This window comes from Alligator mississippiensis, chromosome 3 (genome assembly GCF_030867095.1).
Source record: "Alligator mississippiensis isolate rAllMis1 chromosome 3, rAllMis1, whole genome shotgun sequence".
NCBI lineage: Eukaryota > Metazoa > Chordata > Crocodylia > Alligatoridae > Alligator > Alligator mississippiensis.
Window position 1 is genome coordinate 301,626,209 of NC_081826.1, and position 69,990 is coordinate 301,696,198.

The following is a 69,990-nucleotide window of genomic DNA, read 5'->3' on the forward strand; positions in this document are numbered from 1 at the left end:
GGTGGCCATCAGATCACCCCTGAGCCTGCGCTTTTCCAGGCTAAAGAACCCCAGGGCTCTCAGCCTGTCATCGTAGGGTCTGCTTCCCTGACCTCTGATCATGCGCGTGGCTCTTCTCTGCACTCTCTCAAGCTTCTCCACATCCTTTTTGAATTGTGGAGCCCAAAACTGGACGCAGTACTCCAGCTGCAGCCTCACTAAGGCCGAGTACAGGGGGAGAATGACGTCCCGGGATTTGCTTGAGAAGCATCTATGGATGCAAGCCAGCATTTTGGTCGCTTTACTAGCCGCAGCATCGCATTGCAGGCTCATGTTCATCTTGTGGTCAATGATGACCCCCAAGTCTCTTTCTTCCATAGTGCTAGCCAACATAGCACTGCCGAGCCTATAAGGATGCTGCGGGTTTTTTTTCCCAAGGTGGAGAACCTTGCATTTATCGGCGTTGAACACCATCAGATTCTCGTCCGCCCACTTGTTGAGCCTGTCCAGGTCATCATGGATCATCCGCCTGTCTTCTGGTGTGGATGCTTTGCCCCAAAGGTTGGTGTCATCTGCGAACTTGGCCAGTCCGCTTCTGACTCCAGTGTCCACATCATTAATGAAGATGTTGAACAGTATGGGTCCAAGGACAGAGCCCTGGGGGACCCCACTGGTCACAGGACACCACGATGAGTGACTTCCATCAGTTACTACCCTCTGGGTCTGACCCCGGAGCCAATTTTCCAGCCAGTGGATCGTGGAGGAACCAAGGCGACAATTGGCCAGTTTCTCCAAGAGACGATCATGGGACACCAGATCGAAGGCTTTTTTGAAGTCAAGATATATGACATCAATCTCATCTCCCTTGTCCAGGTGATAAGTCACCTGGTCATAGAAGGAAATGAGGTTGGTCAAGCAGGACCTACCCGCAACAAACCCATGCTGGCTATCCCTTAAGATGTTGGCGTCGGCCAGTCCATTAAGGATGGCCTCCTTAATAAACTTTTCTAAGATCTTCCCCGGGATAGAAGTCAGGCTGATGGGCCTATAGTTAGCCGGATCCACTTTCCTCCCTTTCTTGAAGATAGGCACCACATTGGCCTTCTTCCAGTCTTCGGGCACGACACCAGAGCGCCAAGAGTTTTCAAAGATCCGCGCTAGAGGCTGGGCTATGATGCTCGCCAGCTCCTCGAGTACCCTGGGGTGAAGATTGTCAGGGCCGGCTGACTTGAAGGTATCCAGCTTCTCAAGATGTTCCTTCACGAAGTCAGCATTAATGGAAGGCAGGGGATCACCCTCACCCGGACTTCCCGGCCCTGTAGCGGGCATGGGCGTCCCATGGGGCTGATGAAAGACCGACGCAAAGTACCTATTAAGTTATTGTCCAGTCCCAAATAATGGAGCCCACAGCCTGCACTGAAGGTATGCAATAAGTACAGGGAGTGCAAGCATGGGTACCTGGGGATATGGGCCTGTTTCATTTATGATACAGCTCACTGATAAGACTTGGAAAAAATCATAGAAAATGAGGGCTGGAAGGGAACTCAAGAGGTCACATCTAGTCCAGCCCCTGCTCAAAGCTGGCATGTTGGGCAGAAGGGAACCAGAAGAGGTTCAATGTAGAGAAATGCAAAGTGCTGCATCTGGGAAGGAAAACCCGCCAGCACACCTATAGTCTGGGCATCGCTAACCTGATCAGCACTACAAATGAAAGGGATCTGGGGGTAACAATAGGCCCCAACATGAATATGAGCTGGCAATGCGACGCTGTGGCTGTGTGGGCCAATAAAACTCTGGCATGCATCAGTTGATGCATCTCCAGTAAATCCAGAGAAGTGAGTCTCTCGCTTTAGTCAACATTGGTGTGGCCCCAGCTGGAGTATTGCATCCAGTTCTGGATGCTGTACTTCAAAAAGGATGTGTTAAAACTTGAGAGGGTCCAGAGAAGGGCCACCTGCATGATCAGGGACTTTCATGGCAAGCCATATGAGGAGAGGCTGAGGGATCTCGGACTCTTCAGCCTAAAGAAAAGAAGGCTGAGAGGGGACCTGATTGCAGCTTACCACTATATCAGAGGCATACATCAGGGGTTCGGTGAACAACTGTTCACCTGGGCATCCTTGTGGAAAACTAGAAACAAAGGCTGCAAACGTCTGGAAGATAGTTTCAGGCTGAACATTAGGAAAAACCTCTTTACAACCAGGGTGTCCAGGCTATGTAACAAGCTCCCCCCAGAGGTGGTGCAATCATCTACCCTAGAGGTCTTCAATAGAAGACTGGATGATCACCTGGTTGGCGTTGTTGGACCCCAGATGTCTTTCCTGCTCATGCAGGGGGCTGGACCCGATGATCCTTCAGGGTCCCTTCCAGCCCTATGAGTCTGTGATTCTATGATCTTCTGTTGCAAATGACTCAGAAAGACCACAAAAAGGCAGAATGCTTTTAGCACTCTAGAACACTATTTGAAATCCCAGAAAATTATGATTTTACACCTCACAGTGCTAACATGGTGTGGCACCCCACAGCACCCCTAAAAGGAGCTCAAGGCACCCGGGTTGAGAATTGCTGCTCTACTTACTGACTTGCAAGTGGGGGTAGACTAGTCATACATGCAACTCATGAAAAAGTCCTTGGTAACCTCCACCCTTCAGTCAGGCTACCTAAAGTTTTTGCACATTTTATGTTATCTGTGCATGTTATCGTTTAAAAGTGTCACAACCCAAAGTTGTGATTTTTTGTTTGTGTGTGTGCTTCGGCACCGCTAAATTATTTCCCGCTAAATTTGTTGCTTTCTTTGCATGGTAGAGCTCTCTGCTGCTAGAGAGAACTCTGGTACAGCTGGGGATTTCCCGCCGGATTGCAGCTTCTTTGCAGTGTGCATCTCTTTCTTGCACTGTAGTGATACATATTGCAAAGAAGTTCCCGCTATTTGTATTAGGATCCGTGCCATGTTATTGGCCGATTCCTAATTTAGGCACACGTGGCGGCTAGCGATTGGCTTGCTAGCCGTACAAAAGGCTTGGGTAGTTTCCACCCAAGCCAGAGGAGGGAGGAAGAGAGAGAGATTCTGTGTGAAGATCTCCAAGCACTGTGGACCCTCGTGGACCTGGCGCGCCTCCCCTAAGCAGGCAAGAGAGGCAATAGAACCGAGCCTACGGAGCTTTCGCTTCTTGCCTCTCCCCGTCACCGAGCGCAATCCTAGACGTATCCCTTTCCTGTAATTTTGGACCCCGTGGAGCCTAGCAAACTCCGGGGAAAACTTATCGGACCCGCGGAGCCTGAATAACTCCGGGGAAACTTTTCGAACCCAACTTAACCGGACCCGCGGAGCCTAGCAAACTCCGTGGGAGCAATCGATTTGTCAGAGTCCTCCAATGAGGGTTCAAGTAGGAGCTGTGCCTGGAAACTTGTCCAGCCTACACCGATACCATCTTTGGGTGTAAGTAAACAATCTTTTCAATCAACCGTTACGCCTCCGTGACAAATTCTAACTCACGTGCGCTAAACCGCTCCGTGGCTCTCTCCCACCCCAGGCTGCTGGCCACAGCCCGTGTGCACCGAAGACGGGTCTGGTACGACCCTGGTTCGCCCCCGGCTTGCCCATGGCGGCCAGAATGGGATTGGAATCACTGCCGCGCATGGCGACGAGGGTGGGATTGGGGCCTGGCCCACACAAAAAGCATGTCACATTTTTTGAGCAGTGTGGAGGGATGTGGGGTATTCGTTGTTAGCTACTATATGTAGTGCTGTTTTTCTAAATGCTGTAACTGTGCGCTGGCTCAAGCCACCACATTTGCTTTCTGCCTGGGCCCCTGCTCAAAATGCAAAGGTATCAGCCATGTGAATTTATGGTGCTCTCTACCCTCAGAGCTAGTTTAAACTCCCCAGCACAGTGAAGCCACAAGATATATAAATCTGCATTTAAGAACCCCCCTCCCTTCACCTCCCCCCTGCAAGTCAGCATTTTGTAAACTAGCTGACTAGGAGGAGGTCTGGAGAGTAATTGGTAAATACAGCTAGAGAAGGGGCCTTGGTCTGTGGCCTTAGAACATTTCTGTACTCTGAAGAATTAAAGCACCTGTCCTTGGTTAAACGCATTTCAGTGCACTTAGCGCCCCTCTGAAGCAGTGCAGAGAAGAAAGCAGAGCTGGTGGAAATGTGGTTTTAATACTGGTTTGAAGTTATTCCAACCACTTGTTGATCTAAAACATTGCTGGCAGCAAAGTTGTATTGCCGACAGCAAAAGTCAAGGATAACAAGAAGTCATTCTTTAAGTACATAGGAAGCAAAAAGAAGGTGTGGGGTAATTTAGGGCCCCTTCAGGATGAACTAGAGCAACTGGTAACAGATAGGATGGCCAAAGCAGAGCTTCTAAATGATTTCTTTGCATCTGTATTCTTGGACACAAATACAAATACGCATCCCATTGGGACCTTAGGTAAGCCCAGTATAGATACCAACCCACCAACTGCTTGTGCTGACATAGTAAAGGAGCGCCTGGAGGGACTGAATGTATTTAAGTCAACAGGTACTGATGATCTCCATCCTAGGGTACTTAGGGAATTAGGTGGTGCTCAGGACAGGTCCCAGAGGATTGGAAAAGGGCCAGTGTGGTCCCTATTTTCAAGAAGGGGAGGAAGGAGGAACTGGGTAACTATAGGCCAGTTAGTCTCACCTCTATCCTTGTCAAGACCTTTGAGAAAATTGTTAAGGATCACATTTGTGGGGGACCAGCGGGTAAGATGATGCTAAGAGGCAATTGGTATGGGTTCATAGCAGGCAGATCCTGCCTGACTGACCTGGTCTCATTTTATGTCACAAAATGCTTGAATGAAGGAATAGAGGTAGATGTGATTTACTTAGATTTCAAGAAGGCCTTCAACACAGTGTCACACCCAATTCTTATAAATAAACTAAATAGTGGCAATGTAGATTATTACACAGTCCGGTGGGTAGAAAATTGGCTTAAGGGACGCATCCAGAGAGTGGTGGTAGACGGGTCAGCTTCCACCTGGAGGAACATGGGCAGCAGGGTCCCCCAAGGCTCTGTCCTGGGACCGGTGCTGTTCAATATCTTCATTAGTGACTTGGACGAAGGAGTAGAAAGCACCCTGTCCAAGTTTGCTGATGACACCAAACTATGGGGAGAGGCACACAAACCAGATGGCAGGGCGCGAATCCAGGTTGATTTGGACAGGCTGGGGAGGGCCGAACAGAATAGGATGCAGTTTAACAAGGACAAGTGTCATGTGTTGCACCTGGGGAGGAAGAATCATCCACACTCCTACAGCCTGGGAGGGACCATTTTTAGTAGCATAACTACAGAAAGGGATCTCGGAGTTGTAGCCAACTCTAAAATGAACATGAGTCACCAGTGTGAGGAGGTAATAAGTAAAGCTTGTGCCAGAAATGCCACCGTCTGTGCCCCTCTCCAGAAATCTGTCCCTGCCAGCGTGAGAGTCTGGTGTTGAATTTCTCAGGGAGGGGAATCACAAAAGCCTGGTGCCTCAGGTGTGGATTCTCTGCTCACCTGGGAAGGGGGAGGAAAAAGCCCTGCCCTTGGCCCAGGTAGCCAGTGATGCTTTTTAAATTGGTTGGCTAGCAGCCAGCACTGGCAGCTTCGATTGGACCAGGCTGCTGAGGTCAGAAAGGTTATTTAAAGGCCTGGTCCAGGAAGAAGGCAGCCATTAGCCATGCAGTCATCAAGGTGAATCTGAAACTGGCTCTCTCCTCATAACCGCACGCTCAAGGAGTGACCTGCCTCTAGAGGAAAACTCCAACTACCTCTGGACGATGCGTGTGAGTAAGCTACTTGAGATCCGATTAGATATTTAGCTTACAGTAACTCAGATGCGAGATCAAAAGGCTATCACCAGCCACACTGGTTTGCTCTGTGGGATCCCTCCGATATTTCTATGATACTGCTCTACCTTTTACCCTGTTTCCACCCTACTCCCTGTAATCAATAAAGTTCTCCCTGTGACCGGTGTGGGAGACTTATTGAGGGGTGGGCCTAAATTATGCCGAGGAGGCCCCTTAGGTCTGCGGGCTAAGGGAGACTTTCCTAATAAGCCCCTGACTTGGGGAAGTGCCCCAAGTGCCTGTATTGGGTCTAGCACCCATTGAACGATCAGGCCTGTGTTATCCAAGGTGTGCAGAGCCAGAATTGAGTCCAGATCCTTGGATGGTGGCAGCGGGAACCCCAGGCTAGCGGGTGTGCTCCAGGGAAGGGGTCGGCCGGATGGGAGGCACCCCAGGGAGGCACTCGGAGCCTGGAAGGTGGTCGGGCGCAGGGAGGTGGGCGGCTCAAAAACAGGAGTGCCCCCTACTGGTCCGCCATAAAGCTAACCGCTGTCTTTCTTGCATAAGTAGGTGCATCACAAAAAGGTCCAGGGACGTGACACTTCCCCTCTATGTGACATTGGTTAGGCTACAGCTGGAGTACTGCATCCAGTTTTGGGTGCCGCACTTCGAGAGGGATGTGGATGGCCTGGAGAGGGTTCAGAGGAGGGCCATTCATTTGGTTAAAGGCCTATAGAAAAAAACCCTATGTGGACCGACGGGGAGACCTAAACCTCTTCAGCCTCCACAAGAGGAGGCTGAGAGGTGATCTCATGGCCACCTACAAACTCTTTGGGGAGGGGTGGGGGAACAAGAAATAGGGGATACAATGTTTACCTGGGCACCTGTTGGGGTAAATAGAAACAATGGCCACAAACTGGAAGACAGCAGATTTAGATTGGACATCTGTGACAGCTGAAATTATGTCTGTGTGATAAAGGTGCTTGCTGAAGGCCTATGAAGATTAGACCAAGTGTTTTTCTGTATTTGTTTGGATATTAAGCTATATGTTGTTTCTAAGAGCCTAATTAAAGTTTAAGATGTAGTGAGGCTTTCTATAAAGTAAGGCCTAGTGAATTTAGCAAAGCCTTGAAGTAGTAAGACCCTGTGGCACAGTTAAAATTAACCTTATCAAAGGAATGCAAGGCTTGTACTGCTAATTGGTCAGTCTAAGGACAGTTGAAGTAAAAGGAATCTGACTAGTCATTCGTTATCAGAACTATTCAGAAGCTTTAAATTGGCTGGAATATCTGGAAACCATTCAGAAGGAAGACACAGCTCTGTGAAAAGGATTAGTTAGCTGTTGCCTGGATCAGTGGGCCCGTGGACCTCGAGGAGCCCAAGGACTGCATTCCAGGGTCCTTCCTGGTACTTCTCAGACAGCGCTGATTGGGGATGCCTGAGTTCGCTGAACTTTGTGGAAAGAGAAGCTTGCTGTGTATCAGGCATCAGAGGGGACTGCCGATAAGTTGCTGACGTGAATTGCTTTTATCTGTCACTGTTTGTCTTGTTACTATGTGTAGTTGTGTTATTGTTAAGTCAATAAATCTTTCTTGCCTTTCTACCCCCGACCATACTCTCAATCCCGAACCCTCCGCAGGCAGCTGGGACAGACATTAGGAAAAAATTCTTTACAGTGAGGGTTGCTAAAATATGGAATACACTCCCAAGAGAGGTGGTGCTGCCCCCTTCCTTGGAGGTGTTTAAAAGGAGATTGGACAGACACCTGGCTGGGGTCATCTGAACCCAGTACTCTTTCCTGCCCAGGGCTGGGGGTTGGACTCGATGATCTGATAGGTCCCTTCCAATCCTAACAACTATGAAACTTTGAAACTATAAACCAGGGGTGGGCAATTATTTTAGGCAGAGGGCCATTACTGAGTTTTGGCAAACCATCGAGGGCCACATGACAGGCAGCCAGGGGCAGATAAATATTGTTTTTCTAAAATTTTTAGGGGCCCCACAGGCCAGATAGAATGGCCTGGTGGGTCGCATCTGGCCCCCCCTAATCTAAACAGAGATGCGATCCTGTTGCCGTCAATCCCCTTTTCAGAGCTAAGCAACTGCAGAGAAGAGTATGACCAAAATGCACACACGTAACAGCTACACTTGTTCCTGCACTGGCAGTAATTGCATCTGTAAATGACCAAATGCAACAGCCATCCCTTCATGGCACAGAGGATGCTGTAGTGCACGCACCTGCAGCAATCCTACACACAAATGGCTCATGCATATCACACGCTCCTGACTGGGCCACTGGGCAGCTGAGAGGGCAAGAGCCATGGGCTGGAAGGAGAGCAGGCAGGAGACGGGCTGAAGGCAGCCCAGCGAGGGGCTTTCAGCTGAGAAGGGGCTGAGCCCTGGGCTCTGCCTCCCACCCCCAGGCACAAGCCGCCCAAGAGGCCAGACTTCAGGGATCCCAGAGATGAGTCCCCTGCTCCCATTTGCTCTCCCCTTACTCATCCACTCCCAGGCTGCCCTGTACCTTCCTCCATGGGCACCCCTAGCCCCTCCGCCAGTTCTCAGCCCAGACACCTGACTGTCCTCTGCCCTGGTGTTACCCAGTGGAGGGAGCCTGGGGCATGGATGTGGGGCATGGGCGAGGGCAGCCCTGCACCATGGCAGAGCCTGAGATGTCAGCACAGAAGCCCAGGGGTTGTGCAGGGATAAAGGCAGGTGGGAGGGAAGCCCAGGTGCTGCAAGTGCAGCACGAACCATGATGCAGGACATCAGACCCCTGGGAGCCCCCAGACTCATAGATTCACAGATTCCTAGATGTTAGGGTTGGAAGGGACCTCAGCAGATCATTGAGTCCAACCCCCTGCCCTGGGCAGAAGAAAACACTGGGGTCAGACGACCCCAGGTAGGTGCTTGCCCAGTCTCCTCTTGAAGACCCCCGAGGTAGGGGAGAGCACAACCACCCTTGGAAGCCCATTCCAGATGCTGGCAACCCTTAGTGTGAAGAATTTATTTCTAATGTCTAACCTAAGGGGTCTCAAACTCGCGGACACACTGGCCAGTCTCAATCCAGATCCCTGACCCTGTGCACATGCTCTTGGGCACAGAGGGCAAAAAGCCCTCAGGGAAGCCCCATGTCACCATATCGCTTGGGTTGTAGGAGAACTGTTTCAGTGTGAACTCAGCTGGGGGCTCCCTGCGGCCTGGCGCTTGGCACTTTCCTGCAGAAGCAACAGGGAGACAGTGTCACTGAGAAATGGCTTTGTGAGGCTGTGAACACCATGTGAATGTCTGGTGACCCTGCAGCCTGCAGGTAGAAAGATCTAGCATGCTGTGTACTGCCAAAGTTAAATATCACCCCTTCCTTCCCTTGCTGTTATATAGATTCATAGAGCCGGAAAGGACTTCAGTGGGCCATCTAGTTTGACCCCCTGCCCCTGGCAGGCTAGAAAAGAGTCACCAACCCTGGGGTCATATGTCTGTTTGTATCCTGTTAGTACCTTCTGTATATAATGGTGTAAATTGTAGGAATAGTAGGGCAGAGGATGGTCAGCAACTGCATCCTTCAGGTGGTGTTGAGGGCCAAAGGCACCCAGGGACTGGGGGTAGCAGCAAATGCAGCCTGGGGTCTGCCCAGGGTCCTCCAGGGGCTTGGGGTAACAAGCAGCCTGGGCTTGGTTTCAGTGGCTGCACCAGGGTTTTCATGGCTCTGAGTAGCATCCTTCTGATGGCATCAGTGTGGCATTGTCCGGCAGGTCCAGCCCAGCCATGGGTAGGCCATGGCTAAAGCTCTGCCTATGGGGAAAGAGCAAGGGGAGGGCATATAGAGCAGCTCCTCAGGCACGTGCTGATCTCCAGGGAGCGCTGGAGAAACCCTCAAAGTCAGGGGTGGGCAATTGTTTTGGCCAGAGGGCTGCTTAATGAGGTTTGGTGAGCTGTTGAGGGATGCGTAGGTAGCCCCACCCCTGGACAAAATGCCCTGCCCCCTGGCCCACAAGGTGGGAGATGTCCCACCCCAGCCCCTGACCTTTACCAACAGAAGTCCCTCCCCTTGCCCCCTGGAAGTACTGTTTTTGGGAGGGGGGGTTGCCATCTTCGAACCAGAAAAAACTCAAATCTTACACTAAAAGTGAAACACCTACTATAACAAATTTTAATGTTATTATAAACATATTTTTGTCATGATTTGTGTTTGTGTACTGTATATAGAAGGGATTGCATAAACATTCAAAAATAAATTCTTAGCCTTTCATATGTGGTGGGGGTGTGGTTGTGGGGTCGTGTGGTTTTATATGTGGGGGGTGTGGTTGGGGGGGTATGTGTGCATGTGTGGATACCTGCTTACCTTGTACTTACCCTGGCATGCACCAACAAGGCATGCCCAGGAGTGTGGTTTCACATCAGCTCCTGCCTGGTCTTGCCTAACAACTAGCTAGAATTGCAAATGGAGTTTTAGCAATCCCCACAGGGAACATGAACCCTCTTGCAAGAAGGTGAAGTGAAAGTGGAACAGGCTGAACAAGGATGGGAACAAGAGCTGTGTTGGACAAGCAGAGCATGGTAGAGCAGCTGGGCTGGCAGGGCACTCCCAAAGTCACAGCCCATCCAGTCCCTGCTGAAGGCACGATCCATCTCATCCAGACACATCCTTGTCTGTCCTGTTCCTAACACAACACAGTAGCCCAGCTGCACAGTGCCCTGATCCACTGACCAGAGATACTGAGAGTCCCAAACCTGGGGGAGCGGGGAAGAGGCCTGGCAGGGCCGTGCTGCTGCAAGGGGTGTTCCACGCATTGCAAAGAGCCAAGGAAAGGTCGAGGAACATCCATCTGTAGACACCCTCAAGGTGCACAGGGCTCCTGAAGGTGAGCTATGGACACTTCTACCCCAAGCCTAGGCTACACAAGGCAGTGTCTGTTCTGTCTCCTGTGCCCAGGGGAGCTGGTGCATTGCCTTTCCCGCAGGACTTGGAGAAGGGGCTGGGTTGGCCCCTTCCTGGGCAGATTTAGGAGCACAGGAGCCTGATGCTCGGGGTATACTTGGACTGGATAGCCCTCACAGCCGTGAGTTGCCATGAGACTGCACGAACAGGGAGTCAACAGCCCCATGACACAGGGGCTTTGGCCTTTGACTCAGCTGAGGGCATGGGCAGTGCAGGGATGCTGGCTCAGAGCTGTGCCTGCTGCTGCCAACAGGTAGCCAGGATGGGCCAAGGGGCCCTCCGCAGTTGTGGGGAGGTTGAGCTGCAGAAGCTCATGGGGTTTGTCCTGTGTGTGCCTGTGCATCCTGGTCCCCAGAAGCACACATGGCTCATGGCCCCCTGCCTTCTCTAGGCTCTCTGCCTGGTGCCTGAGCCCCCCCAGGCTCTGGCATGGACTGGAGAGCAGCCCTGTCCTGGGTCCACTGCACCCAGACTGGTGGCAAAGCCCAGGAGCCATCTCCCAGAGGAACAGCAAACTGGGTCCTACCTGGACTCTTGAATCCTTCCTGGCTGCTGGGACTGGATGGTGCTGGTTCCTGTGCATACAGCAGGGGTGGAAGAGCCAGGAGCATCCCCAGAGCTGACACCCACATGGCTGTCACCATGAAGTCCCAGGACTGACTTCAGCCTCACACTGCCTCTGAGCCCTTCTAATCACTTCTGCGGGACTCAGCTGGAGTAAGAAGTGACTAGAGGAAGGAAATAGATATATAATCTTTGCATGTCATGCAAGAGGTTTCCTTATTTGAAATGGGAACCCCTGGCAGAGCCACTCTTGATTCCCTCTCTAGTACTGTGTCACAGGGGGCTGATGGAGCGCAGTCTCCTTGTATGATGGGACTCAGTGTTGGCTATGGCCACAAGGATATGGACTCCATGAGGGGTGAAAGACCAATTGCAAGGAGAGTAGAAGTGAGGCATAACACACTCAGCTAATAATTAAAAGTCATAGTCAGAGATCTAGGGAAGAACTGGGCTCAGGCAGTCTGGTTGGCTGGCTCTCCTACAGGCATGTGCACACTCCAGCTCCCTGGCTTAAACCTTTTCCACACCCACCTCCAGCATCAAGTAAAAGCCAGCGCTCTCAGGAAAGGGGTCTTTGCAGAGCCATCCAGAATGCAGAGTGCAATTCATTGACCACCCCCAGCCCCTCTGTTATGCACCAGAAAATAACCCACCCAAAACCCCGATGTGCACTAGGGATCATCCAAACAAAAAAAACACCCACATGATCCTGACACCTGGCCTGGGCCCAGGACTGCTCACTGGTGCACTAAGGATCTAGCTGCAGGGTGGAAGAGCATCCTGGGAAAGACTGCACAGGACCCAGATCTGGGAGGGCTGCAGGCGTGGTTGAGGGCAGGACTCACATGCAGGGGGATCCATGCAGAGACCTAGGCTGGAGGCACCACGGTGATGTTGAACAGAGGCAGAGTCCAGGGGCTGCTCTCAGGAAAGGAACTCAGACACACTGCAGGTTGGGGCTGGCTGCCCAGCATAGGAATAAGACATAGGCAGTATGGTAGTGTTTGCTATTTCTGACCTGTGAATTGAGGAAGTGTGTACCAGCACAAGTGAGATAACATTGAATACATCATACTTTGTCTTAAGGACATCCCTATAACATCTATCTACAAACTACAGTTTAGTACTTTCCAGTGGAACAATCTACCCGACAGTAGCACACGCAAGTACAGCTTTGTGATCAGTGACTTTGACTCCCATTATGCAGCATGGGGATATGATAACAACAACAAGCACTGGAAGGGACTTGCAAGATCATCAAGTCTGGGCCTCTGACATGGGCAGAAAGTTACTGGGCTCAGATGAGCTCAACAAGGTGCTTGTTCAGTCTCATCTTGCACACCTCCAAGGATGGTGACTGCATCACCTCTGATGGGTGTGTGTTCCAGATTCTGGTAACACTTTCAGAGGAAAAGTTTATTCTTATGTCCAGCCTATTATGTCCAGTCTATTAGTATATGTCCGTTAGTCCTCATCCTCCCTTGAGGTGCCTTCCTGAAGAGTTGCTGCTTAGGTCTTGGTGCTCACCCCTGATGTACTTGTAGGTGTCTATTGAGTCACTTCTTAGCCTTCTCTTACTCAGACCTAACAGGCTCAGTTCCCGGAGTCTCTCCACATAGGGCCTATCCCTCATGCCCTTAACAATATGGGTGGCCCTTCTTCGTACCCTCTTGAGCTTATCCATATCCTTCTTGAAGAGTAGTGCCCAGAACAGGACACAGTACTCCAGCTGTGGCCCACCAATGCCGAGGAGATTCATAGATTGTTAGGGACTAGAAGGGACCTTGCAAGTTCATTGGGCCCAGTCTATGGCAGAATGCCATCCCAGTCTCTTCCCATACTCTTCTATTAGGTTTCTCCTTGCCCACCTGTCTATCAATTTGGTTGCTATGCTTACTGTGGACGTGAGAAGCTGCAGGTAACCAGGGTGCGGACTTAATCTCTCTATTGTGTTAGCACTGACTTCATGGCATGGGGGCAGGGACTCAAGCTAATATTGCTCTCAGATGACCAGTGGTGCTTTTTAAATTCATTGGTCTGCATCGAACAACACCTGGCCTGATTGGGTATCTTTTACCTTTCCCCAGTAGCATGGCAGGAGGTTCAGAGGCTTTTTTCTCTTTGTGTGTGGGGTCAGGGTGACCTCTGTGATTTTGTTGAGGGCTGGGTTGAATGGTATGGGTGTCCACTGCAGGGGCCCCAAGAGAGTCTGTCTAGCCTGGCTTGGACTATGGCCCAGGGTTGGGTCGAGGGAACTTTAAATAAAGCAACTGCTGTCCAGGCTTTAGCTTGGAGTGTTCAAGATTTCACCTCCAGGCTGTTAACATCTAAGAGAAAGAGCTTTAGAGTGAAGCCTGCTTTCTGGCTGGATGTACCTTAACTCTGATGACAGCCCTGGACTTAGTAGATATAGAATTGTTGAATTGTCTGTATTGTTGCTTTTTTGGTTTTTTGCTCTGTATCAATAAATTCACCTATTATTGACTGGCAGGTGTTGTAGTCAGTCTAAAAGTTGTGCCCACCCAGCAACTCCAGCAGGACACAAGAGTAGTAACCTGACTGATCAGAGAATTTGTTGATGCAGAGTAATCTGTTTTAGAGGGGTTAGCTAAAACTTGTAGTAAGGTAAAGTTATACAGGAAGTAACTGAAGTTATAAGTATTATGCAGGAGATGTTGGGTTTTTTTGCTGACCAGGAGACTTTGTTTGTCCAGGTCAGGCAGAGTAGTAGACAGAAGTATATGCTGTAGTCCGCTTAGAATTAAGTAAGAACCTCTTTTTGTGTTTATAATAGGAAGCTAAAAGGCAAAGAAAGTCATCTCTCTGCTAAAGAGGCTGTGTGAATTAACAGGGTTCTTTAGCTGAGGGTGAGGGCAAAAAGCCCAGAAGTCAGAGACTGTTCCCATAAAAAGCATAAAAGGCCAAAGCAGTGTGCGGGCCGGGAGCGACCCGGGGCCCTTTTTGTGCGCGCGGGCTGTGGCCAGCAGCCCAGGCACGCTGGATCGGAGAAAACAGGCGGCACACTAGAATTAGTCACGGACTCGTAATGGTTGATTCAAGATTGTTTACTTACACCGAAGATGGTCGCGGTGTAGGCTGGACAGTTTTCCAGGCACAGCTCTGATTAAATCCTCGTTTGAGGACTACGACAAGCTCGGGTCTCTCCCACGGAGTTGTTGAGGCTCCATGGGTCCTTTTGCATGCAGGGAAAGGGATACGTCAAGGATTGCGAATGGTGACGGGGAGAGGCTAGAGGCTGATCAGACCTCTGTTGCCTGCTTGAAATGCGCTGGGTCCGATAGGCTTCACAGCGCTTAGAGATCTTCACACAGCGTGAAGATCCCTCCTCCTGGTGTTCGTGGAGTCCTCCAACTTGGGCGGAAACCACTCAAGCTTTTTATACGGCTAGCAAGCCAATCACTAGCCGCCACGTGTGAATAATTTCACTCAAGCCAATAATGGGGCTCGAATTATCATACAAATGGCGGGAACTCTTTGCACCGTGCATCTCTGCGCTGCAAAGAAGAAATGCACCCTGCAAAGAAAGCTTCAAATTGGCGGGCAAATAATTCAGTGGCGCCAAAGCACACACAAAACAAAAATCACACCCTTGGGTTGTGACAAGCAGGAGGGTAAATATTTTAATCATATATATAACCTGAAGTTAGCAACCTCCTAGGTGTGGTTAGTGTAGTAAAACTACCTGTAGCAGGGTAGGCTCTGCAAAATGCTGCATAATAACCACCCTAGGAAAGAAGCAAAGGCCAATACAGAGTGCCTTAAAGCCCTAGCTCCCACTTCCATGTGAGTTATTCTACCGAGGTGTATGAATGTTGGAAAGAACTGTTCAGGGCTGCTCTTCGTCTCTTATTTTACAAACTTAGTAAGCTTAATAAAACACTGCTGTTTCCATTCTAAGAAAAAGCTGTTGTGAGCAATGTGCGCTGGTGTTTGCTCCCTGCTCTGCTCTGGATAATGTGTAACAGGATCCATGAGTAATTGGACCGTTGCCTCCCTAGTTGTTGGGTGCCACATGCAGTCAGGGTCTAACAAATACCACCTCTTTCTCTCCCCAAACTCTGCTCTGTGACAGTTTGGTTACCATGGTCACTGCAGAGGGCAAACATGCCCTGGGCTCCAGGTAACCCTGAGTTGTAACCTGAGCTGGATACATTCCTGAGAGATGGGGGAAACCTGCTCCCTCTGCCTACCTGACCGGCATCACATACCTGGGTGGGGGCTTCAACTCCCTATTGTTCGAAGTGATCTCCTTGCCTCCAGAGGGACTCTCCACCTGCCTGTGGATGATACTCATGAGTAAGCTACCTGAGCTCTAACTAGATATATAGCTTGCAGTAACTCAGATACGAGATCAAAGGCTACCCAGCCACCCTGTTTGCTCTATGGGATTTCTCTGATATTGCTCTATCCTGTACTGTATTCCAAACGTACTCCTTGCAACTGATAAAGTTCTCCATTGTACCTAGCATGGGAGGCTTATTCGGAGAGGGGCTAGATTATGCCTTGGGGTTCTCTTGTTTCGGCTGACTAAGGGAGGCCACTATTTGTGCTACAGACTAAGGGAAGCACCCCAAGTTCTTGAAGTGGGTCGAGTGCCCTTAAGTGTTTCCCAGGGGGCACAGGGCCTGGATCAATCCAGACCCTGGGTGGTGGCAGTGTTACCCCCAGGCTAGCAAGTGTGCTCCAGGAAGTGGGTTGGTTGAACATGAGGTGCCCCCAGGGAGGCACTCAGAGCCTGGAAGATGGTTGGGCACAGTGAGGTGGGTGGCTCAGCACAGGAGCACCCCCTACTGGGCCACCCCCATATCCTGTCCTGGGTGCACAGAGCAGTGGGAGCTCCCTACCCTCCCTGGGCCCTCTGGATGAACTGAGGCTCTGTCCTGTGCCCTGCCCTGCTCTGCTCTGGCTGGGCAGTGGATGCCTGAGCCCAAGCCCAACTGCCTCCCTCACCGTGGGGAGCATCAATCTGTCCCCTCACACCCCTTCCCTCCCCCCTCCGCTTCCACCACAACAGACTTACCAGCTGCACGCAGCTCTCCAAGCTGCTGATCTGTGCTCCTCGCTGCCTGCATGCTGCGCTATGTATGGCTGCAGGCAAGTACGGTGCATTTATCGGCCAAATTATTGGCCATGTCAGGCCGATTTCTGATAGAGTCAATTTTCTTTATATCAGTGCTGATCCAATATCAGACTGATGTATCAGTGCACATCTAGTAATGAACCTCTATGTCCACCAGATAGCACTGTGACTTTTTTGTAGTTCACCCCTTTGAATTGCTTCTGCTTTTTTCCCCCTTGTGCCATTTGCTGGCTCCCTGCTACCACAGCTGCATGGCAGGTCACGGGGTATTGGGCCCTGGGCCCGGGAGGGAGGTGCTGGCCATATCACTCTCCTGTGGTGCTGGCTGGGGACTGAATTTAATTTGTTTGAAAATCTAGTGCATACAATAACTGATGCGATGCTCTAAAGCTTAATTCATTTGAAAACCTAGGGTATGCAAACACTGATGCAGTGCTCTGACATAAACAAGTTTAAATTTTATAAACCTACTTAATTTAGTGAGGATTAAACCCTGTGGTGTGTACAGGTGCCCAATGAGGGTTGGAAGGGGCATCAGGAGTCACCTAATCCTGGTCCTGCTCTGAGAAGGGGGCTGGACTAGATGTGAATGCTTGAGGTCCCTTCCAACCCTCATTGTCTATGATTCCCATTCTAGACCAACTCTTGCTCAAAGGGGGGTGGGATGGGGTGGTGAAATTGCCTACCGTGGATGTTTTCAAGAGGAGACTGGACAGTCACCTTACTGGGGTCACCTGACCCCAGTTGTCTTTCCTGCTTGGTGTGGGGGGATGGATCTGATGATTTTCTGAGGTCTCTTCCAGCCTTACAAGCTATTAAAAGCAGGACCAGCCCCAACTACATCATCGCAGACAAGGTTTTGTCTAGCCAGGCCTTAAAACCCTCTAAGGATGGAGACTGCACCACCTCTCTGGGGAGCCTGTTACTGTGCTTCACCACCCTCCTAGTGAGAGGGTTTTTCCTAATATCCAACCTAAATCTCCTTTGTTGCAACTTGAGCCTATTGTTCCTTGTCGTGTCATCTGCTCCCACTCAGAACGGTCCAGCTCCATCCTCTTCAGGGAGTTGAAAGCTGCTACCAAATCCCCCCTTAGTGTTCTCTTCTGCAGACTAAAGAAATCCAGTTCCTGCAGCCTCTCCTCACAAATCATGTACTCCAGCCCCGCAATCATTTCCGTTGCCCTCCACTGGACTCTCTTCAATTTTTCCATATCCTTTCTGTAGTGGGCAGCCCAGAACTGGACACAGGACTCCAGCTGTGGCTTCACCATGTCTGAATAGAGGGGAAGGACAGACAAGGTTCTTTGGGTAGATGTGATATTTCTTAGTAGACCAACTAAATAGTAGAGAAAAATGTTCATTGCAAGCCTTTGGCACAAACACCCTTTTTCAGGCATAGGGAGAGTTTGCTGTGCTCTACAGGGTAGAATAGAAGTCAATATGCAAAATGCAGGTCTGTGAAAATGCAAATGTGTGTCAATGAGGATCAGAGGGAATGGCAGATAATGGGTGTGAGACAGGTAGGGAGTGGGTGGGGGAGTGGAGAATATTGACCTGGTGATAGGATGTAGCTGGTGAAATGCAGACAGGTTACCTGAGCATAACTGGCCTGACCACCCAGCAGCGGTGAGGCAGGGACAGGAGCACTCTTCCCACCTCCTGAGGAAGCCAGGCCATTGGGCAGCTGAAAAGGCAAGATCCATGGTCCAGAAGGGAGCAGGCAAGAGGTGGGCTGATGGCAGCCCAGTGAGGGGCTCTCAGCTGAGATGGGGCTGACCCCTGAGCTCTGGCTCCCAATCCCAGTCACAAGCCAGACCAAGAGCAAGTGACAGAGGCTAGACTCGAGGACCCCCATGCAGGGGACAGCTCTCCCCCTACCTGAGAATGCCCTGTCTGCGGCTCCCAGGAACATGACCTGGTCCCTAGAAGCACATGTGGCCCCAGCTGTCTGCTGCCTCCTAGAGAAACCATGGCTTCCTGCCTCCTACCACCTCTGTGCCTGGTGCCTGCACCCCACAGGCTCTGGCATGGACATGGATTGCAGCCTTCTCCTGGAATGGCTGCTCCCAGACCAGTGGGAAAATCCAAGCAGCAAACGTGAGTCAGGTCCTACCCAATGGTGCTGGTTCCTGCACAAACAGGAAGGCAGGCAGAGCTACGAGACTAGGCAGAGTGGGCACCTGCAGGGCCATGTAACTACACCATCCCAAGGCAGACCTCAGTCTTATGCTGCTTCTCAGTGTTTCTGAATGCTTCTTCAGGAGCTCAGGACAAGCAAGAGGTGAGAAGATATAGAAAATGGCCAAAATCATAGCAGTGGCATAGTTTCAGTTTCATAGATGTGAGGATCAGAAGGGACCTATTAGAGCATCGAATCCAACCCCCTGCCCTGGGCAGGAATGAGGGCTGGGATCAGATGACCCCAGCCAGGTGTCTGTCCAATCTCCTTTTAAACACTGCCAAGGAAGGGGACTGCACCAGCTCCCTTGGAAGCTTATTCCATATTTTGGAAACCCTCACTGTAAATAATTTTTTCCTGTTGTCCAATCTGAATTTGCTCCTTCAGTTTGTGGCCATTTTTACTAGTTACCCCGACAGGCGCCCTGGTAAAAATTGTATTCCCTTCCAATAGGATGTGAAGGGAGAGGCTTCCTTGCTGCCTGAGGAAACCAGGGTTGCTAATGCACAAAACATTTTTTACTGGCACTTGAAAACTGTGAGCTCCATCCTGACACATGGAAGACAGGATGCATGTATTGCCCTTCAGATTCATTGGCCTTTGGGCTCGGGCTCCAATGCTAGGAAGGCTGCAGGCTCTCTGGATGGCAGGACCTGCATGCAGCGGGATCCTTGCAGAACATAGATCTGGGCTGAAAGCACCATGATGATGGTGAAGAGAGGCAGAGGCCAGGTGGCCAGCAGTGGCACCACTGAGAACAGACTGAGGGCTCATCTGGGGACAGGGATGCACTGTCAGCTACCTCATGCTCCGCTGTCAGTGCAGAAGCCTTGGGCACAGGGTGTAGAGACCACATTTCTTGGTTTTATAAGGGACTTCTCTATGAAGCAGGCAGTGCTGCAGTTTGAAAGAGGAAAGGCTCTTCCTGACCCAGCCCTAAGTCCTGCACAGGATTTGGGGGAAGGGGTGAGTGTCCCTGAGCTGCTCAGCTGGAGCTACCACAGTGTGGTTGGGTTTGACATCCACATGGGAGGGAAGATAGGACAAAAACTTCCCCAGCCACCTTTACCTTGAAGAAGGGAGACTGCACCATAAGGAGGAGCCAATGATACAGGAGAGAAGAGGGGCCCTAAGGAGGAGAAGCCCATGCAAGCAGCCTGGGAACTGCTTCAGAACAGCTTATTGGAACAGCCAGTATTGGGTAATGGATGTAGTGCAGAAGCAGGAAAAAGGTTTCTTTCTGACACTGGAAGTCAAACCTATGGAGGAAGATGAGAAAGGGCAGAAACACCAGCCAATCAAGTGTCAGACTGTAACGAGACAAGGCCAGCAAGAAGTGGAGAATAAACATTCAGGAGGCACAGAACGCAACAGGAAACATTTTCTGAAGACCATGAGAAACTGAAGACCTGCCAGGGAATCAGTCATAGATCCACATGCAGGTGGCAGTCACCTGTTGGCTGCTTCACCCTTGGAATGGGACAGGAGGGTGATTTGGCAGCGGTCATCATCACTGATCAGTCCTTTTTGAATCTGCTGTGCTCACCTCATTTGGGGAAGGGGCTAGTAGAGGGGCCCCAAACATAGGCTGTCCCTCCTTATCTTACCCAACTGGATAGCTGCTTCCAGGGGCAGCACTAAAATGGCAGCTGAAACACAAAAAATGTCTTTTGCATCCTGAAATGTACAAATCCTACTAGATGGCCTGATCAGCGACAGGCTTGAACACAGAACAGCTGTTGTGACGTGGGATTTCTTCGGTGCAACCAAGGTTGTGTACAGACCAAGCTCTTGCAGAATCAGTCTTCACATCCAGACTGTGCCTAGAGGACTCAGGAGACTACCCTGAGGGAAGAAAAGCTGGACCTGTAAAGGAAGCAAGCTAAGTCCTCCGAGCCCTTTCTGTTGTGTCTTCCATTCCACTTGGAGCCAAGCCCCAAGGGGCGCTGTGAGCTGCATGCAGACACTTCTTTGAGCTGGGACTGGTGCTCATCTTCTTTGGTATGCTTTCCCCCAGTGGCTGGGTTGTAGCTGGAGGAGAGGCAGAGGCCATGGATAGGCGGTGACTTGGGATTCCTCAGACTTGATTTTGCACTGAGTGGATGGAGGGTGTGGCAGGCCAGTAGGGGGTGCTTCTGCGTTGAGCCACCCACCTCACTGCGCCCAACCACCTTCCAGGCCCCATGTGCCTCCCTTGGGATGCCCCACATCTGGCCGACCCCCTTCCTGGAGCGTACCTGCCACCACCCAGGGTCTGGATTGATTTTTGGCCCTGTGTCCCCTGGGAAACACAGGCCTAGTAGTCCTTGAGGGGTACTTTACCCACTGCAAGAACTTGTGTTCTTCCTTCACTCTGAAGCACAAATAGTGCTTCAAATAGTCAGACGAACCAAGGGGACCCCAAGGCATAATCTAGACTCACTCCCAATAAGTCTCCCATGCTAGGTACAAAGGATAACTTTACTGGTTACAAGGAGTAGGCTGGGAATAGGGTACAGGGTAGAACAATATCAGAGAAATCCCTTACAGCAAACAGGGTGGCTGGGTAGCCTTTGATTACGCATCTGAGTTACTGCAAGCTATACATCTAGTTAGCTCTCAGGTAGCTTACTCACAAGTATCATCCAGAGGCAGGTGGAGATTCCCTCTGGAGGCAGGCAGTTCATTGATCATGATTTCCAAGAGAGAGAGCGTGGGTTTCAGATGATCCAGCTTCTCTGAAAGTTTTCATCATGGCTACTGCCCCTCTTCCTGGGCAGTCCTTAACTGCAGAGGGGAGAGGGTCACCATTCACAACCAGCCTGGTGGGGGGTCAGGCCTTCAGTGCCACGGCAGGGATGCCCTTCTCTGCAGCTTAGGGCACTGGTGTCAGAGGGCCCTGGAACTAGCAGGAGATATCTGACGGGTCCTGGGGCTGCAGCTCTGTGATGGGGGGAAGCAGGAAAATGTCAGTCTCCCAGCTTGGGCTCCACAGGCAACTTGGTGCATCTTGCCTCCCCCAAGAAATGGAGTGCTTGTGTGCCATGGGGGTTCTGGACCCATTGGCATCTGCCCTGCTCTGGGGACCACAGTGCCCCTCAGGCAGTCCCAAACTAGGAGGGGCCCCACTTCTCCCTGACCATGGCCTCCAGGAACAGGCAGCAGCCAGGTTGTGTGTGTGGGGGGGACGGGGGGAGGGACCCTGGGGTCCTACCTGCATGGTGCTCCTGGCCTGCATTGCTTGCTGTGGCTTGGTGCTGCCTGCAAGAGGAAAGAAGTGTCCTGAACCTGGGCAAAGTGCAGTGCCCAACTGCACCTCTGTGCCACCGTCCTGGACCTGGCACCACTCATGGAAGGGACCAGGGCAGGGGCTTAGCAGCTGTATGTCCCCACGGGGTCTGTGCTGCAGTAACCGGAGGGACCCATAACATGGTGTGCCCCCCTGCTCCTGGCCAACAGAGGACAAGGTTGTCAAGTAAGAATGGCCCCAGCCCAGCCCAGCACAGCTGAGACTAGGAGAGGAAGTACCAGCTTATAAGAGAGAGCCAAAGGATCTCTTATAGGCTGGTACTTTATTTTAAGGGTGAAGGAGCAGAAGAGAGAACCTCAGGTAGATAAAGCTGCTTATTATGAGCTGCCAGAGAAGTGGTACTGGGGGAGTTACCTGATGCCAGCCCTTAACACAGAACCGGCATTGCTACTGCAACGCCGTGGGCTAGAGCCTTGCACAGAAGACAGGACAGGAGCACAGCAGAGACCAGCAGCAACGAGTCACCCTGAGGCTGAGCTTGCAAGGTGAACCAGGAAACACATGGGACAGCCCAGGGAAGCACCTGCATGGCAGGGCCAGGGCCAGGGCCAGGGCTGGGCCCAGGGGCAGGGCCAGGGAGGTGTATGAGCACAGGTTTTGAGCCCAGAGGGGAAGTCTGGCCCTGGAGGCTGCTGGGACAAGAGCTGCAGGGCAAGGGGAATGCATGTGCTCTGCTAGCTGGCACTGGAGCTGCTGTGAAGGCAGGCCAAGAGGGTGCTGGTGCCCACAGGGGAATAGCTCCAGGGCAAGGGGAGTCCTTGTCATGGAGGCAGGTAGCCATGGTTTGTGTTTGGACCCAAAGGGGGTAGAGTTTGTATTTTCCAGAAGGCTTTGTCTTAGGTTAAAGTGTTAAGAGGCATGCCAGTGTTTATAGACCAGCCAGCAGCCCTGATTCAGGGCATACCGTAGGCCTAGGTCTGCGGTGAGAAAGTGGAGGTAGGGGGGTGGAGTTTAAAGTCTAAAGAGGAAAAGGGACAAAGAATGAAGCTTAGCTTGGGAAAAACTGGGTAAGGTCCAGGGCCAGGAGTACCCATTAGGCAGCCTCCCCTCTAATCAAACGATACCAAGATGTGAGGGGTGATTTTGGATGGCACTGGGACTAGAGCCTGGTAAAGGTCATGTGAGCACCAGGGTGTCATAGTCCCCTGGACCACTAACCCGGCTGTGCAGCTGTGCACAGGGGTGGGCTGGGGTCCCTACACCTCTGCACTTGGAGCAGCCCCCAGGGAGCACCTAGGACTATGTCCCACCTGCTCCTGTCCCTGCCACAATCCCCAGCAGTTGTCAGGCATGGGCAGAGCAGACCTAAGACATGCCCCAGACTGACCTGGAGAGCACAACCCACAGCAGCAGGGCCCCAGCAGCCAGCACCAGTGGCATGACCACAGAAATGGCCACGTACCCTGGCGTGATCCCCGCTGGCTTGGACTCCTGCTTCCCTGCAACACAGACACCCATGGTCCTGTCACAGCCACATATGGGGGCTCCAGGCTACTCTCAGCCCCAACGCACACCCTGGGGGCAGAGTCCATTACCTGACAGATCCGTTTCAAAGGCCCATTGTGATGCCTTCCCCAGGCCGGCAGCTGTAAGGCCCTGGACTGTCACCGTGTAGTTGGTCCCGGGTCTCCAGTGGGGCGGCCTGTACTCAGTGACCGATGGGTTCACCTGCACCACCTGCTCCTCCAAGAACCTGTCGTCGTTCTCTCTCCGAGCCGTGATGTTCAGCTGCAGGGAACAGCGCAGCGCCGGGAGGACTCAGGCCTGCCCCTGATCCCCGCTCAGTAACAGGGGCAGCGAACCCCACTGTGTCCCCGGGGCCGGGAGGGAGTGTACCCCCACCCACAGCCCTGTGCTGCTTAGGCAGCATGGGGGTCCACTTTGGGACCCAGCCAGAGCTATCCCACGGCCAGCAGGATGGCCCTGATGCACCAGGACATCTCCCAGGGGGCTGCCTGTTTGCCATGGTCCCAGGGATGGGTGGGCCTCGCCACCACGTGCAGCAGCATGAGGAGCTGACAGGAGCCCAGTGCCGGCCCTTCACCGTTATTTCTTTGGATGCAGAGGAAGTAGAGGGACCAAACGCAGGCTCTGAGCATCGTGGACAGCACAGACATGCGGTGGGTGGGTCAGTCCTATCATGTCAGGAAGAGCAGCAGGTGGTGCCTACGGCCTCCTGGGAGATGCTCAACTGCACCTGCCACCTCTCCCTGCGCAGTCCCTGTCCCCCGGCGCAGACTGGGCTCCTGGCTGGGCCACGCACTAGAGTCCACTGCCCAGTACCTGGTACCCAAGGATGTCCCCATGGCAGGACGGCAGCTGCTTCCACCGCAGGGATCCGGTGCTGGGGTCCCTTGGCTCTATCTGGGGCTGGGCTGGCACTAGAGCAAAGGAACGGCAGGTCACAGCCCAGGCCCTAGGGCCAGGCCCAGCACCCACAGCTCAGCACTGGGGGGGCAGCTGCACACCGAGGAGCTGTGGCTGGGCCCTGCCCTTTATTGACAGAGACAATTGCTGTGGGGGAAGCAGGAGCTGGGAGGTCATGCAGCTCCTTCTTGGTAGCCGCAGCAGTAGGGGAATTGCCCTGCTCCCTGCCCCTGCTGTGGGTGCAGCATCCCCATGCTCTGCTGCTCCCCTCACCCCAGCTCTGTGCAGAGTCCACGGCTCCCACACATGGCTTGCAATTCCTGCCCCCCCCCCACCTCTTACCCGTCTCTTTTGTCCTGACCCGCCGTCTGTAGAGGACAGCGCTGGAGGAGGGTATCCCAGCCCCGGTGCTTGCAAAAATGGTGACGTTGTAGAAACTGAAGGGTTGCAGGTAGCTGCAGGTAAAAGTCCCCTCCAAGACTTGAGATACCCACTCTAGTGTGCCTCCTCGTTCCCAGCAGGGGTTGGCCTTGTGGTGTACATCTGCCTGGCACTTGGCCCATATGGTCGATGTGCCCTGGCAGGACTTGATGGGCTTGCAAGCCAAGCTGAGCCTGATGCTGGTGGGTGAAATCTCTGGGGGGCTGATCTGGGGGAGGTCTGTGGAACAAACATTGCATGGGGGGTTATTCCCCACCCCTCTGATACCATGACTCTGCAGGGAGCTGCAGTCAGACCAGCCCTGGCAGCTATGGTGGGGCAGGGTGAGAAGTCGGGCTCACTGATGGCAGCCTCTGGGGACAAGCCACAGGGGACAGAGGATGTGACCTCCATGTATATGCTGAGTGCAGGGGCAGCTCTGGCTAGAATACAGGCAACATGCATCAGGGACACAGCACATGTGGAGAGGCACCCCCCCCCCCCCCTCCCCGCGCGTCCGTGGGGCTGCAGGCATCTGCCAGGGCCCCACGGACAGCAGAAGCCCCTGTGACCTGCAATCTCCCCTGCTGTGCCTCCTCCTGTGCTGCGCCTCCTCCCATGCCTGCTTGGTTTAGTTTTTCATAGCAAAGAGTCACTGTGGCCAGATCCCTGCTGGAAAGAAGTGCAGCAGGAGGAAGGAGCACAGCCAGAGCAAGGAAAGGACAGGGCAAACATTAGATCAGGTAGATGAATCCGAACTCCCTGGACTTTGAATGCTGATGTCTGCCAGAGAGAGAGGAACAAGGGAAAAGCCCTGGTCAGACCCTGATCACTTTTCCTTCCATAGTTTCCCTGCTGCCATGTGCTGCAGCAGATGGGCAAGACGGAGCAGGGTCTGACCCAGGCAGCTCTTCTGTTCTTATGATGCATGAAGTCAGCAGGGCCTGATGAAATTCACCCTGGAGAACATGGAGGGGAGCTATCTTATGGGTCCACTTGGGACAGACCAAGTGCAGAGGCATGGGGAAGGGCAAGCGTGGAGCTTGGGTAGAAGCAGCATTGTTTGCTCTTTTGCAGGTCCTTTGAATCTGGTCCTCTGACTTCAGGAGCATCACATGATTCCTTTCTGGAAGATGAAGGGCTAGAAGACACAGCCCCTTGCACCGGATTGCACTGATGTGTGGGGTTGTTTTGCAGCCAGATCTGGCACATGGGGTTGGGCTTTTTAGCAGGATGGGGCCATAGCCAGATGCAGCTCACGGGGTCCAGCTGGAACGTGGGGTTGCTCCATGGCTGCATCTGGTACATGAAGCCTGCCCAACAGATTGACTCTGTGCACTGAGCCCAGGCTGGATGTGGCCTGCAGACTAGCCCTGTGCATGGGACCCTGCTGTAGAGCACTGCTGCACTGGGCAGAGCTGTGGGGGGTCCTGCCACAAATGAACCTGCCCTGGCCACAGGAGCTGGAGCGGCTCAGAGGGTCTGGCCAGCTCCAGCTGCCACAACGCAGTCAGTGGAGCCTTGGCCTCCAGGCTCCCTTGCAGCCAGCCCTGGACACAGTCCTGACTGGGATGGCCGGGTAGACTTGGACACTCTGCAGCCTGAACTGGTTCTCCTACTGCGGTAAGAGCCAAGAATGACTGGACAGGTCTCTATGCTCTCACTCACCTACACAGGTCCCATTCTTTTCAATGCGACGCCATTCACTCCAAATGTCTGGCATTGTCCAGATACCCAGATCCTTTGGATATTGCGCCACACAGAGGATCACGGGTGGGGACGGCCAGGTCCCATCAGGGCAGCTCAGCCTCACTGCCTCATGCCGTCTATAAAATTGCTGGTCTGGGGCAAACTGAAGTCTTGGGTCCCATTGGGGCCTGCGGCATTTCTCTGCAGAGACACGAGGCCCAGATGTTAGTGAGGGATGTGCCCTGGCTTGGCCAGGACGGGTTTGGGGCTGTGGGTTGATTGCCCAGGAGCTCTGGGAGCCCTTGGCCTGGGGCAGCTATCTGGGGGTGGAGCACAGAGACAGGTCTTGCATGGATCCCAACCCCATCCAGCCCAAGGGATGGGGGTGTCAGGGGCTCCCCAGCCACATGAGGAAGCACCAGGGACCCAAACTTCTGCAGGAGCCTGGGCTTGGACCTTGCACTGACCCAGGAATGTCCCAGGGAGATGCAGGGTGTAGGAATTGGCCATTGGGCTGCAATGGGGAACACTCTTGCTGTCCTCACCAGTCACCTTGGCCAGGCCAGGGACGTCTCCTGGTCTGGACGGACCCCACACTGGAGGCTTTAGCCAGGATGGAAGTGAGTCAGGCAGGGAAATACCCACCCTGCAGCTGGGGAGCTGGATGGGGCCTGGCCCTGACTGTGGTACTCTCCTGATGTTCCAGTGAAGTGGACCAGAGCAGGAATTTCTGCTTCAACTCAACACACATCTCTCTCTGAGGATCACTGGGCTCCCCCTGCTCCTAGCACGTGTGGAGAGCTCAGGCCCTGGGCTCACATCCCCCCTCCAGGCCTGTCTATATATGTGTCTGCGCACAGCACTCACCGATGCAATTCACTTGGCTCATGTTCCACTCAGGACGCCCGGCTCTGTCCACACACTGCAGCCAGCCTGAGCGCCCCTCAAACTGCTCCTGGCGACAGCTCACCTGGACCTTCTTACCAAGTGCAAGCTCTGTCGGGATGTAGCCTGTAAACATGAGCTGGAACCAGTTTCTTCTAATCGTACAAAACCCTGGAGGGAAAGAAAGATCCTGTTTAAGCAGCACAGCTCCCTAATGATGCTTCCCTCCCATGCGGGGCCATGCCAGCTGCCCAACTCATTGCCAGCCCCTCTCCCTTCAGCTGAGAGGATGTTCACCCCCTGCTTAAACTGTGCCCCTCACTCGTATCCTTCTCTTCCCCCCCACCTCAGCCGATGTCCCTGCCAGATGCCCCATGGCATCAGGCACCCGCCCAGCCCTTTGCCCCCTCCCCCCCCAGCACACACATCGCCTGACAACTCAGCACCCTCCCAGGTGTCATGATGTTTGCCTCATCTGTCCTGAGCTGCCTGTGCAGCCCTCCAACCTACCATATTACGGTGTAGATGCTCCCTCGTGACAGTAGCCCTCAGCCCCAGGACCCCCCACCCCAGCACCCTTCCTGCTCCGTGAGCTGCTCCCCTCCCCTTTTTCCCCAGAGCTGTGCCTCCTTTTGCTGGTGAGGGGCAGCAGGAGCCAGCACCAGGGCTGAATTGGGTCCCTCCTCTCAGCAGCACTGACAGCCATAGGGGCCCCTGTCCCTTCTGCTTTTCCCTTGCTCTGCCACTCTCAGTGCCACCCTCCACAGACACACCCCAGCCCCTCTGCCAGCTCCCGACCCAGACACCTTCCTGTCCTTGGCCCCAGCATTACCCAGTGGAGGGAGCCTGGGTCCCAGCTGTGGGGCATGGACCAGGGTAGCTCTGCACCAGGACACAGGCTGAGACGTCAGCATAGGAGCACAGGGGTTGTGCAGGAAGAAAGGCAGGTGGGAGGGATGCCCAGGAGCTGCTGGTGCAGTAGGGGCCATGATGCAGGACACCAGACCCCTGAGAACCCCGTGACTCAAGGGGTCTCAAACCCACCATCACACTGGACACTCTCTGGACTCCAGGTCCCCGACCCTGTGCATGTGCTGTTGGGAACTGAGGGCCGAAAGCCCACAGAGCACCTCCACGTCACCGTGGCACCTGGACTGTAGAACGGCTGTTTCGGTCTGAACTCGGGCCAGCGGTCCCTGCTGTCTGGTGCTTGGCACTTTCCTGCAGAAGGAACACAGGGACAGTGTCACTGGGAAATGGCTCCAACCCCAGCTGGACCACGTGTGCTGTTTTCATCAGCCACTATGGAGCTGAGACTGCTGCAACCCACTGCCCAGTCACATGCAGACATCCTGCCTTTGACTGCTGCATGACAAGGGCCATTGTCACCCCCCTACCCCCGCAATTCAGTGCCTTATGCATGTGATTCCCTGGGGGTACCCCATAATCTTCTTAATGTATGCACCCCGACCCTCCCAGAGTTATGTGTGCTGCTGCCCCTAAGGACATAGCCTGCGTGCACCCCTTTCCAGGCTGAGTCTCCCTGGGATTCTGGATGGAGAACCATCCCCAGGAGAGGGGCTGAGGGCCCACCTGAAACACAGGGGTGATAATTCAGCCTGGCTCGGAGACAGGATGGTGTCAGTGAGCACCCAGCTGCCTGGCCGGGCCCTGCGGCCATGGTGCTTGGCGGGGGCATGCTAAGTCTGGGAGGTGGCTGCCTCACTCCAGACACTGCGCCCCCTATTCCAGAGGCATCGGATCTTGGGCTGTGAGAGCTCATACACCCATGGGCTGCTCAGGATCACCATCTCTTCCCTGGCATAATACGGCTTGTCTGGTTCAAAGCTCAGAAGTGAGTCTCTGGTGGGTCTCTGGCACTTTTCTGCGGGAAGAAAACCTGGTTTTGGAGCATTGGTGAAGGATGAACTGCAGGCCCTCAGGCCAGGCCCTGTACATGGACATGCAGAGGGGTGAGTGCTGCTCTTCCCCTACACATGTGTGCAGCAACACTTATACACCCCACTAGGCACATGCCAGTGCATGCTATGTCCAGCCTATCATAACCAGCACACACCCCTGAGCTCCACACACCACCAATGCACACCCCCATGGTGTGCACACTAGGGCTGTGTGAAACAGCACCATTTTGTTTCAACTTCCATTTCACCATTTCACTGGGACAGTGTTTCATTTTGTGCTTCATTTTGTTTTGAAACCGCTGTTCTATTTTGTTTCATCAAAACTGTTTCCCTGTTTTGATGTTTTGCCCATAGGCTATAACGGGGGAGCACAAAACTGCCTATAACTTTGTCATTTCTTGCCTGATTCAGCTGAAACTTACAGGGATGGTAGCCCCTTCTGAGACCATGGAGTCTGGCAAGTTTCAAGGAGATAGATGCAGTGTTTTTTGGGAAACTGCACCTCAAGCTGCTGACAAGCAAAACTCATGATGTGTGACTGCGTGTGTGTGTTAAGGCACGCCCTCATTGGCGCTGGGGGCCTATATGACATGGTAATGTTCCCCAATGAGGTCTCCTCTTCCCCTACAGCTGCAGCTCAGTCCACCACTTTAAATGACGACAGGTAATAAATGACTTAGTAAGCACCACAGTAGTGCCAGCAGCATCTCAGGCAGCCAAATAGTCACAGTCAATATCAGAGCAGTCCTTCCCCCCGCTTCCTCCTCCATCTCCTTACTTCCTGTTTCCCTGCAGGCAAGTTCAGCTTTAGCTTCAAAACTTGAAACATTTTGAAACTTTCAAAATGTTTTGACTGCCCTTGTTTCTTTTTGAGGCTGTTTTGAAGCCCTTTGTTTCATTTCGATTTCCCTGTTTCAAGCTCGAAATGAGTCAAAACATCAAAACAAAACAGCTGATGAAATTTTGCACCGCCCTAGTGCACACCTACACCACACATAGGCCTTTCTAAGGGGTATGATGATAATGACAATATTCCCCTTCTGTGCTGCTTTATAAGTTCAGATCTTGGCCTGATGAGCCCAGCACTGTCAGTGCAACATCCCAGGCATGTGTAGCCCGAGTTGGACCACTCCATGAGCCCTTGGCAGAGATGAACATTGCATCACTGACCCCTTTGCCAGGCATGAGCATGCACAGGAGCAGTGGGAAAATTTGTGGGAAAACGGTGTGATTGACAGCGGGGTTAGGCGCAGTCCTGAGGGAAATGCAGAGATGAACGCTGCTGAGGAAAGGATGTTTGCAGCTTGGTTGAGTGGCAGGATGGTCATCAAGAAGACAGCAATGCAGAGTGTGTGATTGGAGGGTGATAAGATGGTTACCAACAGCCCATGGCTATAAAACACCAGTGCAGGGGCATCTCGGGGCACATCTGCGTGTTGTGGGAGACCAGCCAAACCATTCCAGACCTGGGTTTGTCTGAGGGAGCAAGTGTGAGCACACATGCAGCACATGCATGGATCAAGCTGTGTGCTCGTGTGCCGGAGAGTTGAGGAAGGGTTGGGCTGTGGGTACGCGGGAGGGCTGGTTGGTGTCTGAGAGTGTGGCCAGAGCTCCTTGGGCTAGCTCTATCTTTTTTCCACCCCATTTAGGACCATAGTTTCATAGATGTTTGGGTCATAAGGGACCTCAAAGGATCATTGAGTCCGACTCCCTGCCCTCCCAGTGGCAGGAGAAAGTGCTGGGGTCATCTGACCCCAGCCAGGTTCCTTTCCAGTCTCCTCTTGCAGACCCGCAAGGTAGGGGAGAGCACCACCTCCCTTGGAAGCCTGTTCCAAATTCTGGAAACCCAAACTGTGAAGAAGTTCTTTGTGATGTCCAGCCTAAACCCACTCTCCATCAGCTTGTGGCCATTGTTTCTGGTTATTCCAAGAGGTGCCCTGGTAAACAGAGCATCTCTTATTCCCTGCTTCCCCTTGCTTCCCCTCCCCCTACACCTCCAGTGAATTTGTATACTGCCACAAGACCCCCTCCTCAGCCTTCTCTTGTGGAGGCTGAAAAGGTCCAGGTTCCTCAGCCTTTCCTCATAGGGCCTGCCCTGCAGGCCTCTAACCATATGAGTGGCCTCCTCTGGATCCTTTCAAGGTTGTTCACATCCCTCTCGAATTGCAGTGCCTACAGTTCAATGCAGTACCACAACTGCAGCCTGACTAGTGCCGCATAGAAGGGGAGCATCACCTCCCTGGACCGGTTCATGATGCACCTACTAATGCATGACAAAGTGTGGTTAGCTCTGCTAATTGCTTCATCACATTGATGACTCATATTTGTCTTGGAGTCGACAATAACTCTGAGATTTCTTTATGCCACTGTGCTCCTGAGAAGGCCATCCCCCAGCCTGAAAGTGTGCTGGTGATTCCCTCTCCCTAGGTGCAGCACCTTGCACTTGTCCTTGTTGAACTGCATCCTATTGTTCTCTGCCCACTTCTCTAAGCTGTCCATGTCCACCTGGATTTGATTTTTTCCCATCAGTGTGTTTGCTTCATCCCATAGTTTGGTGTCACCTGCAAACTTGAACAGAGTGCTTTCCATGCCCTCATCCAGGTCACTGATGAAGATATTGAACATCACTGGCACAAGGACCGAGCCTTGGGGGACCCCACTTCTCACATCTTTCGAGGTTTCATAGTTTCATAGTTAGTCGGGTCGGAAGGGACCTGAACAGATCATCAAGTCCAACCCCCTGCCATGGGCAGGAAAGAGCACTGGGGTCAAATGACCCCAGCTAGGTGTTCACCCAGTATCCTTTTGAAGACCCCCAGGGTAGGAGCAAGCACCCCTTCCCTTGGAAGTTGGTTCCAGATCCTAGTCATCTTGACAGTGAAGTAGCGCCTCCTGATGTCTAGTTTGAATCTGCTCTCCGTCAACTTATGACCATTATTTCCTGTCACTCCTGGTAGTGCTCGGGGGAACAGGGACTCTCCCAATGCCTGCTGGTCCCCCCTGTTCAGTTTGGAGACAGCCACCAGATCCCCTCTTTGCTTTCTCTTGTGGAGGCTGAACAGGTTCAGGTCCCATCGCCTCTCCTCGTAGGGCCTGCCTTGCTGCCCCCTGATCATGCGAGTGGCCTCCTCTGGACCCTCTCCATGCTGTCCACATCCCTCCTGAAGTGCGGCGCCCAGAGCTGGACGCAGTACTCCACCTGCGGCCTGACCAGTGTCTCATAGAGGGGGAGGATCACCTCCTTGGACCTGCTCGAGATGCATCTGTGGATGAATGACGAGGTGTGGTTAGTCTTACTGACCATGTCCTCACATTGGCAGCCCATGTTCATCTTGGAGTCAATAGTGACTCCAAGATCCTTTTCTGCCTCTGCACTGACAAGAAGGGCATTCCCCAGCCTGTAGGTCTGCTGCTGGTTCCTCCCCCCCAGGTGCAGCACCTTGCACTTCTCAGTGTTGAAGCCCATCCTGTTCTCATCCACCCACCCCTGTAACCTGTCCAGATCAAGTTGCAGCCTATCCCTCTCCTCCAGTGTGCCCACTTCTCCCCACATTTTGGTGTCATCCGTGAATTTGAACAAGGTGCTTTTCACCCCATCATCCAATGAACAGTGCGGGCCCAAGGACTGAGCCCTGGGGGACCCCACTGCCCACATCCCTCCAGGTAGAAAATGACCTGTACACCACCACTCTCTGGGTGCGGGCCTCCAGCCAATTTGTGGCCCATTTGACTGTGCAGGTATCAACACCACAGTCGCCTAATTTTTTAATGAGAATGGGTTGAGAGACAGTGTCGAAGGCCTTCCTGAAGTCCAGAAAGACTACATCCACCGTGACACCTGCGTCCAAGGATTTTCTGACCTGTCCACCACCACTCTCTGGGTGCGACCCTTAAGCCAATTTGCCACCCACATGACTGTGTAACAGCTGTTCAATTTGTTTATAAGAATAGGATGGGATACCATGTCGAAGGCCTTGTTAAAATCCAAGTAGATGACATCTACCTCGGCTTCTGCATCTAAGCATGTAGTGACCTGGTCACAGAAAGAAACAAGCTTAGTCAGGTAGGATCTGTGGCAGAAATGCCACCGTCGGTGCCCCTCTCCAGAGACCTGTCTCAGCCAGCCTGGGAGGCTGGTGTTTCATTCCTCAGGGTGGGGATCTCCCACCTGGTCTACATGACAAAAGCCTGGCGCCTGGGAGGCGATGCTCTGGTCACCTGGGCAGGGGGGAAAGACCCGGCCCTGCGCGGGCCCAGGTAGCCAGGGATGCTGGGGAGATTGGTCGGCTTGTGGCCAGTATTGGCAGCTTCGATTGGACCGGGCTGCTGAGGTCAGAGAGGTTATTTAAGGGCCCGGTCCAAGAAGAAGGGGGAGTCAGCCATTAGCCATGCGGTCATCCAGGTGAATCTGAGCCTGGCTCTCTCCTCATCACCGCATGCTCCAAGAGTGCCCTGCCTCCAGAGGAAACAACAACCACCTCTGGACGATGAGAGTGAGTAAGCTACTAAAGATCCGATTAGATATTTAGTTTCAGTAACTCAGATGCGTTTAAACGGCTACCTCAGCCACCCTGGTTTGCTCTAGGGGATTCCTCTGATATTCCTGTAAGATTTCTATGATACTGCTCTACCTTTTACCCTGTTTTCACCCTACCCCCTGTAATCAATAAAGTTCTCCTTTGTGACCGGTGTGGGAGACTTATTGAGGGGTGGGTCTAAATTATGCCAAGGAGGCCCCTTAGGTCTGTGGACTAAGGGAGACTTTCCTAATAAGCCCCTGACTTGGGGAAGTGCCCCAAGTGCTTGTATTGGGTCTAGGACCCATTGGACGATCAGGCCTGCGTTCTCCAAGGCGCGCAGAGCCAGAAGTGAGTCCAGAGCCTTGGATGGTGGCAGCGGGACCCCAGGCTAGCGGGTGTGCTCCAGGGAAGGGGTCGGCCGGACGGGAGACACCCTAAGGGAGGCACTCGGAGCCTGGAAGGTGGTCGGGCGTGTGGGAGGTGGGCGGCTCAACACAGGAGCGCCCCCTACTGGCCCGCCACACGTGGTGGCAGTGGTGGGATCCGAATACCCTGCTGTATTTGAGGCATAATTTGGGAAAGGAATAGAGTCACTGAAATCCCTTGAGCAAACAATTTCTAATTTGACATCGGGTCGACTGGATAGGGTAGAGAGTCAGGATGGCGGACGAGTATGTCCGGATGACTGTGCCCGAACTGAAGGAACTGGCAAAAGAGAGAGGCCTTCACGTGAAGAAAGGGCTAAAGAAGGAAGAGCTGATTAAACTTTTGTGCACCAGCGAGTCAGAACCAGCGTCAGCTTCACGCTCATCAAGTCCTGGGCCTGACTCAGGACCACCCTCCCGCTCGTCAAGCCCGGAGGCTGCCAGGAGATCACTCTCCGAGAGCGAGCAACAGAGACTCCATGAGAGAGAGATGAAAAGGATGGAGCTGGAGGAGAAACAGCTGGAGGCCCAGCGTGAAAGGGAACAGCGGGAAGACAAGAAGGAACAACGACAGCTGGAGGCCCAGCGTGAGAAGGAGCAGATAGAATTGAAAAGGCTGGAGCTGGAGGCCCAGCGCCAGCGCGAGAAGGAGCAGATAGAATTGAAAAGGATGGAGATGGAAGAGAGGAGGTTGGAAAGGGAAGCCCGGTTGGAGGCACAAAAGCTGGAAGCACAGCTCCATTTGCAGACCATTGGGGGAAACGCGAACCCTCCGCAAGCGTCCGGGGAACAGCCCAAACTGGACGTCTCCGCCTTCGCTCGCTACCGAGAGGGAGACGATAGTTCCAACCTGGTCTCACCTGCAGACATAATCCCGGGGAAGACCCTCACTATTCATGGAGTGGGGTCCGCACCCCAGAAGGTACCGGTATTCTGTGCCCCCGTCGTGTGGAACGACTGTGCAACGTATCTGGAAATGGGGGTACTGGAAGGGGCTCCGGCCCCCATCCTGGTGGGACGGGATCTTATAGAGCAGGAAGCCCAGCTCCGGAGGTGGGAACAGATCCAAGAGCCAAAGCCCCGCACTGTTCATGCGGTGACTCGCCTGCAGAGCAGGAAGGCTAAAGAAGGGGGGTTAGGAAATCCCCGGGAGAAAGTCACACCATTGGCCACAGGGGAAGGGACCCCTGCAGACGGCGATTGCACCCTGGTCCCAGAGGGAACCGGTAACCCCGAGGTTGGGTTAAGTGACAGTCCCGGGGAGGCGTGCATTACGTCAGTGGCAGAGGGAGGTGACACTAGCAGGGAGGAGACCCAGGAAGTCCCTGTGGGTGAGTGTGCACTCCCTGCTGATTGCCTAGTTGGGCAAGAGGAGTTCAAGCAGGAGGTTTGGGAGGACCCCAGCTTGGAGGGACTCCGGCAGATGGCTCAGGAGCAAGAGACTGAGTTCCCTCCGGACAAGAGGGAACAGGTGGTCTGGGATAAGGGGCTTCTCTATCGGTTGTGGGTGCCGAAGAACCATGCCGAGACCAGGGAGCCCCAGCGCCAGCTCATAGTACCCCGGAAATACAGACAGCAATTGCTTGCCCTGGCTCATGATCTACCGTGTGCTGGTCACATGGGCAGGGAACGGACACGCCAGCGGTTGCAGGTGAACTTTTTTTGGCCCAGAATTGCCCAGAATGTGACGGACTATTGCAAATCTTGCGAGACATGCCAGCGGACGGGCAAAAGCGGGGACAAGAGAAGGGCTCCCCTGCAGCCCCTCCCGATCATAGACCAACCCTTCCACAGGGTGGCCGTGGACATTGTGGGACCGCTGAAGCATAGGACTCGTAGGGGAAAGAAATACATACTGACTCTGGTGGATTATGCAACGCGGTACCCGGAGGCAGTTGCCTTGTCCTCCATCGAGAAGGAGTGCTTGGCCATCGTCTGGGCCCTGAACAAGCTGAAGCCCTACTTGTGGGGACAACAGTTCACCGTCCTGTCGGACCATGCCCCACTGCAGTGGCTGCAGACCATGCACAACACCAATGCCAAGCTGCAACGTTGGTCCTGGCAGCTGCAGGAATTTAATTTTACTGTCCACCACATAAAAGGAAGCCAGAACGTGATAGCGGATGCCTTGTCACGAAAGGACTCTGGGTAGTGAGTCCTTGGGACTTGGGACTAGTGAGGAGATCACTAGTGGAAGACTGCTATCAAGTTTTATGGTTTCTATCTGTTATTGTCTTAACTTGTTCCATGTTCCAGGTTTTTCCCTTTTGCTTCTTCTGGCATCCCGTGGAAACTCCCTGACCCGACACGCCCGGACCCACGGCCCTGAGAGGCCCCGTATCCGAGCTTGTAAAGGAGGGGGGGAAGTGTGGCAGAAATGCCACCGTTGGTGCCCCTCTCCAGAGACCTGTCTCAGCCAGCCTGGGAGGCTGGTGTTGAATCCCTCAGGGCGGGGATCTCCCACCTGGTCTACATGACAAAAGCCTGGCGCCTGGGAGGCGGATGCTCTAGTCACCTGGGCAGGGAGGAAAGACCCGGCCCTGCGCGGGCCCAGGTAGCCAGGGATGCTGGGGAGATTGGTCGGCTTGTGGCCAGTATTGGCAGCTTCGATTGGACCGGGCTGCTGAGGTCAGAGAGGTGATTTAAGGGCTCGGTCCAAGAAGAAGGGTCAGTCAGCCATTAGCCATGCGGTCATCCAGGTGAATCTGAGCCTGGCTCTCTCCTCATCACCGCATGCTCCAAGAGTGCCCTGCCTCCAGAGGAAACAACAACCACCTCTGGACGATGCGAGTGAGTAAGCTACTAAAGATCCGATTAGATATTTAGTTTCAGTAACTCAGATGCGTTTAAACGGCTACCTCAGCCACCCTGGTTTGCTCTAGGGGATTCCTTTGATATTCCTGTAATATTTCTATGATACTGCTCTACCTTTTACCCTGTTTTCACCCTACCCCCTGTAATCAATAAAGTTCTCCTTTGTGACTGGTGTGGGAGACTTATTGAGGGGTGGGTCTAAATTATGCCAAGGAGGCCCCTTAGGTCTGTGGACTATGGGAGACTTTCCTAATAAGCCCCTGACTTGGGGAAGTGCCCCAAGTGCTTGTATTGGGTCTAGGACCCATTGGACGATCAGGCCTGCGTTCTCCAAGGCGCGCAGAGCCAGAAGTGAGTCCAGAGCCTTGGATGGTGGCAGCGGGACCCCAGGCTAGCGGGGGTGCTCCAGGGAAGGGGTCGGCCGGACGGGAGACACCCTAAGGGAGGCACTCGGAGCCTGGAAGGTGGTCGGGCGTGGGGAGGTGGGCGGCTCAACGCAGGAGCGCCCCCTACTGGCCCGCCACAGGATCTACCTGCTGTGTACCCATGCTGGCTGCCCTTCAGCATTATATTACCTGCTGGACTCCTACAAATATGATCCTTGATATTTTTTTTCAAGGGTTTTTCCAAGGATAGAGGTGAGACTAACCGGCCTATAATTACCTGAATCCTTCTTCCTTTCTTCTTGAAAATAGGGACCACATTGGCCTTTTTCCAGTCCTCTGGGACCTCATCTGAGCACCAGGAGTGCTCAAACAGTCATGCTAGTGGCTTTGCTATGACACTGGCCAATACTTTCAGCACCCTTGGATGGAGCTCATCTGGTCCTGCCGACATAAACACATCCAACCCCTCCTAGTGTCTCTTTAGTAGGTCGGTGCTGACAGTTGTTGGGCTGGTATTCCTCCTGCTTTTGTCAGTAATGTATGTGGGAGATTTGTCTAGATCCGAGTTCAAGAATACAGAGGCAAAAAACTCATTGAAGAGCTCAGCTTTGTCCCTCCTATCTGTCACCAACTTGTGGGGGTCCTATGCTGCCCTGTGCCTTCCTTTTGTTCCAAATATACCTGAAGAAGGACTTTGTTGCTGTCCTTAATTTTTGTCTCCAGCTTAAGGTCTACACCTGTGTCCCGTATCAACCCCTCTGCATTCTCTGTGCACAGAACTCAGCAGTGCAGCTCACATGCGTCGTGTCCCACTCGGCACGCTCAGCCTGCTCCACTCACTGCATCAGCAATGAGCCCTCCTGAAACTGATTGTGGAGACAGGTCACCTGCACCTGCTCGCCCACTGCAAACTTCATCTGCAAGGAGGCAGCCGAGACAGATGGGGCCCAGTTCCCAGCTCTGGTACAAACCCCTGGAAGGAAAGGGGGAAGATCCCCTCTGAGCAACACAGCTCCCTAAGGACACCTGCCTCCCCAGGCTGAGCAACCTACCCCATGGGTTACAACAGCCCTTCTAAAGGGACCAAGCTCCTCATCCCTTAGGACAGAGAATGGACAGCAACTTCATCCTTCATCCCTCCCTGATGGGGCAGAAGCTGCCAGTGCTAAGATCCTTCTCAAAAGGCAGCAGGCTTCAGGGGAAGTGGAGCTGGCTCATGGCAGCTGCCCCACAACTGGGGCTAGAGAGGCAGCCTGGGTCCACACAGGCACCCAGGGGCTTCAGGGGCTGGAGTTGGTGCTGCTCCCAGGGAAATATGAACTTTCATTTTTACCTAGGATAACTTTTACAATCTTTTCTCCTGTGCCTGAAGAAGGGCGCTTGTGCCCAAAAGCTTGCAATTAAGGGAATTTTTGCAAAAATCTAGTTGGTCTAATAAAATATATCACTTCTACCATGAGTTCTGATTCTTTTTGCCTCTAGACCAATACAGCTACAACTGAGATACCGAGATACCTTGCGTGCACCAACAAAGCATGCCTTGGGCAGTAATTCCACACCAGCTCCTGCCTGGTCTTGCTCAACAACCAGCTTGAATTGCAAACAGTTTTAGCATCCCCCACAGGGAACAGGAATCCTTTTTCAAGAATGTGAAGTGAAAGAAGAACAGGCTGAACAGGGGTGGGAACAGGGGCTGTGCTAGACAAGCAGTGCATGGTAGAGCAGCCACGCTGGCAGGGCCCTCCTGAAGTCGCCTCCCATCCAGCCCCTGCTCTAGGCAGGATCTGTCCCATTCAGACACATCTGCTCCTAACCCGATGCAGCAGCACAGCTGCACAGTACCAGGATCCACTGACCAGAGACACCAAGAGCCTAAAACCTGCCCTGGGGGAGCCAGGGAAGATGCCTGCCAGGGCCGTGCTGCTGCAAGGGGTGCTCTATGCACTGGAGACAGCCAAGGAAAGATCGAGGAACATCCATCTGCAGACACCCTCCAGGATACCCAGGGCACTACCCACAGGGCAGTGTCTGTTCTGTCCCCCGATGCCAAGGAGAGCTGGAGCATCACCTTGCCCGCAGGACTTGGAGAAGAGGCTGGGCTGGCTCCTGCCTGGGAAGATTTAGGAACACAGGAGCCTGATACTCTGGGTATACTTGGGCTGGATGGCTCTCAAAACCATGAGCTGCCATGGGACTGCCAGCACAGGGAGTCAATAGCCCTATGACACAGAGGCTTTGGCTCTTGGCTCAGGTGAGGGCAGGTGCAGTACGGGGCTGTTGGCTCAGCTGTGTTCACTGCTGCCAACAGGTAGCTGGGATGGGCCACTGGGCCATCCTCAGGTGGGGTGAGGCTGAGGTGTGGAAGCTCATGGAGCTTGTCTTAGGTGTGCTTGTGCATCTTGGTCCCCAGAAACACACATGGACCTGGCATTCCTGTGGCTGCATGAGGAAGCCCAGTCCCCTGCCTTCTCTTGGCTCTCTGCCTGGAGCCTAAGTCCCCCAGGCTCTGGCATGGATTAGAGTGCAGCCCCCTCCTGGGACCACTGCACCCAGACCGGTGGGCAGAGCCCAGCAGCCACTTCCCAGGGGAGCAGCAAACCTGAGTTGGGTCCTACCTGGAATCTTGCCTCCTTCCTGGCTGCTGGGACTGGATGGTGCTGGTTCCCATGCACACATGAGGGGTGGAAGAGCCAGGAGCACGGCCAGAGCTGGCACCTGCAGGGCCATGTCACTGCAAAGTCCCAGGACTGACTTCAGCCTTGCACTGCCTCTGAGCCCTTCTAATCACTTCTGCAGGACTCAGCAGGCACGAGAAATGAACACAGGAAGGAACTAGGTATATATAATCTTTGTATGTGGTGCAAGAGGCTTCCTTGTTGGAGTTGGAAACCCCCGGCAGTGTTAGAGCTGCTCTTGTTTCCCTCTTGGGTGCTGTGTCACAGGGGCAGAGGGAGTCTAGTCTCCTTATATGATGGGACCCAGTGTTGGCCATGGCTACAAGGGTACAAACTCCATGAGGGGTTAGATACTGAATCCAAGGAGAGTTTCATTTCATAATTAGGAAAAAGCCATGGTCAGAGACTGGCAGGCTGGCTGGCACTCCCACCCTCAGCACCTAGAGAGCCAGCGCTCTCAGAAAAGGGATCTTTGCAGAGCCATCCAGAAGGCAGAGTGCAATTCATTGACCACCCCCAGCCCCTCTGTTATCCACCAGAAAACAACTCACCCCAAAACCTGATGTGCACTGGGGACCATCCAAACGAACAAAACACCCACACGATCCTGACACCTGGCCTGGGCTCAAGGCTGTTCACCCTGTGCACTAAGGATCTGGATGCAGGGAGGGAGAGCATCCTGGGAGAGAGTGCACAGGACCCAGAGACTGGAGGGATACAGGTGCACTGGAAGGCAGGACCCACATGCAGGGGGATCCAGGCAGACACCTAGGCTGCAGGCACCACGGTGATGTTCAACAGAGGCAGACACCAGGGGCTGCTCTCAGGAAGGGAACCCAGATACACTGCAAGTGTGGGCCGGCTGCCCAGCGTAGTAATAAGACATAGAGGGTATGGCAGTGTGATTTTTGCTATATCTAAATGTGGCAGAATGCCATCTCAGTCTCTCCCCAAACTCTGCTATCAGGCTTATGACCTATCTGACAATTTGGTTACCATGGTCACTGCAGAGGGCAGACACCCCTGCCCCATCTCTTCAGGTAACCCTGAGTTGTAACCTGAGCTGGATACATTCCTGAGGGAGGGGGGAACCTGGTTCCTCTGCTTATGTGACTGGTCTCACACATCTGGGTGGGGGACTTGAGCTCCCAATTGTTCTAAGCGATGTCATTGTGCCTGGGAGGGGGCTACAGACCCTGCCAGTCTACCCAGAAACCAGTGATGCATTTCAAATTGGTTGGCTGGCAGCTAACAACTGCTGGCCTACGTTGGATCAGGTAAATGAGGTCATAAGGGCTATATAAGTTAAAGACTGCCCAGGAGGAGGGGCAGCAGCCCTGATGAGGACTTTCAGAGAAGCTGGACCATCTGAAACTCTCTCTCTCTCTTGAAACTCATGGTCAATGAACTGCTTGCCTCCAGAGGGAAGCTCTATCAGCCTCTGGATGATACTCATGAGCAATGTTCCCTCTAAGGAGTAGTGATCCATGAGCGCGCCACTTCTGTCTGTGAGCGTGCCGCTTCTGTCCGAGAGTGCACTGCTTTGGTCCCTCCTCCCCCTTTCAGTGCGGCGTGGGACACTTAAAAAACGTCAGCTCCTCACTCTTCACCAGGGCAGGCAGCAGAGTCTGGAGCCTGGGGGGCTGGAGCCTGGGCCTGGAGCCTGCCTGCCCTGAGTGAAGCTCCGCTGGGGGCTGGAGGCTGGTGAGGGCTCTGTGGGCTCTCAGAAACTGCTCCGCTCCCCTGCATTGCTTTGGGGAGTGAGGAGGCATGTGGCACCAAGGCCAGGGAGCAGAGCACTTCCCAGAGCCTGTGGAGCAGTTCTTCTGGGCCAGCAGAGCCCACGCCAGCCCCCGCCCCAGCCTCCATCCCTGCTTTGCCTCACCTCAGGGAGGAGCTGCTGCCTGCCCTGAGTGAGGCTCCTCCAGCTGTGAGGAACTGCTCTTCAGGCTCTGCCAGCTCCGGGAAATGCTACATTGCGTCCTCGCTCCCCTAGGCAATGTGGGGGAGCGGAGCAGCTCCCCAGAGCCGGCGTAACCTGCACCAGCTCCCACCTCTGCCTAGGGGAAGAGCTTACCTTTACCAAGTGTCCCACACCACAGCCCAGCTCCATTCCCTGTGGGTGCGTGGCCTGAAAAGGTTTGTGCGTGGCCAAACTTTTACTCATGCACAGCCACGCATGCACGTACCTTAGAGGGAACCTTGCTTGTGAGTAAGCTACTTGAGCTCTAAATAGATATATAGCTTGCAGTAACTCAGATGTGTGATCAAAGGCATTTCTCTGATATTGCTCTACCCTGTACCTTCTTCCAAACCTACTCTTTGTAATCAATAAAGGTCTTCTCTGTACCTAGTGTGGGAGACTTACTGGGAGAGCATCTAGATTATGTCTGGGGGTCCCTTGGCTCCGCTGACTAAGGGAGGCCACTATTTTTGCTTCAGACTAAGGAAAGCACCCCAAGTTCTTGCAGTGGGTCGAGTCCTCTCTCAGACTACAAGGCCTGTGTTTCCCAGGGGGCATGGGGCCAGGAACAGTTCAGACCTTGGGTGGTTGCAGCATTACCCCCAGGCTTGTGGATGTTCTCCAGGAAGGGGGTCAGCCAGATGTGAGGTGTCCCCAGGGAGGCACTTGGAGCCTGGAAGGTGGTTTGGCACAGTGAGGTGGGTGGCTCAATGCCAAAGCAGCCCCTACTGGCCCGTCACACTGACCGTGAACTGAGCAAGTGCTTACCAGCACAAATGAGAATAACATTGAAACCATCATACTTAGCCTTAAGGACATCACTATGATATCTGTATGCAAACCACCATCTAGTATTTTCCAGTGGAACAATCTACCTGACAGTAGCACACACAAGTACAGCCTTGTGATCAGTGACTTTAACTCCCATAACAGAGCATGGGGATATGATAACAACGACAATGGCATCCTAGCTGAACAGTGGGCAGAGACCGGTATTCTGATGCTAGTGCGTGATGCTGAACAAAGCAAATCATTTAATAGCAGTCACTGGAGAAGAGGATACAACCCAGACTTTAGCTTCGTGAGCAGTGGAATCAGCCAGATGTTCAAGCAGGCAGTGTTGGGGCCCATACCTCACACCGAACATCGCTCTAGAAGTATCAAAGTAGGGTCCCCAGTAATGGTGCAAAACACTCCCTTCTGAAGACATTTCAATCTGAAGAAAGCCAATTAGGCATCCTTCACAGAGGAAATGCAGCAGTCAGTCAGGGATATTACACTGACCCACGAGAATTATAACAATTTTGTGAGGGTTGTGAAGAGAAGTGCATATCACTTCAGCCCAATGGGCTTCTGCACAAGATATATCCCAGGCATGTTGAGCTCAGCATCAGATCTGTACACGCTATATGAGAAAGATTACCACCTTGACCCCTTCTCAGAATCCACTGCTACACTGGGTGAAAACCTAATAGATACCATAGGAGTAGAGAGACACAACGCCTGGAAAGGGATGATCAAGGACACCAATCTGGCACAGAACAGTAAGAAAGCTTTGGTGACTATAAGAAAACTAGGAGGTGACAACATCACACTTCTGGCCATAGACAGTTGAAGATCAGGGCTAATGAGGTTTGACCCCCCAAACATGAGGCAGCAGTGGCAGTGCAGAGGGTCACAGGGCAGCCCAGGCACAGGCTCCAGATGGCTGCAGCAGGGTACACGCACACAAACACTTAGTCTCTGCCTGCACAAAGCCAGGAGCACTGCCCATCACAGCAGGCAAGTCTTTGAAGGGTAAGGAGCATGGCGTGGGAGGTTTGGGGGGACAGATCAAGGTCCCCACAGTGAGGGAGGGAGTGGGGCAGAGGCAGGGGAGGGGGCTGGGGTGAATGGGTTTCTGGGGTGGGTCATGGGATGGTCAGAGCCTAGGTGCCTTGTCCATGAGCATGGGGTGGAGGCCCCAGCTGCTGCGTGCATCCTGGGAGAGGCATCGGGAGCACGTCCCCCGGATTTCTGCATGGGGTGGAGGCAGGTTGCTGCTGTGGGCTGGGTTCTGCACCATGCTGCCTTTGTGCTGGGACCTGCAAAATGCCATGTGCCTGCTGCCACCGGGCTGGCAGGGGACAGAGCTCATCCCTGTGGCTGCAGGCATGTGGTATTGTGTGGCTTGTGTGGCTCCTGGGACAGTGGAAGCAGGGCAGAGAGCCCAGTCCACAGTGGGAGCTTCTTTCAGACATTGTGCCCAAAAACTTGTGAAGTACATTTTTCGAACTTTTTTTTGGTCTAATAAAAGATATCACATCCACCCAAAGAACCTTGCCTGTCTTTCAGACAGTAGAAGTCAAACCTAAGGAGGAAAATGAGAAAGGGCAGATACTCCAGGCAATCAAATGTCAGACTGTAATGAGACAAAGCCAGGAAGAAGTGGAGGAGAAATGAGCAAGAGGCACAGAAGGTGACAGGAAACATTCCTGAAGCCCATGAGAAGACAAAGACCTGCCAGGGAGTCAGTTGGGCCTGTGGATGGTCAGGGTGTCCAAGGGGCATGAAAGGATGACAGGGCCATTGCCAGGAACTTGAAGGCATCCTTGCATGTGTCTTCGCTGCAGGAAATGTCAGGGAGATTCTGTCCCCAGGCCCACTCCTCTCTAGGGACAGGTCAGTGGATCTGACCCCAACTGAGGCTTCAATAGATGAGGTCATAGAGGAGACTGAGAAACTCATGTCACCTTTCTGCCAGGTGCCAGATGGCAGCAAGCAGGGCCACATTCACCCGAGGGCTCTACACAAATTGATTAACTCAAGCCCCCACCCACAACCTGGTAAAATCGTTTCTCTCTTAGTGTCCCAATGGGAACATCTTTCCCTCCTCTCAAGCAGCTCCAACTCTAACAGGGTCAGAGCACCATCAGGGCTGACCACACCACCCAAAAGGAAAGGGTGAAGCTTGGGGGGCAGAGAGCCGCACAAAAAGTATGCCAATAGAGTCATTCTTGAGCCCTAAGGGAACCACTGATCACCATCTTCAGGGTTACACCCAATGTGAACAAGAAGTTGTGGTGGGCAAACAGACCCAGGTATGATGCAGCCCAACACGCCGGGCCATGCCTATCAGCAAGTATGATGGGTGTGAGCCTTTCAAAGCCATCAACAGATTCTTTAAAAAACTCTTTACTTAACCAGTGGGAGTGATCATCCTGGACTGTGAGGGATATCAGCCAAGAGAAAGGGAGGTGGGCTGACAGAGAGCATTATGAACATTTTAGTAATCAAACAGAAGTCCACCCTACACCTGACTGCTACCAGTTCAGCACAGTCAGTATGTTTAAAGCTCTCACTCAGTCCAATGCTGGTGGGGCAGTGTATCCAGCACAGCCCATGCAGCTCCTAGACCAAGGTAGCCCTTGTCTCACCACTACTGGGGCACTGCTCCACCATGCCTCCTCTTCTGGTGGCAGAGGGAACCCTGCTCTCATAGGTGCAGGCTCAACTCTCTGAGGATTTGGCAAACAGGATTCTGCCTGAACTGCAAGTACACTATGGACTTCAGCCCTTTTACACCCAGGGATAACAGGTTCCAGCTGAACCCACTAAAGGGATTTGCACCTCGCCAATGTGCATTCCTTTCTGGGTGGATGGTGAGATGCAATGCCACCCCCAGACAACTCCAGTCTGAGGCCTCTTCACCCACCTAGACTATGGTGAGAGGACTCAGGAAGCCACTCCCAGGGAAGAGAACCTGGGACCTGCATAGGAAGCAAGCTAAGTCCCCTAGAAACTTTCTTTTGTGTTTTCCTTTCTGCTTGGAGCCTGGTCACTCCTTTGAGACGGGACTGGTGCTTGTATTGCATGGTTTACATTTTCCCCCAGAGTGCTGGGTTGTGGCTGTAGTGGAGGCAGAGTCCATGGAAAGGAGATGATTGAGGACACCCCAAACTTGATATTCCACTGAGTGGATGGAGTAGAGCAGGTTCTGCGGCTGAATGAGGCTGAGGTTGCCCAGCCTGGAAAGGAGGAGGTGTCAGGGGAAAAACAGTGCAGGGTTGGAGGACTCTGGGCATGCAGCACAAATGGGACCCATTTTGCTGCACCCCCAAGTCCCATAACTGGTCCAGATGCCTATGTTAATCCCCCGATGCCTGGGGATCTCAGGAGCTGTCCCTGAAGCTCTGCCACTTTGGCTTGCAGAGGGAACAGGGTTAATTTGCACGGCCAGCTGGGCCATGACTCAGGCCTGCAGGGAGGAGTCTGGGATGCCCCTCCTGGCAACTCCTGGCACTGCTGGCAGAGGGGTCTGCATCTGGCTGTAGATGTCCAATGGGCCCTGGGGCTGCAGCTCTGTGGTGGCGGAAGAAGGAAAGAATTATTGTCCCGACAGAGCCATTGTCCTGAGTTGGGCTCCACACGGTGCTTAGCCCATCCTGCTTCCCCCCAGAAATGGGATGCTTGTGTGGCATGGTGTCCTGGAAAAACCAGCATCCACCCTGTTCTGGGGACTGCTGTGCCCCTCAGCCAGCCCCCACCTAGGAGGGGCCTTCCTTCTCTCACATGGCCCCCTAGATCCCAGTCCTCAAAAGCTGGCACCAGCCAGGGTTACATGCATGTTGGGGGGTGGGAACACCGGGCTCCTACCTTCATAGTGCTCCTGCTCTGTGCTGCTTCTTGCAGCCTGGTGCCGCCTGCAAGAGAAAAGAGAGTCCTGAACCTGGGCAAGAGGCCATGGAGAAAGCTAGTGCTCAACTGCACCTCTGAGCCACACCCTGGGCCTAGCACAGCTCCCAAAAGGGACTGGGGCAGGGACATGGTGGCTGTATGTCCCCACAGGGTCTGTGCTCGGGTCACCTGAGAGACCCCTTACATGGGATGACCCTCTGATCCAGCACAACAGAGACCAAGGGTGTCAGGTAGGCACAGCCTCAGCTCAAGCTCAGCCCAAATAAGCCTAGGAGACAAAGTGCCAGTCTGTAGGAGAGAGCTGATGGCTCTTGTTATTTTAAGGATGAAGCAGCAGCAGAGAGAGCCTCAGGTGGGGAAAACTGATTATTATGAGCTGCCAGGGAACAGGTATTGGGGGAATTACCTGATGCCAGCCCTTAACACAGAACTGGCTATACTACTGCAGCATGTAGGCTAGAGCCTTGCACAGACAGGAGCACAGCAGAGATCAGCAGCAGGGAGTCACCCTAAGGCTGAGCCAACAAGGTGAAATAGGAAACACCTGTTGCTACCCAGGGAGGCACCTGCCTGACCGGGGCAGGGCCTGGGAGATGTATGAACACAGGCCCTGAGCTCAGAGGGGCAATGTGGCCCTCGAGGCTGCTGGGACAAGAGCTGCAGGGCAAGGGGCATGCAGGTGCTCTGCTAGCTGGCACTGGGACTGTCATGAAGGAAGGCCAACAGTGTGCAGGTGTCCACAGGGGAATAGCGCTGGGGCCAAGGGGAGTCTTAGTCATGCAGGCAGTTAGCTGTGGTTTGTGCTTGGACTCAGAGGGGGTTTAATTTGTGTTTGCTAAAAGAATTACTCCTGCATTACAGCATCAACTGGTGGCTTGAGAGTGACTGAATGGGGAGTGCAGGCCATGGTGGAATGGCTGAGTAGTGCCTGGGGGTTTAAGCCATGGCATAGCACCACAGGCCTGCCAGTGTTTACAGCCCATCTAGCGGCCTTGATTTAGGGCATAGCATAGGCCCAGGCCTGGGGGGATGCGGGAGGGAGGGAGTTTAAATCCAAAGAGAGGAAGAGAGAAAGAATGGAGCTGTGCTTGGGCAAGAGCTGGGCAAGGGCCAGAGTCAGGGCCAGGGGATCTGGGCAAGAAAAGTCCAGAAACAAGGGCCAATAGGCCTTGCAGGTAAAGCAGGCTCTGCAGTATATTGCATAGGACAGGGCAAAGGGAAAGCCAGATTAGGCAGTCAGGGCCAGCACCCAGGGCCTAGGATAAGGGAACCCTAGAGAAAAAAGGGGCTGAAGTTGGGAAGACTGAGATCCTGACAAGGCTATAGAGGCCTGAGGTGGCCTGCTACTGGATTGGGGCCAAGTGCTGTCTGAAGTCACTGACTGGTAACAGCTGTGAGGCATGGGCATGGCTATAGGGGATTTCAGAGGCTATGGTTAGCCCTTAAGGCTACAGATGCCTTGGCAGAAATATCTGGCATTTAAGCTCACTGAAGGACCTATTAGGCAGCCTTCTCTCTAATCAAGCAATGACATTGAGGCATGACAGGTGAGTTCGGGGCAGGGGTGGGGCAGCTAGGGCTGGAGCTGGGTAAGAGTTGTGTGACTACCAGGGGTATTGTAGTCCCCCTGGAGCCATAACCTGACTACACCATGCCCTTTCTGCACATGCATGGGACAGGGAGCAGCCCCACAGAAGCTGCTTGGACCACATCCAACCTTCCCCTGCCTCTGCCCCAACCATTGGGCCTGGATAGAGCAAGCCTCATATGCACCCGTGACTGACCTGGACAGCACAACCCACATCACAAGGGCCCCAGCAGACAGCAGCAGTCCTATGGCCATGGCCATGGCCACGTACCATGCCATAATCCCTGCTTGCTTGGACTCTGGCTTTCCTGCAAGACAGAAACTGATGCTGTTGTCTGCCAGAGAGAGAGGAACAGGGGAAAAGCCCTGGTCAGACCCAGGTCACTCTCCCTTTCAAACTCCAGTCTCTGCCACCAGGTGACACAGCAGATGGGCAATATGGACCTGGGGTCTGCCCCAGGATACAGCAGCTTTTCTGTCCTTATGATGCATCAAGTTGGCAGGGCCTGGTGAAATTCACCCTGGAGAACATGAAGGTGAACCATCTTATGGGTCTGCTTGGGACAGACCAAGTCCAGAGGCCTGGGGAAGGGCAAGCACAGAGCTTGGCTGGAAGCATCATTCCTTGCTCTTAAACCATTAATATGGTTCTCTGACTTCAGGAGCATCACACAATTCCTCTCTGGAAGATGAATGGCAGAATGACACAACCCCATGCACTGGATTGCATTGAAGTGTGGAGTGGTTCTGCAGCTGGATCTAGCACACGAGGTTGGGCTGGTTCACAGGATCGGGCCTCAGGTAGATGCAGTGTACAAGGTCCACCTGTCATGTGGCAGACACAAGGCCTGGCTGTTGGGTGTTGGTGAGGGATGTGCCCTGGCCCGGCCGGGAGGGGTCTGAGGCTGTGGGATGATTGTCAAGGAGTGCTGAGAGCCCTTGGCCTGGAGCAGCTCTATCAGGGGTAGAGCACTGCATGGGGACTGCTCCTGCATGGATCCCTATCCAGCCAAACGGACAGGGGTATCAGGGGCTCCCCAGCCCCCAGTGCAGGCTGGTTGTACCTAGCCACATGGGGAAGTCACAGGGACCCTGAACCCCTGCAGGAGCCTGGCCTTGGACCTAGTGTTGATCCGGGAACATCTCAGAGGAACGGCAGATGCAAGATGTGGCTATCGGGTGGCATGGAGGGATCAACCTCTTCCTGCTTGTCTCACTGCTGTAGAGCTACAGCCCCCACCCCGCCCATCTGGCTGTTGGATGCTCCTGGTCTCTGTGGTAGCAGGGATGCAAATTCCTGAGGGAGGGGGAGGAACTTGCTTGTCCTCTGTCCTGTGTAACCCTAACCTCTCACTTGAGGGAGCTGGCATTTTTTAAATTGACCAACCAGCATCAGCCGTGCTCTGCGAATAACGGTTCATGGCTGGTCCAAGGGATGAGGTCAGAAAGGTTATTTAAGTGTCCCTCCATCTTGGGGGAGGGAGGAGAGACATCTTGAAACTCACTGACACACAATGAATGGCCAGCCTCCAAAGGAAGCTCAATCAGCCTCTAGATGTTACTTGTGAGTAACTTACCTGTAACTTATCTAGAAATATAGCTTACTGTAATGTAGAAGCATAACAACAGGTTACCAAACCATACTGTTTGCTCTGGGCTATTCTGTACCCTTCCCCAAACCTACCCTCTTTAACCAATAAAGCTCTCCCCTGTAACAAACTTGGATGGGAGAAGCATTAGGCTTGCCTTTATGGTCCCTATGCTTGGCTGACTAAGGGAGGCTACTTTTTGTGCTTCAGACTAAAGGAAGCAGCCCAAGTTCTCACAATGGGTCAAGCACCCTCAAGGTCTACAAGGCCTGCATACCCCAGGGGACATAGGGTCTGAATAAAGACCAGACCGCCGGGTGGTGGCAGCACTTACCACAGGCTTGTGGGTGTGTTCCAGGGAGGAGGTTGCCCAGATGTGAAGCACCCCAGGGGAGGCACTCATTGCTTGGTAGTTGGTTGGGCACAGCGGGGCGGGGCGGGTGGCTCAGTGCAGGAGTGCCCCCTACTGGCCTGCTACAGGCTGCAATAGGGAACATGGTTTCCCACTGTCCTCACCAGCCACTTCAGTGAGGCCAGGGACTTCTCTTGGACTGAATGGCCCCCATGCACGGGGCTTTAGCTAGGGCGGTAGTTGGTCAGGCAACGAAACACCCACCATGAAGCTGGGGAGACAGACGAGGGCTGGTGCTGGCTGTAGCACTCTCCTGACACCCCAATGACATGGATCACAGCAGGAATGTCTGCTCCTCATCAGCACACTTCTCTCTTTGAGGGTCACTGGCCTCCTCCTGCTCAGAGCTTCTGTGAGGAGCTCAGGGACTGGGCTCACAACCTGCCTCCAGCCCCATTTACACCTGTGTCTGTGCACAGCACTCACCAATGCAGCTCACATGGCTTATGTCCCACTCAGGATGCCCGGCTCTGTCCACACACTGCACCGGAAATGAGCCCTCCTCAAACTGCTCTGGACGACAGGTCACCCAAACCCTCTGGCCAATTGGAAACTCTGTCTGGATGGAGGTTGTGGACACGGATGGGGGCAAGTTCCCAGCAACTGTACAGAACCCTGTAGGGAAAGGAAGCTCTTGTCCTAGCAACACAGCTCCCTAATGGTGATTCTCTCCCCCGTGAGCACTATGCCAACTGCACCCCTTCCCTTGGAGAGGGTAGTCACCCCTGCATGGGGCCTGTGCCCCTCATCCTAAGGGGGCTGTTGGTCCACCTGCTCAGAGTGATCCCCTTCCCCTTCAGCTGGGAGGATGCTCACTCCCTGCTTGGACTGTACCCCTTACCCATAGCCCACATCCCCCCAAGATCCACACAACATCAGGGCACCCACCAGGCCTTTTGGGCTCCCTCAGCACACATCACCCTGACAACTGAGCACCTTCACAGGTGTCACAACATGGGCCCCGTCTATCCTCAACTGTCTGTGAAGCCCTCCAACCTACCCGCACTATGGTGCAGCTGCTTCCTCATGATGGCAGTCCTCAGCCCCAGAAGCCCTCATCCCAGAGCCCTGAATGCTCCTCTTCCCTCTTTCCCAGGGGCAGCCAATCCATTTGCTCCCAAGAGACAGCAGCAGCCACCACCTGGTCAGAATTAGGCCCCTCTGTTTGGCATAACTGGCACCCGTGGCTCCCTCGTAGGGAGGCCCCTGCTCCTGTCTGCCCTCCCCTTGCTCTGCCACTCCTGGGATGCCCTGTTCCTTTCTTCACTCACACACCCCAGCCCCTCTACCAGCTCCCAATCCAGACACCTGACTGTCCTTGGCCCCAGCGTTACCCACTGGAGGGAGTCTGGGCCCTGGCTGTGGGACATAGAGGTTGAGATGTCAGTGCAGAAGCCCAGGGGTTGTGCAGAGAGAAAGGCCAACGGGAGGGAAGCCCAGGTGCAGCAGGGGACATGATGCAGGAACCCAAAGCCCCTGGGAGGCTTGTGACTTGAGGCGTCTCAAACTCACCAACACAGTGGATACTCGGTGGATTCCAGTTCCCCAACTGCATGCACATGGTGTTGACTAGTGAGGGCCGATGGCCCTTGGGGCAGCTCCATGTCACCATCTCACCTGGGTTATAAGACAGCTGTTTTGGTGTGAAGTCAGCTCGGCTGTCCCAGAGCTCTGGCACTCGGCACTTTGCTGCAGAAGGAACATGAGAATGGTGTCACTAGGAAACAAGTCCAGCCCTGGCTGGACCCCGTGTACCATTCCCATCAGCTGCTATGGAGCTGAGATGGCTGGAACCCATTGCCTGGTCTCCCACAGACATCCTACCTTTCTTTGTTACCTAACAAGAGCCGTTGTCACCCCCCCTCATGTGTTGGACCAGTAGGGGGTGCTCTTGTGCTGACCTACCCACCTTACTGCATACAACCACCTAACGAGCACTGAGTGCCTCCCCTGGGGTGCCTCACATCTGTCTGACCCCTTCCAAGAGCACACCTGCAAGCCTGGGGTAGCTGCTGCCACCACCCAGGGGTTCTGGTCTGTATTTTGGTGCTGTGCCCCCTGGGGTGCACAGGCCTTGTAGACCTTGAATGTGCTTGACCCATTGTGAGAACTTGGGGAGCTTCCTTTAGCCTGAAGCACAAAAAGTAGTCTCCCTTAGTCAGCCTGACCAAGGGGACACAAAGACGTACCCAATCCCACTCCCAGCAGGTCCACCACTCTTGTTATAGTGGAGAACTTTATTGGTTAAAGAGGGTAGGCTTGGGAAAGGGTACAAGTTAGAGAAGTATTAAAGAATAACCTTAGAGCAAATAGTGTCAGCTTAGTAGCTGGCTGATAAACTTCTACATTACAGTCACCTCCAGACTGCTGACACCTAGGAGTGAGAGCCTCAGAGTGAAGCCTTTCTGGCTGGATGTACCTTAACTCTGATGAAGCCCTGGGTTTAGTAGATATCGAATTGTTGAATTGTCTGTATTGTTGCTTTTTTGTTCTTGTTCTGTATCAATAAATTCACCTATTATTGACTGGCAGGTGTTGTAGTCAGTTTGAGGGTTGTGTCCATCCAGAGCAAAGGTATACTTGCTAGGTTCAAATCCAGTCCAGCAATTGGCAACTTCACCAGAACATAAGAGTAGTAACCGGCTTGATCAGAGAATTTGTTGATGCAGAGTGATTTGTTTTCAAAAAGTTAGCTAAAATTTGTAGCAAGGTAGAGCTGTATAGTAAGTAACTGAAGTTATAAGAGTTGTGCAGGAGTTGTTTGTTACTGCTAACAAGGAAACTGTGTGTCCAAGTTCGGCAGAGTAGTGGATACGAGTACGGTATATGCCATAGTCCACTTGGGATTAAGTAAGAACCTCCTGTTGTGTTTACAATAGGAAGCTAAAAAGCAAAAAAAGTCATCTCTCTGCTGACAAGGCTGTGTGAATGAACATAATCCTTTAACTCTAAAATCCCTGGGAAAAAATAATTGCAGCTTTCTGTGCATAAAAAGACAAAAGCAGGTGCATGTTTGCTGTGGAGTTTATAACGTGCAAGTTACAGCAAGACAAAGTGTTATATAGGCAGTATAGTTTCAATGAGATCAAAGACAGTTAAGGAAATGTAAGACAGATATTCTAAAACCCCACGTGTATCAGAAAATAAAGGCAAAAGTAGCACAGAAAGAGACAAGGTATGTTACTAGACATCCATTCAGGCTGTAGCAGAGAATTTGTGATTAAAAGTAAGGAGAAACTTAGTTCTCTCCCACACCTCTGCAGGAACAGTGAAGAGCCTAGAAGAGATGAAGATTGTTAACAGCTGTGTAAAGAGAAATCAGTGCCCAGAATTAATTTGAGTTACTCTGAGCAGGAAAAAAGGAGCGAGCTTATCAGAGGCATGTTTTGTTTTTCTCTGCAGAGGCATAGTTTAAAAGTTTCCTTTTTGGGGTGAAGGAGTTTTCCTGAAAGGATTGGGTGTAGTGCATAATTTGTCATCCACGGTCTTTCAGGAAAACTTTCCTAGTCCTGAAGTAAAGCTTACTGGGCTGTACAGCTGTAAGAGAGAGAGATTGATAGATAAATTAGTTTGCAAAGAGCAAGGCAAGAAGGGGCCACTGATGAGAATGAATTGTGAAGCCTGTAGCCCAGAAAGGGTATAGTTAAAATTTATTAAAGAAAAGAAAACTAAAAGTTAAGTAAAACCTGTGAAAAGGTGTTAGGATTCTAGAGAGTTGCTAGAGAAAGAAAAAAGGAAAATCTAATAAGGAGTTTGCAGGACTTTAAAAAACCCCAAGTAATCTAGCAGTCCTGAAAAGGGGAACAGGAGGATAAATCACTGTTAAAGCTGCCAGAGCCAACAGCGCGCAATCTCAACTGACCCAAGGGGGGGCCAAAAAGTCCAAAAGTCAGAAACTGTGCCCATAAGAAATAATAGTAAAAAAAGACCAAAGCAGGAGAGTAGAGAGCTTAATCCTGAGTATAACCTGAAACTGCCACCCTCCTAGGTTTGGTTAGTGTAGTAAAACTACCTGTAGCAGGGTAGGCTCTGCAAAATGCTGCATAATAACCACCCTAAGAAATAGCCAAAGGCAAATATGGAGTGCCTTAAACCCTAGCTCCCACCTCCTTGTGAGTTATTCTTCATTAACAAAAGCTAGGGGGAGCATACTCCAACAGGAAAACCCTTAGTGCAAGGAAAAAAATGTGTGGCATGAAACACACTCTACTTTAAAAAACGAACACTGCTGTAAAAGCAGCCTCTGCAAAGTGCAAGCAGGAGAAATTTTTAAATAAGTGCCAGTCTAGCTATAAACCAAGCAAAGCCAGCCACAAGTGTATAAGCTTAAAAATAAACTAACCAAAAGGGGTGAGCCCCTCTCTTTTTGTTCTTGTATTTTACAGGATGAAATCATCACTGAAGAAGTTTGCTCAGTACAAGAAGAAATCAAGCTTAACTGTGTTATATGTAATAATTGTGTTTTATTAAGTCTGTAAAATGCTATTACTATAAGTAATTGATGTCAACTATGTTAAACTATAAAATGTAAAGCAAAACTTCTTGCTAAGCTATGAAATACCTGAAGAGTAGCTATTAAAATGATACATCATGCATGCAGAGCATCACCTCCATGACCTCGCGGAGTTCAGCCATGCCAAACATCAAGAAGGCTACTGAATTGTTCGTTTTATTGTCATCCTTTGTTTCCTTCCCCCCCACCCCCTTGTATTTGTTTATTTGTGTTAAAATCCATGTATTTTAGTTTGTATAGTAGAAATAGTAATATAATGTGGTTTTATTAATTCCCAAAATTTATGCAAAGGTTAGCAACACAAAGTAAAATGATAGAAACCTAAGAAAAACCAAGGCCTTCCTGTGCAAACAGTTACCGAGTTTCCATAGCAAGTTAAAAAAAAAAAAAAAAAGGCCTAACCCTTCACATTTATCCAGACTTTTACAGCATGGAAAGGCACTAGCAGTACTACAATAACACCAAGCACCCAGCAAATCAGTTCAGCTGCATATTCATTCCAATGACGAAGCACAAAAAACCCTATGGTGCCATCGTCCCAGTTCCTGGCTCAGTCCCAGGCTGGAAAGTAAGTAGCCTAAGCACTCTCTCACTCATTGCCAATGATGGGCAAAAGGTCAGTCCCCTGTCTAAGCAACACAAAAGCATCATCTACCTTGCCAGGCCCACGGAAAGAGTGATATTCTCTGGAGAACTGGCTGGGTTTCTCTTTTGCTGCCTATACTAATTCTGTGAGGGAGTGTTTGGGTAACAATAATTTGAATTATTGAGGAGCATTGAATTTGCAGCTGGAACAAGGCTTTAACTTGTGTCTCAGCAGAGCTGCTAGCCACAAGGCAGGATGATATATTAAGACTAACCTTGCAAATGCTTAGGCAAGTAGTTTCTTTAACAACGGAATCGTGTGCAGCATACATGATTCCTTGTATAAGAAGAACGAGATGCAGCCCACCAGCTATCGTCAGGAGATAAGACAGAAGCCAGACCTTGGAGATGGCGCTGAAATCAGCAAAGAACAAGAAAGAACCAGCAAGTGACTGAGAGTACCCGGGTTCATGGCCTTACGCACTGCTCTTAGCAGAGAGGCACGTAAATGAACTAAATGCATCAGCAATTCTATCCTAATGAAGTAAACAGTAAACAGAGGAGGAGCTTGAGAGGGGAGGAGAAATGAGTGGAACAGGAGGGATGAAGGCAGGAGAATGTTAATGAGTATGAAGCAAGGTGTATAAAATGTGAAAAGAGCTATTGTTCAGGGCAGTTGCCTGGTTTGTTGGTTTTTGGGACCTTTGTCGGAAGCTGTCTCCATTCTGAATAAAGGTGTTGTGAGCAATGCGTGCTGGCGTTTGCTCCCTGTCTGCTCTGGCTAATGAGTACCAGGATCCATGGGCAATTGGACCGTCGTCTTCCTAGTTGTTAGGCGCTGCATGGAGTCAGGGTCTAACATAAATAAGCCCAGTCTTTATTCATAAATCATGCCTCCCACTTCCCTCATCATTTTTGTCACCCTGTGCTAGACTCTTTCCAATTTTACCACATCCTTTTTGTACTGGGGGGCCCAAAACTGAAGACAGTACTCCAGATGTGGCCTCACCAGTGCTGAATAAAGGGGAAGAATCACTTCCCTTGACCTTCTTGCAATGCTCCTACCAATGCAGACCAGGATGCTATCAGCCTTCTTTGCAACAAGGGCACACTGTTACTCCCAGGCCATTTTCTAAAGAGCTGCTGCCCAGCCAGTCAGCCACCAGCCTGTATGGTGCATGGGACTGTTCTCTCCTTAGTGCAGGACTTTGCACTTGTCCTTGTAGAACCTCATGAGATTCCTTTTGGTTCAATCCTCCAATTTGTCAAGGCTTCTCTAAATCCTAGCCCTACCCTCCAGCGTATCTACTACTCCCACCAGCTTGGTGTCATCTGCAAACTTGCTGAGGATGCACTCTAGGCCATCTTCTAGGTCGTTGATGAAGGTATTGAAAAAAGCGGCCCCAGGATTGACCCCTGGGGCACTCCACTTGATACCGGCTGCGAATTAGACATTGAGCTATTGATTATTATTCTCTGAGCCTGATGCTTCAGCCAGTTTTCTATCCACATTACAGCCCATACTTCCTCAGCTTGCCTGAGAATTGCTGTGGGAGACTGTACCAAAAGCCTTGCTAAAATCAAGGTATGCCACATCCACCAGTCTTCCCACATCCACAGAGCCAGTCATCTCATCAGAGAAGGCAATCAGACTGGTCAGGCATGAATTTCCCATGATGAATCCATGCTGACTGCTCCTAATCACTGCCTTCTCTTCCCAGTGCTTAGAAATGGATTCCTGGAGGATCTGCTCCATGATTTTTCTAGGGACTGAGGTGAGGCTGATGGGTCTATAATTCCTTGGATCCTCCTTTTTCCCTTTCTTAAATATGGGGATTATGTTTACCCTTTTCCAATCATCTGGTACCTCTCCTGCTCACCATGCGTTTTCAGTGATGATGGCCAATGGTGCTGCAATCATCTAGCTCAATGGACTTGTACACACTCAGATTTTCTAAGTAGTCTCTAACCTGTTCTTTCACTACTGAGGGCTGCTCACCTTCTCTCCAAACTCTGCTGCTCGGTGCAGTAGTCTGGGAGCTCTGTTGCCTGTGAAGACAGAGGCAAAAAAGGCATTGATCACTTGAGCCTTTTCTGCATTCTGTCACAAAGTTTCTGTGGCAGGCCAGTAGAAGGTGCTTCTGCACTAAGCCACCCACCTCATTGCACCCGACCAAAAACCATCCTTCAGGTGTCTCCCCTGGGGCACCTACATCTGACCATCCCCTTTCTGGAGCATACCTGCAAGCCTGGGGTAACCACTGCCATAAACCAGGGTCTGGTCTTTGCTAGGGCTCTATGCCACCTGAGGCACACAGACCCTGTAGACCTTGGGGTTGCTTAACCCACCATGGTACTTTGGGGTGCTTCTCTTAAACTGAAGCGTTCATAAATAGCCTCCCCTAGCCAGCCAAGCAAAAGGGAGCTGAAAAGCCTTGCCTTATCCTTCTCAAGCAGGCACAGCAAGACTTGCTATAATGGATAACGTTATTGATTGGAGAGGGTAGGCATGGGGAGGGGTATATATCAGAGAAGTATCAAAAGAAAAACCTTGAGCAAGCAGATGCAGCTTGGTAGCCTTTTGATAAGCTTCTACATCACTTCATCCTAAATTACTAGCTAAAATCTAAGTAACATATTCACATATATATCTAGAGTCTGACCAAGCTCTCTATGGAGGCTTCATGGCTTGTTTGCTGTGTCCCAAAACATGTCTTCCCCCCTTCCTCAGTGAGGGACCCTCTTTTACACCTGTCATGACCTCATGACTAAGTTCCCACTAGAAGCAGATGCATTGGCTGCTGACCAGTGCTTCCAAAAGACATCAGCCTTACAGGTAAGATGACTAGTCATAGTATCATAGTATTTAGGGTTGGAAGGGACCTAAACAGAACATCAGGTCCAACCCCCTGCACTGGGCAGGAGCAGGTGCTGGGATCATATCACCCCAGCCAAGTATCTTTCCAGCCTCCTCTTGAAATATCTGTCCAGCCTCTTCTAGTCATATGACCTGCATTGGCAGGAACCTGAGACACTGGAGGAACAGTGAATCTGTCTCAGGAGCCTGAGGCACTGGAAGAACATACATACAGGCTCAGTGGTGACAGCTTGACTTGCACCATGACCGAAAGGGACCAAGGGGTAATGATTGACCATTGCATGAATATGAGCCATCAGTGCGAGGCAGTGGTCAGCAGGGCAAACAGCACGCTGGCATGCTTCAACTGATGCATGTCATGTAAAACTAAGGAAGTGATACTTCTGCTGTACTCAGCACTGGTGAGACTGCAATTGGAGTACTGCGACCAGTTCTGCACTTAAATAAGGATGTGGAAAGACTTGAGAGGGCCCAGAAAAGAGCCACCCATATGATCAGGGAGTTGAAAGGCAAGCCATACAAGGAAAGGCTGAGGGATCTGGGCCTCTTTAGCCTAAAGAGAAGGTTGAGAGGGGACTTGATAGCATCTTACCGCTATATCAGAGGAGTGCATCAGGAGCTCAGTGAACAACTGTTCACTAGGGCACCCCCGGGGAAGACCAGGACCAACGGGTGCAAACTCCTGGAAGGCCGCTTCAGGCTCGATACTAGGAAAAACTCCTTCACAGTCAGGGTGTCCAGACTGTGGAATAAACTCTCTCCAGAGGTAGTGCAGCCATCTACCTTGGAGGTTTTCAAGAGGAGACTGGACAGTCTCTGCTCTGGGGCCACCTAACCCCAGTTGTCTTCCTGCCTAGAGCAGGGATGAGGTGTGGCAGAAATGCCACTGTCTGTGTCTCTGTCCAGAAACCTGTCCCTGTCAGCTTGGGACATTGGGGTTGAATTCCTAAGGAAGGGGGGATTTGCCTCCCTGCCTACGTGACAAAAGCCTGGTGCTGAGGGTGTGGTCCCTCTGCTCACCTAAGTGGGGGAGGGAAAAGCCCCTGCTCCTCTGCCCAGGTAACCAGTGATGCTTTTTAAATTGGTTGGCTAATTGCCAACACTGCTGGCTTCTCTTGGACTGGGCTGCTGAGGTCAGACAGGCGATATAAGGGCCTGGTCCAAGAAGAAGGAGGAGAAGCCATTTTTCCAGCATGGCACAAGCATCAGGACACAGGGAGAGAGTCTGATCCATCTGAAATGCTCTCTCTCTGGAAACCTCCAAGCCAGATCTCTACCACCTTCTGGATGATACTTGTAAGTGTTTCTAGAGAGCTAGTCAGCTCCCAGTGATGCATTTGCATATCAAACGGCTACCTCAGCCAGACTGCTTTGCTCAATGGTAATCCCTTGATAGTGCTCTACCTCTTACCCTATTCTACCTCATCCTGTTGAGAGCAATAAAGTTCTCCTTTGTGACTGGTGTAGGAGACTTATTGAGGGGTGGGTTTAATTATGCCAAGGAGGCCCCTTGGGTCAGTGGACTAAGGGAGACTATCCTTTTTGGCCCTCGATTTGGGGAAGTGCCCCAATTTCTTGTATTGGGTTGAGTACCCATAGGACTATTAGGCCTGTGTTTCCCCGAGGACACAGGACCCAGATGGTCCCTTCTCGGGGTGGTGGCAGCACACATTACTCCCGGACTCTGCGGTGTGGCTCGAAAGGGGGTCTGCCAGGGCTTAGGCACCCCTGGAGAGACACGTGGAGTCTGAAAGGTGGACAGGCGTGGTGAGATGGGAGGCTCAACACAGGAGCTCCTCCTACTGGCCCGCCACAGGGGGGGTGAAGGGGGCTGGACCCGATGATCTGCAAGGTTCCTTCCAGCCCCTGACAATCTATGAATCTATAAGGTTGCCCATCACTTTGGATTTTTTACATCCCAGCCAGTCACATAGGCAGGTAACACAGGGGTGTTTGGGCTGCTGCCTTACAGCAGAGAGAAAGACTTGGGGATATTTCTCCATAGTTACCTCTCCCATTCAGTAAGGGACTCCACACCATGTTCACTGCATCTCATCCCACCACCTTCCTGCCCCTTCCCCCCTCCCCTACCTCCCCCTTTCTCTTCTTTCCATGCAGCAAATTCCTCCCAAAGCAACAGGAATCACCAGCATGGCTGTACGCTCCCACCATCCTGTCTGGTGGTACTGGGGCTGCTTGTTGTATTCTGCATGAGCTATTTGGGCAGGGATAGCCACCTCTCTTCATACAGGCAGCACCTAGCATAACATGGCTACTCTTGGCTCGTCTCTGCCAGTGGGTGTCAGATACATGCCAGTGGAGACATTTGGCCTTTGTACACGCTGTATTTTTTGGCCTTTCTTGTGATGTGTAACCTGGTGAAAGATAACCTTGTATTGGGCAGGGTAATCCCAAGGAGGGAGCAGACACCGAGGGAAGGACATGGGCAAGGGTAATTGATCATTTTACACCACTGGGAAAAGTTACACATGGGGGGGAGTTAAATGGTAAGTAGTGAGCAAGAGACATAAAAGCAAAGGTTTGAGGAGGGGACTTTGCCCTCAGGGCATCATGAGATCAGAGACATCTGGATATGGAGAACCTCACACCAACAACCCATTGACTGGGTGAGGAAAACCATGGCAAGAGATTGGGACAAGAAAAGGTGAGGAAGAAAAGATTACTTACCTTCAAGGTTCGATGAGACAGGAATCACCACGGGTTGATGGACATCAACATTACCTGAAGGGAAAAGGAGAAGTGGAGGGAAGGTCAGACCAGAGTGGAAGTCCCTGCCAAATGGGGCAAGAGACAAAAGAGGGGGAGAAATTGAGCTATGGAGCTCAGCGGATGGTTACAGTTGTAATCACAATCTTGGGGAGCTCAATAAAACCAATTTTAATTTATTTCTCAGGAGCATCTCTCCTGGGATCCCTGATGGCCCCAGGGGAGGCACAGCCAGGCCCAGGGTTAGTAAGGACCTAGTCAGGTAACTTCTGGAGGAATGAGACATGTTCAAATCAGCAGGTCCTGACAATTTCCACCCCAGAGTGCTGAGGGAATTGGCAGAGGTCATTACGAGACCCCTGGCACGGCTTTACGAGCACTCATGGTGCTCTGGTGAGGTGCTGGAGGACTGGTAAAGGGCCAATGTCGTCCTCATTTTCAAAAAAGGGAGGAAGAAGGACCCAGGAAGCTACAGGCCAGTAAATCTTACCTCGGTCCTGGGGAAGTTCTTTGAGAAAATTATCCAGGAGCACATCTGTGAGGGGCAGCAGGGGAGATTATGCTCTGGGGCAACCAACACGGGTTCATTTGAGGCAGGTCCTGTCAGCCCACCACTTTAGGAAAGTCTTTGACACTGTCTCTTTCCCCATTCTCATTAAAAAAAATTAGGCAACTGTGGCATCTATGCCTACACAGTCAGATGGGTCACAAATTGGCTGGAGGGCCACAGCCAGAGAGTGGTGGTGGACAGGTCTTTCTCGACCTGCAAGTATGTGGACAATGGGTACCCCCAGGGCTCAGTCCTTGGGTCCACACTGTTCAACATCTTCATCAGCGACTTGGATGAGGGGGTGAAAAGCACCCTCTTCAAATTTGCGGATGACACCAAGATGTGGGGAGAAGTGGTCACGCTGGAGGAGAGGGAAAGACTGAAACTAGACCAAGACAGGCTACAGGGGTGGGCGGATGAGAACAGAATGGGTTTCAACACTGACAAGTGCAAGGTGCTGCACCTGGTGGGGAAGAACCAGCAGCACACCTACAGGCTGGGGAACGCCCTTCTCATCAGTGCAGAGGCAGAAAAGGATCTTAGTGTCATTTTGATTCCAAGATAAACATGGGCTGACAGCATGAGGACGTGGTCAGGAAGGTTAACTGCACCTTGTCATGCATCCACTGATGCATCTCGAGCAGGTCCAAGGAGGTGATCCTCCCCCTCTATGTGACACCAGTCAGGCCACAGTCGGAGTTCTGCGTCCAGTTCTGAGTGCTACACTTCAGGAGGGATGTGGACAGCATCGAGAGGGTCCAGAGGAGGGCCACTTGCATGGTCAGGGGGCAGCAGGGCAGGCCCTACGTGGAGAGGCGACGGGACCTGAACCTGTTCAGCCTTCACAAGAGAAGGCTGAGAGGGGATCTGGTGGCCATCTACAAAATGGCCAAGGGGGACCAGCAGGCTATGGGAGAGTCCCTGTTCCCCTCAGCACTATGGGAGTAATGAGGAATAACGGCCACAAGTTGACTGAGAGTAGGTTCAGGCTGGACATCAGGAGGTGCTACTTCACAGTCAGGGTGGCTAGGATCTGGAACCCACTTCCAAGGAAAGTGGTGCTCACTCCTACCCTGAGGGTCTTTAAAAGGAGGTGAGAAAAACCCCCAGCTGGGGTCATTTGATCCCAGCATCCTTTTCTGCCCATGGTAGGTGGTCGGACTTGATGACCTGCTCAGGTCCCTTACAACCCTACCAACTATGAAACTATGAAATGGGTGGTTAACTATGCTTTCTTTCATCACGTGCTGGTCTTCAGGAAGCCCCAGAGAAACCTGCAGCCCCACTGGGAGTCAATTCTTGGGGAAAAAGCAGACAGCCCCAGGATGGGCAGCCTCACTGAACCCAGCATGGAGGGTGAGATAGATGGGAGCAGGTGAGGGCTGGGCCCTGCCTTTCCTTTTTGGCCCCTGGGATGAGAGGGGCTGGCCAAGCATCCTCAGACCCAAAGTGTGCAGGACCTGTGGAGTTCACACAGGGCCACTGGCCCCTAGGAAAGGTTTGGAGGCCACAGTGAGCCCATGGCTTGGGGGTGAGGATTTGTCCTGGCTTGAGGTACCCCAGCATCACCAAGACTCAAGCTACTAGGACAGGCCACATGATCACAGTGACCTGGAGCATCTTGCACTTGCCCAGTGGCACATCTATATTGGGAGCCTGGTCTTCAATGTACTGTCTCCTCCTTCATTGTTCATCACAACACAGATCCAAGCACCACAGGAAGTGATGGAGCACATGATTGCAGTTATCTGAATCTCTCTGGCCCAGGCTCAGCTGCTGAGATGTGTGTGCAGGGAACAGAGGAAGTCTCCATGCACAGATCCCCTCCCCCCCTGCCCTGTGTAGTGCCCTGCCATATTACTCTGCACAGGGCTGCCATCAAGGTCGGGGGCCATCTGGGAATAGTTGATGGAGATGGGCTGAGCAACGAGTACCAAGCAATAGGTCTGCATGGGACTGGCATGGCCAGTACTAGAACTTCATCACCCCCTTCTATTACTCCCTTGCCTGCATTATCTGCTGCCCTGGGAAGAGAAGCATCTGGTGCAAAGGGAGAGAAGAGGAAGGAAGAGCAGGAAATGCTCAACTGGGCTGAGTCTGGCTGTGATGGGGACAGTCACTCACTGCATCAGCGAAAGTCTTGTGGGGGCTCCTCTCATTGAGGATTACCTAGGGCTGAGACCACAGCTCTGTCTCCTGATGCCCACAGCGGCCCAGCCCTGCCAGCCTTTCCCTCACTCAATGATGAGCCTGGCAGACATAAGGAAGGCCATTGCCCCTCCAGCTGCCCCTCCTGCCCTGCCCTGCCCGGCCCAGCCAGAGTCCAAGAGCCCAGCCGCCTGTCTGGCTGTGGCTTTGTGCACTGCCTGGGCTCTAGTGGGTGGACAGAGCAGGTGACATCTCACCATGGTGGTGCACCCAGTGCAGGTCTCCCAGAGGAAGGCAGCTGAGCTCTGAGCCCTGACCCCACACCCACCACCACCTCCACCCCATGCACAAATCTGGGGGGCATGTGCCTCCCCCATAACTCCCTTCCCGGGAGTGAACACAGCCAGCCTGCAAAGGGAAACCTGTTGTTTCCTGTGGTTTTCCACAGTAATCAGAAAACCAGGATCCCTGCACAATGCTGGGAATCTGAGATAAATGCTGTCCCACAGTCATGCAGCCTGGACTGGGACCTGAACATTTCTGGGCTGTCCTGCCCAATTAGGGATGGGTGGTTACCTGAGCAAAGCAGGATAGAGCAGCCAGGATGTCAAGGCCCCTCAGAGGTCATGTACTGATCTGCACCATCAGAACAATCCAGATACATCCTTTTCTGCCATGTCTCTAATACTATGTGGCAGCCCAGCTGCAGAGTGCCCAGACCCACAGCTCAGAGACACTGAGAGCCCTGAGCTTGGAGAAGGGGCTGGGATGGCCCCTGCCTGGTCAAATTTAGGAAAGAGGAGCCTGGCACTGTGTGGAGGCTTGGACTGAGAGGCCCTCATAGCCCTGTGCTGCTCTGGGACTGTGGGAACAGGGAGTCAACAGCTGCATGACACATGTGCTTTGGCCCTTGGCCCAGCTGAGGGCAGCTGCAGCATGAAGATGTTGGCTAGGATCTGTGCCTGCTGCTGTGAGCAAATAGCAGGGATGTGACACTGGGCTGTCTGCAGTTGGGGTGGGGCCAAGCTGCAGAAGCTCATGGGATTGTCCTGGATGTGCCTGTGCATCCTGGTCCCCAGAAGCATGGTCTCCCTGACCCTCCTGTGGCTCCAGGTGGGAGCCCACCTACCTGCCTTCCCCCAGCTCTCTGCCTAAAGCCTGAGTTCCCTAGACTCTGGCCTGGGCATAGAGTGCAGCCCTTTCCTGGGACCACTGCACCCAGACCAGTGGGGCCAAGTCCAGCAGCCACCACACAAGGGGAGCAGCAAACCTGAGTCAGGTCCTACCTGGACTCTTGACTCCTTCCTGCCTGCTGGGACTGGATGGTGCTGGATCCTGCACACACAGGAAGGGTGGAAGAGCCAGGAGGAAGGCTAGAGTTTGTACCCACAGGGCCATGTCGCTGCAAAGTCCCAGAGCAGACTTCAGTTTCATGTTGTCTTTGAGTCCTTCTTCTCACTTTTGTGGGAGTTCAGCAGGAGCTAGAAGCGAACAGAGCAAGGAAACAGATACATAATCATTGCATGTGGTGCAAGCAGCTTCCTCATGGGAGATGGGACTCTATGGCAATGTCAGAATTGCTCTTATTCTTCTCTTGGGTGCTGGTGTGTCCCTAGAAAACTATAATGGGTCTTATATCAGGCAAGAAGACTAAGAAATGGTTGTCCAAAACTAAAAGCAAGTTTATTGAACCCTAACAGATACAATTCTAATTAAAACTGAAGCAGCATTAGCAGTTAAAAAAATGAGGTTTGTAGCTAGTCAAAGCAGATACTCACCACCCCGTAAGGTGACAAACAACTTCACTGGTTGATCAGGCTGTGAAGTCTTGTTCGGGGCTCCTGGTTCCCATGTCTGATGTTGAGACAGGATCTTGGAGCAGTGACAGGATCTCTCCAGGCTTTCTCCAGGAGTGCTCCGAGGAGGGGTTCCAAGTCTTCCTCTTATATATTAATGAGCCTATTTCTACTTGCCATATATACTTATCTGTAACTGGAATTTCCCAGTAGCTAAAAGCAAATTTATTCTTAGGAGTTATTTTGCAATGGATTATTTCCCTTTTCTCCCCAGCCAAATTTCATATTTTAGTCTACCCAATTCCTGTTTTGACTTTGGTCATCTTACCAGGGTCCTCCCAGACTTCTTCTTTTGTTTTTCCATGAACAGGGGACAGTCAGGGTGACCTGTCTGCCAAATTTCTCCTGGGTTGCAGTTGGTTGCACGTAAGAATAAGCATGCTGAAAACATAAATATCATTGGTTTCTTGCCAAGCGCTAGTACAGTGGTGATGCGTAGGGGGTGCACCCTCTGAGAGCACCAGTGCACCCCTGACAGGCTGTGTTCACATTTTAGGTGATGGACAGGGGTGGCAGGTGGGAGTGCTGGTTCCCCCACTGTGAGCACTGGCTGGGGAGTGGGAGTAATGTGGCACTCCTGGAAGTGACCATGGCCACTTTGGAGAGTGTCATGGCCGCTTTGTGATCAGCCCAACCTCGTCAGTGAGATTGGCTGTGGGGGGACTCCTCCCCAGTCACTGACTGGTCGCTGGTAGGGCATGTGCCTCCCCTGACTAAGGTGGCACCAGTTGCTCATGCACCAGTACTATTGAGCTAGGCCCCAAACCCTCTGGGTTCCTGTGTTAGAAAGCCACCTTTGTCTCTCCCCAAAGTCTCTGATCTGTGACAACTGTGATAAGGATGGGCCCAGCAGAGAGACACATCCTTACCCTATCTCTTTAGGTAACCTGAGCTGGATACATTCCTGAGGGAGGGGGGAAACCTGCTTCCTCTGCCTACGTGACTAGTATCACATACCTGAGTGAGGGGCTTCCTTCCTGGTGGGCTAGAGTCTGCCCAGTAACTAGTGATGTATTTCAAATTAGTTGACTCACAGCCAACAGGTGCTGGCCTCCATTGGACCAGGTCAGTGAGGTCACAAGGGCTATATAAGTTAAGGACTGCCCAGGAGAAGCGGGGCAGCAGCCATGAGGGATACTCAGAGACAAAGAAGAGCTGCACCATCTGAAACTTGCTCTATCTCTCAAAACTCATGATCAAGGAACTTCCTGCCTCCAGAGGGAATCTCCAACAGCCTCTGGATGATACTCATGAGTAAGTTACCTGAGAGCCAACTAGATATACAGCTTGCAGTAACTCAGATGTGAGATCAAAGGCTACCCCAGCCACAGGAGTTTGCTCAATGGGATTTCTCTGATATTGTTCTACCCTGTACCCTATTCTAACCCTACCCTCTGTAACCAATGAAGTTCTCCTTTGTACCTAGTGTGGGAGACTTATTGCAGGGTGGTTTTAATTATGCCTAGGAGGCCCCTTGGGTCTGCAGACTAAGGGAGTCTATCCTTTTTTGGCCCCCAACTTGGAGAAGTACCCCACATTCTTGTATTGGGTTGAGTATCCAAAAGACTATTAGGCCTGTGTTTCCCCGAGGACACAAGCCCCAGACAGTCCCTTCTCAGGGTGGTGGCAGCACATGTTACCCCTGGAATCCATGGTGGGGCTCAAAAGGGGGTCTGCCAGGGCTTAGGCATCCCTGGAGAGACACATGGAGTCCGGAAGTTGGACGGGCATAGTGAAGTGGGTGGCTCAATGCAGGAGCTCTCCCTACTGGCCTGCCACAGTGCTTGCCCCATCCTTGGGGGTCTTGAAGAGCAGACTCATAGAATCATTAAATCATAGAAGTAGGGTCAGAAGGGACCTTGTAGATTTTCAAGTCTGACCCCCTGCCTGGGTAGGAAGAAAACTGGGCTTACATGACCCCAGCCAGGTAGGCATTGTGGCAGAAAGGCCACTGTCTGTGTTCCTCTCCAGAAATCTGTCTCTGCCAGCAGGAGAGGCTGGTGTTGAATTCCTCAGGGAGGGGGATCTTCCTCCCTGCCTACATGACAAAAGCCTGGTGCCTCAGGTGTGGATTCTCTGGTCACCTGGGGAGGGGGAGGGAAAAGCCCCACTCACCAGCCCAGGTAGCCCGTGATGCTTTTTAAATTGGTTGGCTAGTGGCCAACACTGGCAACTTCAATTGGACCAGGCTGCTGAGGTCACAAAGGTTATTTAAAGGCCCAGTCCAGGAAGAAGGCTGCCATTAGCCATTAGCCATGTGGTCACCCAGGTGAAACTGAAACTGGGAAAGGAGCTTCACTATCTGAAACTGGCTCTCTCCTCATAACCGCATGCTCCAAGAGTGCCCTGCCTCCCGAGGAAAACTCCAGCCACCTCTGGACGATGCGAGTGAGTAAGATACTAGAGATCCAATTAGATATTTAGCTTCAGTAACTCAGATGCGAGATCAAAAGGCTACCATCAGCCATACTCGTTTGCTCTATGGGATCCCTCTGATATTCCTCTAATATTCTATGATACTGCTTTACCTTTTACCCTGTTTTCACCCTACCCCCTGTAATTGATAAAGTTCTCCTTTGTGACCGGTGTGGGAGACTTATTTAGAGGTGGGTCTAAATTATGCCAAGGAGGCCCCTTAGGTCTGTGGACTAAGGGAGACTCTTTCTAATAAGCCCCTGACTTGGGGAAGTGCCCCAAGTGACTGTATTAGGTCTAGTACTCATTGCATGATCAGGCCTGCATTTTCCAAGGTGCGCAGAGCCAGAATTGAGTCCAGAGTCTTGGATGGTGGCCCTGGGAACCCCAGGCTAGCAGGTGTGCTCCAGGGAAGGGGTCAGCTGGATGGGAGGCACCCCAGGGAGGCACTTGGAGCCTGGAAGGTGGTTGGGTGCAGTGAGGTGGGTGGCTCAACTCAGGAGCGCCCCCTACTGGCCCGCCACAATTCTATCCTAATGAAGTAAACAGTAAACCGAAGTGGAGCTTGTGATCAGAGGAGAAATGGGTGGAACAGGAGGAGCAACCTACCCCCTAATCCCTGCTTGCTCTGGCTAATGAGTAACAGGATCCATGAGCAATTGCATCATCATCTCCCTAGTCATTGGGCACTGCATGGAGTTGGGGTCTAACATCTTGGTGTAGTCAGAAGGATTTGTAGTGTCTATATTCCACTCTTCATTTAATTCTTTAAGCAGAGGTAGAGCTTTATTAATTCACAAACAGATTGCTTTTAAATTAATTAACAAATGGGTTGATTGTGAGGGTTGTACTACAAGAAGGTATTTTCAACAATGGAAAATTTAGTAAAGGAAGTATTTATTATTTGAGGGCTGGAGATGCTACTTTTTTCATATATTAGGAATATGCTAGCAACGAAGTCTGACATAAAAATCAGTTAATGTAAATCTAGTCTATCATACTGAAAACAATCCCTCTTATTTAATAAAGGACAAAGGGTTGGCCAATATATGGAGGAGGCTTTACCACCCAGGGGAGAGAGACTGCAGACATTCAGTGTCATCTGCTGTGATCATTTGGGAAGGTTTAAAAGCTACTTTGAGGGGGAAATGTATGAAGTTTGCTAGTGGAAGAAAAAAAGTTATCTAAAATGTTATTTCTATTACAAAAGGAAATGTCAGCTCAAGAAAAGTCACATAAACTAGCCCCACAGACTGATAATACATTTAGATCCCTCACAAAGGCAAAATATAACTCTAATGAACAACTTTTGCATGGGATTGCATTTAAACTCCACAGAGTTAAACAACGTTATTACGAATGGTATTGAGAAGGCAGGCAAGTTATTGGCTAGAAGATTTCAGAGGCATAAAATAAGCAAATCAGCTCAAGAATGACCTCTGATTGTCAGATGATTTAAGATCCTCAAGAAAAAAAAACACTGGGCATGTCTACACGTGAATTTAAGTATACCTAAATGTAGAGCACCTTACCCTAAAGCGCATTAAGTTGATTTAGGTGCATGTCTACCTCTGGATGCCTTAATGGGCCTTAATGTGGCTCCTTGGGCAGCCTGCCCCGGTCAGCACCCTGGACAGGCCAGGTCAGGGCTGGCGCACTTGGATTCCGGGGATGGTCGGCACCCTGGACAACGCCCTTGGCCCGGCGCGGGAGCCCGCAGTCCCCGCGGGCAGGATTGGGCCCGGGTCCAACCCCCTCCCTGTGTTCCTGCCTCCCCAGTGCCCGACGATAGCTCTGCAAGGCGCAGACTCTGGAGCTGGGCCAGTCCCTGTGGGAGTGCGGGAAGTCGGCAGAGGGGGCAGGAGGCACGAGGGCTCCTGTCACAGCACAGGGGAAAGCCATCCCTGTGACTCCCTGCAGGGGAAGGGGGCAGTGCAGCAGGGGCAGAGCCTTTGCTAGTGTCTCCCCTGTGCCTCTGCCTCGGGGCAGGCTTGCTGGCTGGGCAATGCCCTGCAGGGGCTGTATGCCTTAGTAACCCTGCTGAGGCTCCCAGCCTGGAGAGCTGGGACTATCCCCTAATGCCTGACATGGCTTTCATTGCTCCACCCACCTCTGTCCTGGTCAAGGGCCTGG

At 52.3% G+C, this 69,990-nt stretch overlaps 2 protein-coding genes across 3 annotated transcripts; both read right to left on the reverse strand.

Moving 5' to 3' along the window:
- Positions 1-14,345: 14,345 nt before the first annotated feature.
- LOC102570046 (uncharacterized) lies at positions 14,346-40,078 on the reverse strand. Of its 2 annotated transcripts, none has more exons than XM_059725375.1 (9): positions 39,897-40,078; positions 28,259-28,435; positions 27,197-27,385; positions 26,309-26,530; positions 24,563-24,880; positions 24,137-24,234; positions 23,389-23,581; positions 21,758-21,804; positions 14,346-14,477 (listed from the first exon to the last, which is right to left on the reverse strand). In XM_059725375.1, exons 1-9 carry the CDS (start codon positions 40,006-40,008, stop codon positions 14,409-14,411), a joined length of 1,425 nt encoding a protein of 474 aa, XP_059581358.1. In that variant the 5' UTR covers positions 40,009-40,078; the 3' UTR covers positions 14,346-14,408. The 2 variants fall into 2 exon arrangements, with proteins under 2 accessions (XP_059581358.1, XP_059581359.1); XM_059725376.1 differs by lacking the exon at positions 14,346-14,477 and adding an exon at positions 21,006-21,486.
- A 2,852-nt stretch (positions 40,079-42,930) lies between these two features.
- Positions 42,931-65,515, reverse strand: LOC106737930 (uncharacterized). Its single transcript, XM_019499311.2, has 8 exons — positions 65,365-65,515; positions 64,873-65,067; positions 60,850-60,903; positions 51,698-51,874; positions 50,612-50,800; positions 48,381-48,492; positions 46,555-46,601; positions 42,931-46,260 (listed from the first exon to the last, which is right to left on the reverse strand). Exons 2-8 carry the CDS (start codon positions 65,018-65,020, stop codon positions 46,151-46,153), a joined length of 837 nt encoding a protein of 278 aa, XP_019354856.1. The 5' UTR covers positions 65,021-65,067; positions 65,365-65,515; the 3' UTR covers positions 42,931-46,150.
- Positions 65,516-69,990: the final 4,475 nt, after the last annotated feature.

What these genes read in the sequence shown, in the direction of transcription:
- LOC102570046 (XM_059725375.1), bottom strand. Translation starts at nt 40,008, where the DNA reads ATGGCCCTGCAGGTGCCAGCTCTGGCCGTGCTCCTGGCTCTTCCACCC. An exon ending in GGAAGGAGGCAAGATTCCAG is followed by an intron (nt 28,436 to 39,896) that starts GTAGGACCCAAC and finishes TTCCTTCTGCAG; the next exon opens with GAAAGTGCCAAGCACCAGAC. An exon ending in CTTTGAAACGGATCTGTCAG is followed by an intron (nt 21,805 to 23,388) that starts GTAATGGACTCT and finishes TTCCTCTTGCAG; the next exon opens with GCAGCACCAAGCCACAGCAA.
- LOC106737930 (XM_019499311.2), bottom strand. Translation starts at nt 65,020, where the DNA reads ATGAAACTGAAGTCTGCTCTGGGACTTTGCAGCGACATGGCCCTGTGG. An exon ending in ATGTGGGTTGTGCTGTCCAG is followed by an intron (nt 46,602 to 48,380) that starts GTCAGTCACGGG and finishes TTTCTCTTGCAG; the next exon opens with GCGGCACCAGGCTGCAAGAA. An exon ending in AGAGCAGGAGCACTATGAAG is followed by an intron (nt 46,261 to 46,554) that starts GTAGGAGCCCGG and finishes CCGCCACCACAG; the next exon opens with AGCTGCAGCCCCAGGGCCCA.